This window comes from Mauremys reevesii, linkage group 14 (genome assembly GCF_016161935.1).
Source record: "Mauremys reevesii isolate NIE-2019 linkage group 14, ASM1616193v1, whole genome shotgun sequence".
NCBI lineage: Eukaryota > Metazoa > Chordata > Testudines > Geoemydidae > Mauremys > Mauremys reevesii.
In genome coordinates, this window is record NC_052636.1 from 45352770 (window position 1) to 45424490 (window position 71721).

Here is a 71721-nt window from a genome sequence, read left to right on the forward strand (position 1 = left end):
TCCAACCCCCCCCCTGTTCCTTGACAGCCCCCACCCCAGGACCCATGCCCTATCCACCCCCTTCCCTGTTCCGACTGCCCCTTGCCACCCCATCCAACCCCTTCTCTGATTCGTGATGGCACCCTGGGACCCCTACCCCATCCAACCACCCCTTCTCTCTGTCCCCTGACTGTCCCTGGAATCCCTACCCCTAACTGCCCCATTCAACCCCTTCTCCTTTCTGACTGCCTCCCCCCCTTGCCCCGTTCAATCCCCCTGTTCCCTGCCCTCTGACCGCTCTGACACTAATCCATTCCCCACAACTCCCTGCCCTCTATCCAACACACCCTCCCTGTTCCCTTACCGTCCTACCTGGACCCGGGGCCAGCCCGGGGCCGGGCAGGCAGGAGCTGCACCGCCCGGCTGGACCCGGACCCGGGGCCAGGCAGGCAGGAGCCGCCCCGGCTGGACCCGGACCCGGGCAGGCAGGAGCTGCACCGCCCGGCTGGACCCGGACCCGGGGGCCGGGCAGGCCGGAGCCGCGCGCCCCCCCTCCCATGCTGGTCCCGGACCCGGGGGCCGGGCAGGCAGGAGCCGCCCCCCCCCCGCTGGACCCGGACCCGGGGGCAGGGCAGGCAGGAGCCGCCCCCCCCACGCTGGACCCGGACCCAGGCAGGCAGGAGCCGCGCCCCGGCTGGACCCGACCCGGGCAGGCAGGAGCCTCACCCCGCTGGACCCGACCGGGCAGGCAGGAGCCGCGCCCCAGCTGGACCCGGACCCAGGCAGGCAGGAGCCGCGCCCCGGCTGGACCCGACCGGGCAGGCAGGAGCCTCACCCCGCCCGCTGGACCCGACCCGGGCAGGCAGGAGCCGCGCGCCCCCCCGGCTGGACCCGGACCCGGGCAGGCAGGAGCCAAGCCCCCCCCCCCCTGGTCCCGGCCCCGGGCGGCAGGAGGTGCGCCGCCCCGCTGGACCTGGGGCCGGGCAGGAGCCACTCCGCTGCCCGGCGAGGTCACAGCTGGACCTGGGAAGCAGGAGCCGCGCCGCCCATCCCCAGGGTCCGGCCGCGACCTCGCCGGGCGGCGCAGCGCCTGGAGCCCTCCCCTCCCGCTGGCATCCCCGCTCCCCGCCCCAGCTCAAGCTCACCTGCAGGAAGCCGCTGCTTTCTTCTCAGCCCTCCCAGGCTTCCCGCGCAAACAGCTGATTCGCGGGAAGCCTGGGAGGGGGAGGAGAAGCCAGAAGCTTCTGAAGAGGAGGCGGAGTGAGGTGAGCTGGGGCTGGGGGAAGGGCAGGGAGCTGCTACAGCTTTTCTTAAATTTAAAAGCCCTTTTGGAACTAGTTGTCCCTCCGGGAACAACCGGTTCTAAAGGGGGCTTCTGAATTTAACAACCGGTTCGCGCGATCCGGTGCGAACCGGCTGCAGCTCACCACTGGCTACGGGTAGCATAAAATACCCTGTAAAGGGTTAAAAAGCTCAGATAATCTGGTTGGCACATGACCCAAAGGACCAATAAGGGAAGAAAATACTTTCAAATCTGTGGGGGAAGGTTTTTGTTTTCGTGTTCCTTTGTTCTCTCTGGGTCAGCGAGGAACCAGGGCATGGAAAATACATCTCCCTAAGCACATGGCATAGAAAAACCTTAGAGTTCTGTCCATAGGCAGGTCCTTGCATAGCTTGCTGAGTCACAAGGCGTATCTGCCTTTTCTCAGTGGGCCGATTGTAGAGCTGATGGTCTGTAATGGGCCATCAAGCAGGCTAGGCAGAACTGACACCAACTTGGCTGGCTGGGGTGTTCCCTGGAAGCAGAGCACAAGTTTGAAATACAGGCAGCATAGAGCCAATATTCATAACATCAACTACAAAAATGATACACAGTTAGAGATAGCATAATTATAATCAGTCAGTCAGAACTGCTCCATAGACCCCTTACACAACAGCCTTTCTACAATATTGGCTGCGAATATAGAACAGTGGTCGCAACGGTGATCTATACAGTTACAGATTATGTCAATAATGTCATAGGAGGTGACACGGCATCAATGAAATTGGAGCTGGGGCAGCAAGAGCCACCAGATGTTCTGAGGGCTGGAGAAAATGCCTTCTAGTGAGCTGTTGAAAGAGCTCAACCTATTTAGCTTCTCAAAAGAAGATTGAAAGGTGACTTCATTGAAGTGCTGAAGTGCCTTAATGGAGAGAAAGGATTGGGTATTAAAGGGCTCTTTAATCGAGCAGAGAAAGGCACAACAAGACCCAATGGCTGGAAGGTGAAAAGAGACAAATTCATATTACAACAAAGGCACAAATATTCAACAGTGAGGACGATTCACCACAGCAACAAGTTACCAAGGAAAGTGATGGATTCTCCATCTCTTGATGTCATTTCATGAAGACCAGATGCCTTTCTGGAATGTGTTTGCCCCAAAAGTAGCTATGGTGTCCTACAGAAGGCCTGTGATATGCAGGGGGTCAGATTAGATGCTCTAATGGTCTCTTCTGGCCATAAAGTCGACTAATTTCTGAAAAACTGAGTGTAGCATTGGGAGCAGCGTCTGATGTTTCCCTGTCTAGCCGGCTTGCTGCCTAGAACGCTCCTTGAGTGGGGTGATCCCCAGGAGTAGCTCAAACCTCCAAAATGCCTGGCCAGGGGCAGGACATTGGCACAGCAAGGGAGGGTGTGGCAGTGACATCACAAAGGCCTTTGGCAGGACCTCAGCCTATTGGTCCAAGGTGGTGGGAGGTGGTGACCTCACAGAGAGATGCTGACATCAGCCAGGCAGGACGGGGCGAGGGGCCAGGGAAACCTCAGAGACCCTGTGGCTTTGCTTCAGCAAGTCTCCTTCTCCAGGTCTCTCTTTGAGGACTGAGAGAGTATTCGGGTTCACGGACGTGAGCGCCAGGAGGAACCTCTTTCGAGTTTTCTCCTTCCCTTTTAGTGATTTTACTAGAAAACAGCCGTCCCTGTTTAGAAGGTAAGAGCCTCCTCGAGGTGTAAAACCTGTTCAGTCTGAGCCATGTGGTGACAGTTGAATTCTAGGCATGGAAAACACAAGCTTAAGGAGGCAGAATTTTATTGCGCACCTGGGATTTTGTCCCTTAGAATCACTGGAGACATTGGGGTTTGTCCTTTTTGTTTCACCTTTTCCTCCATCCCTCCCTCCCTCCTTTCTCTTCTTCTCTTGCTTATTTTGTTCTTTCTCCTGTTCCCCTCCCAACACCAGGAGGGATATGTGTGTGTGTGTGTGTGTGTGTGTGTGTGTGTGTGTGTTGTGGGGGAGGGCTCTGCAGCTCCCACTGTGGGAGGTCCACCCAAAAATGTGGGGCTGAAATAGTGCTCGGGCAATCAGCGCCAGATTAACCTTCTGTGGGTCCTGGTACCAAACATATTTGTAGGCCGTATGTAGTCACTGTGGACTCCGAGTGTGGGCCTGGTGGGGCAGTGCCATTGGTGCCATAGCATACCCGCTACTGAACCTCAGAGACATTTTTCATTTTGATCACACACCTCTCCATGACTGTACGCATTGCCATACACAGCTCCCTCAGCCCCCGGGTTTTCTTATTGAGCTGTACACCCATGTGGGTTTACCAGTGTCCACAGTGAGCAGAACTTTCATAGTGATCAAGGAAACTCCCCACAGATTTATCTCCTTCCTCATTCAGACCTTCTCTAGCCATGTCTCCAGTACCCCCCATGTCACCAGTCACGGCATGTGGTCCTAGTCTCAGCTCACAGTTCTAAAGCCAGCAGATACCTGCTCAGTTCTGACAGATCCCCCCCTCAGCCTCCATCCTGCCATGTGAGCCAGCCACCCGCAAACACCATCTCCCCAAAGTCAGGACTTAGCCCTTGGGAATCTGAAGCCACCAGCCTCTCTCCCTCTGCTCCCATCTACATGCTAGTCTGCTACCTGGTCACCACCACCTCTCCCCACCCTTGTTTCCTTTCTACTTTGGACATGCTCCCACCCAGCTGGAAGCTCCCTCTGCCAGCCTGACCTGCTCCCTCCTTCCCTGTTCCCCTTGACATTCCTGTCCTACTGGTGACCTCTGTTCCTTGAGGTGAACTCCAGTGTCTTTAGCTGCTCTAGCTTAATGGCCCCAGTAGTCACAGAGCCACTTGTAGCTTCTCTGGCTACGGCCATGGGGCCAGGTCCCAGAGGCCAGCCTTAGCCAGCTGCAGCTACTAGCCGCAGGAGGGGTGGCAATGGCAGGGCTGAGCCTGCTTCAACCTTGCAACGGCAGCACTAGGGACTCTAAATCCTCAGCCCTGGCCCTAGGCAGCTGCAGACTCTGGAGTTAGGCACTTCCCTCCTCTAGGCCATGGCTTTAAATACCTGAGATTCCCATCACCTGCAGCAGAGGCCACCAATTCTCATGCCCCCCTCAGCCAGCACCTAGTCGTGCAGAAAGTGCAGCCTGAGTGATTGTGGAGGCTGGGTGCCAGGAGGTTCCCGTCCCTGAGCAGCAGCCCTGCAACAAGCGCAGAGTTGGGACATTAGCCGTTACTGACAAGGTTTGTCTGTGTTCTTTTATTATCTCATTGTTAGGTGTGAGAAGTATAAACTGTTCAATAGGTTCAATTAGTTGGTTAATAAGATGTTGCTGAAGTAAATCACTGGCTTTAAAATAAGATCCAATCTGGAGCATATGAACTATTGACCCCTGGACTCCATCTCTGAGAGGGGACTTGTTTACCATCAGGGGACAGGCTCAAACCAGTCCAAACCGGTTTTTCCCGCCAAAACCAGCCCTCAGCGTTCCATCTCCTCAGCACTTTTCCCGCCACAGAAGTGATATAAGGACGTGCTCAGCGCCTGCGCGGGGCCGCCCCCCCCAGCTATGGCCCCTCCACGGTCGGGTCTTCCCAGCGCTCCCGAGCCGGAGAGTGACGAGCCCCCTGGGTCCCGCCGTGAGACTGAGGAACAGGAGGCCTGTCACCCCCATTCCTGCCGTCCTGCATCCCTGGTGTCCAGCCTCCCACGGAGCCCCCGGGGAGTGAGAGACCCCGGGGGGGGCACTGGGGCTGGGAAGGAAAGTGACTCTGCCCCGGGGAACCTGGGAGAAGCCTCAGAGCTGCCTCAGCCCCAGTGGGATTTGGGGGCACAGACTGGGGCCTGGCGGGGATCCTGTGGTGTGGGGATGGGGGTATCAGGCAGGGAGGGGAGAAGCTGGAGTTGTAGGAGGGGGAAGGTCAGTGGGATGCGGGGGGGGGGGTTTGAACTGTCTCTGGGCAGCCAGGAAATTCCCGGGGGGGGGGGGGGTGGCGGGCGGGGGCAGGGGGGCGGGGGGTTAATTGGCTCCTGTCCCTGTTTGTGTCACTTGCCTCTCGCGCCCGATGGAAATTCACTCTAGTTCTGCACCTTTTCTCGCTCAGTATCTCACACGGGCTATAAAATCTGGGGCGATTCCCCCTTTCCTCCAATGATCAGCTCTCCCGTCTCCCCCGATTTCCCCCGTTCTCCCCATGAGTCTCAAACATCAGTTTAAAATCTTCTCTAGTGAGGGGCATTTTCCCACCCATTTGATCTGCAGCGATTTGTCCTTGTTCAGGTGGGAAATTGTTGCCCTGAGTCATTCCCCAGCACATGGCTGCCCCTGGAGTGGGGGTGGGATGGCTCAGTGGTTGGAGCACTGGCCTGCTAAACCCAGGGCTGGGAGCTGACTCCTTGCGGGGGCCATTTGGGGATTTAGTTGGGGATTGGTCCTGCTTTGAGCAGGGGGTTGGGCTAGACACCTCCTGAGGTCCCTTCCAGCCCTGATATTCTAGGAGATGCCGGGTCTCTGCCAGGGCAGGGAAGGGAGGCGCACGTGTCCCCCATGGGGACTGCCCAGACCCCCGTTTCCCACTCCCAGTTGCTTCCCCCTAACTACCAACACAGTAACCCCCAACCATCAGTTGCCAGTCACCCACCCGTCCCCCACTGCTGCCCCCTTCCTTTATCCAGGGACCTTCCAGCTCCCCCTCCCTTGCCCTTTTAATCAGCTCCTCAAAGGGCTCCCTGCTGCCCATGGCAATAGTGGGGGTGGGGGAACCATCACTTTGTGTTTATGTATTGGACAGTCGTATAAAATCCAGTCCAACAGTTCCCGTTTTCATAAAATCATAGAATCATAGAATCTCAGGGTTGGAAGGGACCTCAGGAGGTATCTAGTCCAACCCCCTGCTCAAAGCAGGACCAAACCCAACTAAATCATCCCAGCCAGGGCTTTGTCAAGCCTGACCTTAAAAACCTCTAAGGAAGGAGATTCCACCACCTCCCTAGGTAACCCATTCCAGTGCTTCACCACCCTACTAGTGAAAAAGTTTTTCCTAATGTCCAACCTAAACCTCCCCCTCTGCAACTTGAGACCATTACTCCTTGTTCTGTCATCTTCTACCACTAGTTCGTTAACAGCAATATAAAATCCCCTCAGATCTTGGTGTTTTTCTCTCATGTTATCAAATACGCAGTTTGTGACACATTTTCTGTGCAAATCTCAAAGGTTCATATAAAATACCCTAAACATTTGCCCCACTGCTCTCTAGTTGTCTGTTTCTAATTGAATATGCCCTGAGATTTTCCCCTGTCTCTCTAATTATAAAATACCAAGAAAATCTCAGGTTTACACCTTTGCTCAGATTCTTGAACCTGGATATAAAATGTTTGCAAATGTTGCCCATTTCCTCTTTATTCATTTATCAGATATTCATGTGAAACACTCAGATTTTACCTCCTATCAACAACTGATATAAAATCCCTCTGATTTTCCACTTTCCTCTCTATAATTTGCAAAGTGGATCCAAAATGTCTCAGATTGGGAACTCTTTCATTTCTGAACATTGCTCTCAAAGCTCAGGTTTTGCCTCTTTCTGTGTCATTATCAAATGTCAGTTAAAAATCCTATCGGGTTTGGGGCTGTTCTCCGTGTTTCTAAATCCCAGCAATTTCTTCCTTCGAGGGAACCTGTTGCCCTGAGTTCTTCTCCATCCTGGATGTTGTAGGGGGTTAAATTGCCCAGAGATCATCTTTCCCGACTCCTTTGAGAATCATTTGTTCCCTCCTTTACCTCTGTTAAAATGTTTGCCGAAGAAGGAGACCAGCCAGATATTTAATAGCCATCAAAGCCAGAGGCCTCCCCCTGTTTGGGGATCAGTGGTTCCCTGCTGGTAACGGGAGAGTTGGCTGGACCCTTTCTTTTCTCCAGCTGGCACGGGATGATGAGGTCACTGTGAGTGCCGGGTGAGTTGAGAAGTATCCCAAACCCCATGGCAAATGGCCTCGGTGAGGGGTTGCTTCCCGCAGTGCTAAGATGCAGCCACCTCTGGGGTGGATCCAGGGTGGTCATTATTTGCGAGTGACAGGCATGGACATTTCTTATCTATTTTGTCCCTCCAGGCCTTCCATTCTCCTGTTCAAGAAGCATCCCCCAGGGCTCCCTCTGCCTGTGTGACTGGCCAGCAGGGGGCGGTGGTCACTTTCTATCCACTTCTCAGGCACTGTGAGGTAACAGTGTTGCAGGGTGGGGGTGAGGCTGTGTGGGGAGATAGCAGCTGAAGGGGGATTGTGGCGGGGGGGGCCTCTGGGTGGCTGGGCAGGGGGTACCCTAGTGAGGTTGGTGGGTTCTGGAGATTTGGGGTTTCAGGGGGTGGGTGTGATGTGCCCAGCCCTGAGGCTGTGGGTCCTGGAGGTGGGTATCGCTGGGGGCCTGGTGGCTGCAGAACAGCCGGGGTGGGCGTCTCTTGGGGAGGCAGGACAGGGGGTTAGAGGGAGCCTGGTGCTGTGCCAGGGGCTCTGTCTGGGCTTCCCCCGCAGACTCCTGGGATCGCTGCCGTCCCCAGTGCACAGAGTGTGTGTGGGAGAATCCCCGGCGCTAGGCCAGGGGGTGCCCCTGTAAAGCATCAGGGGATCCCGCAGGGGGGAGGAGGGGGTGCCAGGCAAAGGGCAGAGCAGATCCTGCTGGAGGGTGGGGGGGAGGGGATCTAGGTAGGCAGTGTGGGACTGAGTTCCCAGTGGGGTCCCTTTTGGGGTCTCTGGCTGTTGGGGTCTTTTGGTGGGGGGAACCCTTTGGGATTCCCAACCTGGCAGTGATGGTCTGGTGGGGGTTCTCTGGCCGGTGGGGGTATGAGGGGTATCTGAGGTCCCTGGCCAGGGACTCTGGGGGCTGGGTCCCAGGGAATATCTGGGGGGGGTTGGCTGGGGCTCTGGGGGCTGCTCCTGACCCATCTTCTTCTCCGTGATTAGCTTATGCCAGAATCCTGGCTCCAAGCACTGCCCGACATTCCCCGGCCAGGTCCAGTCACTGTGATAACTTTCTAGCCACTTATCAAACACTCATCAGAGGGGTAGCCATGTTAGTCTGGTTCTGTAAAAGCAGCAAAGAATCCTGTGGCACCTTATAGACTAACAGACGTTTTGTAGCATGAGCTTTCGTGGGTGAATACCCACTTCGTCGGATGCAAGAGGTGGGAGTTCCAGTTCCATTCTCCTAGATTGTCCAGTCCTTGTCCTGGATCTGGGGGTGAGGGAGGTGGGAAGGGGGTCAGCACTGCCGCACAATGGTCCCTTCCACAGCATTCTGGACTCATTCTTTCTGAACTCTGGTTTCATTGAGACCATTGTTAATCCAGAGTCACTGTATGGAAAGACAAGGAGTGACTCCGGATCAACAATGGGGCAAATGAGATCAGCAATTCTCCCTGTGAGGAGGGTTCTCATTAGCTGATCTCCCCAGAGAGCTAAAGGAGGGAAGCTGCTCAAACGCTCTGTCCCTCTCTGCTCAGGATACTGGGGTTCAGCTTCCTGGGTCAGACGCTGCAGCCTCCATTGTGATCTGGGAGACCAGGCTTAGCAGCTGCTGCTCCCCCAGCGGGGTTCTGTGCTGGGAAGTGACCTGAATTAAAGCTGCTTCTCTGCCTGGCCCAGGGGATGACTTTCTCCAGCTGGTCCTAGCCCCCTAGGGCAGCCCTGGGCCCTGTTAATACTAAATTCTGAGCCAGAGTCTCCAGGTAACTGAAAGACCTCAGGGAAAGTCTTCGGGTCTGGCAAGAAAGTGACTCTGCACAAACAGCCCCTCCCTATTTCTCCTCCCATTAGCAATTGCCAGGAGAAAATCCAGCCGTGGGAGAACAAAGCCCCCAAGAATGGGACTTTCCCAGCCAGAGGGGCAGGGAGAGAGGACAGGGGAAGGAGAGACTGAAAGGGGCAGTGGGAGAAATGAGGGGGGAGAGATTTCCACCCAGACACATGTATTGCTGCATCCCTGGGCAAAACCACTTTCCAGTGAACAAAACAAGGATCAGACAGAGGAAAAGCCAGTTCCTGACTCCATATTCCCCCTGCTGGGGTGTAGCTGCTGTGGGGTCAGTGTCTGAGGGAATCCCCCACAGTGACTCCTTTGGTTCTGCTCTTTTCTAGCCTTGTGTTCACAGACTTTGTTAGGGGGTGAGGGGAGGGAGAAGGGAGGTTAAAAATGTGTCTGGGCTTAGCATGGCAGGAGGGGCCAGGTCTACATTGTTATAAACAGACTGAGCATTTCCCTGCATGGCAGAATCTAGGGTGTCTGTGTGCAGGGAAGGGGCCTGGGGGAATTCTGATGTGAAGTTAACTAAAACCGGTTCTGAAACGCCTACAACTGCCCTTCTCCCCCAGACAGGCTGCAGAATGGTGTCCATGTTTTCCTCCAGCTCATCCCAGCCTGGCGTGGGACAGGGAAGAGAAATGGCTGTAGTGGAGCCAACTCAGGTAGAGATTATCGGGGGGTTGCTGGTGGGTTCCTGCTGGAGGAGAGGGAGAGCAAATACACCGGAGATGGGAAGGTTTGCACAGTCTGGTCTGGAGGTTGGAGCAGGGCAGGAAATGCACAGGGTGGAGAAAGGATTAGGCCAGGGTGTGGCAAACCTGCTGGGAGTTATTTAATAAGTGCCCTAGATTCTAGGAACAGACCCAGGAGGTTCGGAGGTGGAAGTGCCCTAATTTGTGAAGAAAGAAAATAGCCCACCTACATGGAGCTAGTCAAACTGACCAGACTCCCAGTGCTGGAGCCTGACCTCACTAACCAGCGGCTGCTGTGAGATATGAAGGGGGCACCCATGAGTCAGGCTTATTGGAGCTGCCTCTCCCTTCATATCCCGCTCCTCACAATTGGGAGGGTGTTGGGCTTCCTACCAGGGAGCTCTCCCTGGACCCTGCTAGGGGCTCCATCTCCTGTATCGGTCAGTGGCTACTAGGTGTGTGATGGATCTGCAGGGAGAGACAAGGGGCTCTCTCTTCGACCCCTCATCCTGGTATTTGCTGGATACTCTGAGCGGGGTGGGGGTTGGACTCTGTTGAGTGGGATCCACCCAGAGCTTCCATTTGATTGGCTCCTCTCTGCCACAAATAGTGGGGTTGTGAGTGGGGAAAGAGGTCCTGAGTGTTGGACTCTTGCTCTTTCAGGGTCCGGTGACCTTCGAGGAGGTGGCTGTGCATTTCACCAGGGAAGAGTGGGCTCTGCTGGACCCCGCTCAGAGAGCCCTCTACTGGGATGTCATGCAGGAGAACTATGAGACTGTGACCTCACTGGGTAAGGGTTCCTGTCCCCTCGGTTCTTGGAAGGGGAAATGAAGAGAAAAGGTTCATGCCAGCCCCACAATGCCACCTCTACTCTGTCCTGTTGCAGCATCACCCCAATATGCCAGTGACACACACACACTACCAGAGACCCTCCCCTGCTGCAGAACACTTTGGGAACAGAGCACAGGAGCCGTATCGCACAGTGTCAAATAGCTCCTGTTTGCTCAAGTGAAACTGGGGGTTAGGTCTGGCATGACTGTTCCATACCCCTAATCATTTTTGTTGCCCTTTTCTGAACCTTTTCCAATTCCAATATATCTTTTTTTGAGATGGGGCGACAACATCTGCATGCAGTATTCAAGATGTGGGTCTATCATGGATTTATTTGCTGTTCTTACAATTATGATATATGATATATTCTGTCGTATCTATCCCTTTCTTAATTATTTCCAACATTGCTTGCATCATATTTTACAATATATTCCAAATAAGGTAATTAACGTGCAACATATGTGTCGTTGTTTGGGGTTTTAAGCTTTAAAAGGCTTGTGTGATTTTTAGCTCAGGGGGACAGTATTCCAATAGCTGTCTCCCCCTGCGCACTTTTAACTAAGAGAAGAGCCTCAGGCTGAGCTGATTCAAAATCAATCGTGTGGTCGTTTTCCACAACAGCTTCAAGAGGTCCCTGTGATGGAATGTAAATGTCTTCTTCACACCTTCCCCCTGCAGGAGACTGGCTGTTTGACCAGCTGTTTGCCTTGCTGTCTCTGAGGAACTGCTCTGTGGGTGTTCCCCAGAATTGTAACATTTTCAGTAATATCATACTGTAAAATCTCATAACTTTACATACAGTGTTACTACACATTTTAACAGGAGGATAATATTCAGTAGATTATGCATTTTCAAATGATACCTCACAAGCCATACTGTGTACAAAATTGATCATAATTTTCTAGAAGAGTGAACACAGGGGTGTAGACTGACACAGTGTCTGTGTGTGTGTTCCCAGCAGATATGTGGGTATTTCAGTCCCTTATAAGCATAGTGTTGGGCATCTTCAAGGCCCTAGGGAACTGGTCCTGGGAATTCACTGGTTTACCAAGTGTGACACTGTATGGAATTGTGAGACACTTTGGTATTAATAATAAAATAATAATATAATCTGATAAAATTGCAATGAATCGTGCTAGATATGCCATGTAAGGTGTCAGTAAAAATGTTATGATTTGCCAAGTATGATAATATTATTTCTATGTTTGTATCACCTTTGTATTGTGAGTTATAGATATGTAGTCTGTATTTCCAGACTTGTGCAGTGTTTCTGGGTGACACCCCCAGACATATTGGCATCAACACTGCCTAGCCTGTTTGATGGCCCATTGACGATCATCAGCTGTACAATGAGCCCATGGAAAGGACCAAGGGGATACACCTATTGAGTCAGCAAGACATGCCGGGTATGCCTGTGTAATGAGAACTCAAGGCTTTTCCATGCCATGTGCTGTGAATCTTGTGTTTGGAACACAGGAGGTACAGGCCACATGGCAAAAGGAATATAAAGGGCAGCTGCATCATCTCCATTTGTCTTCAATCCCCCTTTCTACATCTGGAGCAACTTCTCTACAAACTGAAGCCTTGAACAAAGGACTGAATGACCCATCCAAGCTATGGATGTGTTCCAGACGGACTTTCAAGCCAGCAACTCACCAATACTGCTAAGAACCTGATATATCCATTTTGGAATGTATCTGACTGCGTTCCCATTTAACTTCTTTCTGTCTTTCTTTCGTTTAAACCTTTAGTTTAGATGTTAAAGGATTGGCTGGAAGGATGGAATTTTGGGTACTATCCAAACCTATACTGACCTGGTGATGTGGGTGACTCTTTGGGATCAGAGGAACACTGTTTATGTGAGCAGAGTTTTTAAATAACCTCTCACTGTACTGGACCTAGTTGCTGATTGGGAGTCAGAGAACAGGGATGCAATAAAGGGGGCCGTGTGATTTCTTTTTTCAGCTTCTCGATAAACCGTGTGGGGGATCAGAAGCACAGTTTGTGACTGGTCGGTGAGTTTAACTTCAGTGTTAACCATCAGTTTTGGGAGCATCTGCTCTCCCTTTTTCAGCCTGTCCTAACTTTGGCATTTTCAGTGAGAACTGCCCCTGGCCCACCAGGTCACACTAAGCACTGAAGTTAAATTAATAGAATGTTTGTTTTTTTATGACCAAGTCTTATGAAATCAACTGAACTCCTTTGTTTTCTTTCATCTGAGCAGGGTTTCTAGTTTTCCAACTTGATGTGATCTCCCAGCTGGAACAAGGGGAAGACCCATGGGTCCCAGACCTCCAGGGTTCAGAGGGAAGAGAGATCCTGAGATCTTCCTGCACAGGTGAGGAAACATTAAACCACCTCAGAATCTGTAAGTGCCTGAAGGAAACATCTGGGATGCCCTACAAAGCTCTTGGGGAGGTCTCTCAGTTCATTATTGTCCCTAGCAGGGGTCATATCCTCAGGATAAATATAGCTCATGGCTTCCTATAGCTCCTAGCAGACACCAGGCAGTAGCTTCCTCCCTTCCCCCTGCGTATTTGGATGGGATGTGAAGGCTGAATTCATCCCCCTCCTCTCTCCTGTTTGGGGGAAGAGTTTGGGGGAGTTCAGCTCCTGATTTTTATTTGACCTGTCCTCAGCACTTGTTTTTGTTTGGTCTTCCCCTTTCCATCCCTGTTTGAGGTTTCTGTCTCTATCACAGCTGTTGATGCAATGGCATGTGAGAAAGAGGAGCGGAATTCTCAGCCTGGAAATGTTGAGTGGGTAAAAACAGAGCATTATCTCAAAGATCGAAAAGGAATGTGTCTAGGAGTCATGAGCAGGGAAGATCCTGGGAGATTCAGCACAGACCAAAAACAGATCAAGGAAACCAGCCAGGGAAGAAAGTGGATAAATTTATTTCCTGTTGGGGAACTCAGAAGGTCCTCATGGAAACCACAACACAGCAGGATATCCTCAGGCGAAAGAGAAAAAATACATGCCGGGAGTGTGGAAAAACCTTCTCTCACAGCTCAGCCCTTTCTGTACATCAGAGAATCCACACAGGGGAGAGGCCCTATGAATGCACTGAGTGTGGGAAAACCTTCAATCGCAGTTCGCACCTTATTAGTCATCAAACAATCCACAGAGGAGAGAGACCCTATGAATGCCGTGAGTGTGGGAAATGCTTCACTAGCAGCTCAAACCTTTCTCAACATCAGAGAATCCACACAGGGGAGAGGCCCTTTGAATGCCGTGAGTGTGGGAAATGCTTCACTAGCAGCTCAAACTTTCTCAACATCAGAGAATCCACACAGGGGAGAGGCCCTTTGAATGCCGTGAGTGTGGGAAATGCTTCACTAGCAGCTCAAACCTTTCTAAACATCAGAGAATCCACACAGGGGAAAGGCCCTTTGAATGCCCTGAGTGTGGAAAACTTCTCTCACAGCTCAGCCCTTTCTGTACATCAGAGGATCCACACAGATGAGAGGCCCTACGAATGCACTGAGTGCGGGAAAACCTTCAATCGCAGTTCGCACCTTATTAGGCATCAAACAATCCATGGAGGAGAGAGCCGCTAGGAATGCCGTGAGTGTGGAAAATGCTTCACTAGCAGCTCAAACCTTAGATTTAATTTACTAATTAAACAGTTCCTCAACTGTTGCTACAGCTCTACTACCCATCAGTCCAAAGACTGAAAGAAATGGAGAGTTCCAACCATTATCCTTTTAGTATCTTATTGTTCCTCTCTATGTTTTTTGTGCTGGCCTTTCTATTCTATCACTTTCTGCCTTTGTTTAGTTGGTAACAGTTGGTTTCCATCACTCACGTTTGTTTGTTTAAATCTCTATCCATTGTGGGGGCAGTGGGCAGGGCAGGTCTCAGGGGAGAGGCAGAGAGGTGTGGGTGGTGGGCAGGGTGGGTTGCAGGGATGGGTCAGAGTGGTGGCGGCTGGTGGGCAGACCTTGTGGTAGGGGGTGGAGAGGCACGAGCAGGAGGCAGGAAGGCCTTGGGGGAGGAGAGGAGCGAGCGAAAGGTGGATCAGCCGTCCTCAGCCAAAGAGGAAGAGCGGGGGTGGGAAGTGGCCAAACAGGAGCAAGGGGGGAGCACAGGTGGGGCCTCAGAGAGAGAAGAAGTGTGGGGGGAGCAATGCCATGGTCTGGGCACCAATGGGTCCCCCACTTCCAGGGAGCTTCAGGCGCTCATACCCAGCCTCCCCAAATGCAAGACCCATGGGCCACCTATTCTCTTCATCTTCACTAACCAAGCCCCTCCCCAAGCTATGTTGATGGAAGAAGCCCTCCTGTTGGCACAGCGCTATCTGCACCGGGGTTAGGTTGATATAACTGCATTGCTTAGGGAGGTAAATTTTTTACACTCCTGAGTAATGTAGTTACACCGATCTAATTTTGTAGTGTCGAGCTGTCCAAAGAACCTTGGGAGTAAAACTTCCCCTGCTCCTCTGCTTTACTGAATCCAAACACCAGCAAAGCTTGTCAGGCCCAGATGGAGGTTGGCAGAGAGTCAGGTGTGTGCAGACATGATCCCTTCAGCAACTGTAGGCACCATGGCTTAGCTGGCTAAAACCACTGTTTTGTATACAGGGGATCCTGGGTTCAAGTTCCAGTGGTACCTTACTGAGTTGCTTTTGGGGCACCTGGTACTTGCTACTTTCAGAAGACAAGATTCAGAGCTAGATGGACCGTCGGTCTAGCCTAGTGTGGTTTTTCTTATGGTTTAAATTACGCTCACAGGCACTGATGATAGAGTTACTGAAAGTTTGGGAGTTAGGAGCTGATAGGTCAGTGGTCCAGTCCCCTCACAGATGACCCCGTCCCTCTGGGACAGGGGCAGGTCTGAGCTCTCACACCAAATGCTCATTGTGGCTGCCAGAATCTGTGGGCAGCTCGTTTAGTTTATGCCGAGGATTGAGTCCTGTTTTGTGCACCGAGTATGAGAATGAAAATCCTAAACCGCCCTTTGAAATAACAAAAGCAGCAGGACGTGTTTCTGTCCCTGCCCCAGAGCAGACAGACCGATGGAGAAATGCCATGAGTCCAGGGTAATACTCCCCTGCGGTTTTACCATTTCCACTTGCTAAACCCCCTCCCAACCTTCTGGGCTCCTGGAGCAGGGGACTGAGCCTGAGCCGAGACACGGACACTGCAACTTTACAGCCCAAGCCGCATGACCCTGATTAATGTGACACGGGCCAGTCGTGGGTGTTTCATTGCACTGGAGACGTAGCCTAATGTTATGTCTACACAGTGATTAAAACACCCAGGGCACCTGTCTCAAAGCCTGGTCAGCTGACTCAGGGTTATGGGGCTTGGGCTGCAAGACTATAAAATTACAGTGCAGACATATGGGCTTGAGCCCAACCTCTGAGACCCCATGAGGGGTGAGGGTTTCCGAACCCAGGCTTCAGTGTGAACACAAATATCTGCACCACAGTTTTTAGCCTCTCAGCTTTAGCTCCATGAGCCCAAGTCAGATGGTCCAGGCCAGCCATGCTGCCATCTTTATCCCAGGAGAGATGGACTCTAAGGGTACGTCTCCATTGCCATGTCAGCCCAGGGGTGGGTCGCTGTGCTCAAAGCAGCACCCTGGAAGCCCCATATTCACCACTCTCATATGATGATGATACGGTTTGTACAAAGTCTGCCTGGTGAGGTGTCATTTCAAAAGTCTTGGTCTGTTGAACATTAATATTGTGTTGGATTGTGTGTGTAGCATTGGCTGGGAAGTTGTGCTCTGTGTGTGTTACTGAGATGAGGTTGGGAAATGCCCACCACCAGCCTTTCAGGTGTGACAATGGAGGAGCCAGACTCGCTGCTGGCCCATTAAAGGGATCCACACTCCCAAGGACTATCCCAGGAACCGGGTACAATGCAGACTTCTCCGAGATAGCACAGCGACAACGGACACTGCTTGACTCACATCCTAGCAAAGGTACTTCCTACCAAGTGGGAAGAAACTATGAAAAGGGGGGTAGAGACATGAATTGGCCTCTCTCCCCCACAACTCAACACCTGTAAACACATCTGGAGGACAAACACTGTTAGGTGTGAGAAGTATAAACTGTTTAATATGTTCAATTAGTTGGTTAATAAGATGTTTATGAAGTAAATCACTGGCTTTAAAATAAGATCCAATCTGGAGCATATGAACTATTGACCCCTGGACTCCATCTCTGAGAGGGGACTTGTTTACCATCAGGGGACAGGCTCAAACCAGTCCAAACCAGTTTTTCCCACCAAAACCAGCCCTCAGCGTTCCATCTCCTCAGCACTTTTCCCGCCACAGAAGTGATATAAGGACGTGCTCAGCGCCTGCGCGGGGCCGTCCCCCCAGCGACGGCCCCTCCACGGTCGGGTCTTCCCAGCGCTCCCGAGCCGGAGAGTGACGAGCCCCCTGGGTCCCGCCGTGAGACTGAGGAACAGGAGGCCTGTCACCCCCATTCCTGCCGTCCTGCATTCCGGGTGTCCAGTCTCCCACAGGGCCTCCCGGCCAGCGACGAAACCCACCCGTCGTCTGGACTCCCCAGTGCTCCTCCTCAACGGCTCTAAACCAGCCGGAGAGTGGAAGGTCCTGGGCCTCGCGCCGGCCCGTGGGACCCGCTGCACCTGCACGGGGGGAAAGGTGTTTCCCCAATTTCCACCTGCAGGGATTTGTCCTTGTGCGGGTGGGAAATGGTTCCCCCGAGGGATTCCTGAGCTGGGCAGAGGGTGAATGGGCAGAGGCTGGGGGGGCCCTGAGACAGGGACACCTCTGGGCTGCGCTGGGGGGGCCACTCTCTGCTGGCAACGGGGCCTGGGAAGGGCCAGGAAGGGGAGGGAGGATCAAGTGTCCCCCATGGAGACAGCCCAGCCCCAGGTTTCCCAGTCCCAGCTACTCCCCCCCATCACCTGCTAGTCACTTTCCCAGACCCCACTGCCAGCCCCTCCCCACAGCCAGCGACTTTCTGACTCCAGCCCCACTCCTGTCCCCTGTGAGTGTGAGGCAAGAAGAATCCATCTCATTCTGTTGTTGATTGAATATCCCTGTATAATCCCCTCCAATTTCCCCTCCTTTCTCTTGAACTGTTAAAAGGTGACACAAAATCTCCCAGATGTTGGTGCTTCTGTCTCACATTAGCAAATATTTAGTTTGTGCCCCATTTTCTCCTCAGTTCTGAAATACTGATATCGAATTCTCAAAAATCTTCCCACTTTTCTCCCCAGGTGTGTGACTGAGATCAGGGCTCTTATCGTACTGAGCGTGGCCCTGTGCTGCAGAGACCCCAACTGAAATCTGGGCCCTGTTCTGCCAGGCGCTGCAGAGACCCCAGGTGAGATCAGACCCCACTATTGTGCCAGGTAAAACTGAGACCTGGACCGAGATCACGGGCCCCCCCCTTGTGCCAGGCAGCGCACGACTGACCCAAACCGCTGTGTCCATTGTGCTGGGCACTACAGAGACCTCAACTGAGATCTGTGTCCCCGTTGGGTCTGGCACTGCACAGACCCTAACAAAGATCACACCCCACCACTGTACTGGGCACTGCACAGACCCTGACAGAGATCCTGCCCCCACATTTTGCCAGATGCTGCAGGGACCCTAAACAAAATCCGGGATCCTGTAATGCCGGGAGTTGCAGAGTCCCCGACTGAGGTCAGGCCCCTGTTGTGCAGGGCTCTGCACAGACACTGACCAAGATCAGGGTCCCCATTGTGACAGGTGCTGAACAGGCACCAAGGGTATCTCTACCCTGCCACTAAAAAACCCAGCTGACCTGTGGGATTAGAATGTGAGATACTGAGCTGATTATGCTGGGAGTTGTGTGTGAAGGACTGGCCTTGGGCTTGTTCTCATTGGCCAGTTAATTGTAAATAGGATACAGGTGTGTAGGATAATTACCCTATGGGTTATAGCTGCAGCTGTGTTGATTTGATTAATCAATTAGCAATTGATTGTCTACCATATTGTATATAAGAGCATGCTGGGAAATGAATAAATGGATATGCATACACACACACGCTGTCTCTCTCTGCTTGGGCTCTGTTCCTGCTCGAGTGCGATGCAACAAATGGCGGAGAAGCTGCGGGCATTAGTGTTGGTGGCCTGAAAAGAAAAGGAGACGCACCTGAGTTCAGTGTTGCATGGCTAGGAGCCGCAGGAAGCCCAAAAAGAAAGGAGGCGCACCTGAGTTCAGTGTTGCATGGCTAGGAGCCGCAGGAAGCCCAAAAAGAAAGGAGGCGCACCTGAGCTCAGTGTTGAGCAGCGGCCGCAGGGCGTCCGAAAAGAGGTGCACCTGAGTTCAGTGTTGAGAGGCAAGCTGCAGGGCGTCTGAAAAGGGAGCCCAGAGGAAGGGCGGCTATAAGTCGCGGAGAAGAAGGGCGGCTATAAGTCGCGGAGATAAGCGGCGGCTATAAGTCGCGGAGAAGAAGGGCGGCTATAAGTCGCGGTGGAAAAGGGCAGAGCAGCTACCATGAAAACCGCTGTATTAGCGGAAGATATGCATCGCGGAGCGGGGCAGGCTGCAGGAGGGAGATCAGGTCCTGGCAGTTAGTGATGTTGATTTCTAGGACATTGAGCACAGCAAGGCTGTTGAGATCTTCAAGACTGTCCGGGAGATCATCATTCCTCTAGACTCCATGCTGTGAGACAAGGAGGAGTTTGGAACTTTGAAATCAAGCTGAAGGCGGGGTGGAGAGGATTAAGGTCTCTCAGGCAGCTGCAGAACTTCAGCAGTATTGTATGCAGAATCCTGTGCTTTACTCTGAAGTCAGACAACGTCGGTGGAGAGTTCTCTTCAAGTATGAAATGAATAACAGCTGCCTTTCCTTCTTAAGAAAACACTATCTCTGTGCCACTGAGTGCATGTTAAAATATATAAGAACCTAGTTTTAATAAGAGAATAGTGTTGCCAAATGGAAAGGTTTTGTTTTGTTTTTAAAATTTTGGAGTTAACTCAGACTGCTTTGCAGCTGCCTTTAAATCAGTATGTGATGTCTTTTATAGAAATTGCCTCACAGATTTGATTTTAATGACACATTCACTACAGAATGTCCAACTTGTTTACTGTCTTTATTTGTGCTTCTCAAGATACTGCTATTTTGTGCTGGTTGCATAGCATTTAGTGTACCATGCAATTATTATTAAGAGTTATGTTTTGTGTTTTTTGTTTTGTCTTGTGATGTCTTCTGGCCAGAATTGTTGTTGTGTTGTTAATGTATTTTCTCTAGGACCCCCTCAGTGTCAGTTTGATCGCCTGACATCTGAGGGATGCTTTGGTATAAGGAAGGGGGGAATCCTGTAGAGTTTGCATTATTTATTTGTTGTGTTTTGTTCTTGTTTGGTGTTGTTGGGTTATATGTTAATGATTGCATGGTTATATAGGTTGGTTTTATAAAGTTTTAATTTTGGCTTGTGAACAGATTACTTAGTGGTTGTGTATTGTGATCTTATTTGAAGGTTCTGAGGCAGATCATCAGCTGGTGTTACTTTACACCAGCTGAGGACCTGCACCTATTTGTTTTAAACACTATGGTTTTTAGTTTTCCATCATAATATTTATTATGATAATTTAAACTTCTTGGATAAGACTAAGATAGATTGTGGTGTTATGTTGTTATAAGTTGGAAATGTTTTGTGAATGTTTTTATCCTCTTTTCCTTTCCCTCTTCTTTATTTTGAATAGAGGGGGGAGATGTGGGATTAGAATGTGAGATACTGAGCTGATTATGCTGGGAGTTGTGTGTGAAGGACTGGCCTTGGGCTTGTTCTCATTGGCCAGTTAATTGTAAATAGGATACAGGTGTGTAGGATAATTACCCTATGGGTTATAGCTGCAGCTGTGTTGATTTGATTAATCAATTAGCAATTGATTGTCTACCATATTGTATATAAGAGCATGCTGGGAAATGAATAAATGGATATGCATACACACACACGCTGTCTCTCTCTGCTTGGGCTCTGTTCCTGCTCGAGTGCGATGCAACACTGACCCATGCCAGGTGACTCAGGCTCAGGGGCTGTTTAATTGCAGTGTGGGTGTCAGGGCTCGGGCTGGGGCCAGGCTGTAGGACCCTGTGAGGTGGGAGGGGGCCAGACCTTGGACTGCAGCCCCAGCCAGAACATCGACACCACAATTAAACAGCCCCACAGCCTGAGCCGTGTGAGCCCAAGTCAGCGGGCACGGGCCAGCCGCCAGTGTCGAACAAGTTTGCATGGAGAATTTGGGGCAAAACTGGGAACTGAACCCAGATTATTTCAGTTCTTGCCTCTCCCCTTAACCCCAAGCCCAGCGTGTGTGTGTATAGTGTTGTTTTGGTCAGTGTTTGCCTTGCATTGGCTTCCAAGGGAGGCTGTGGAATTTCCTTAATTGGAGATTTTTAAGACCAGATTAGAGATACACCAGTCTGGGAATGTCTAGGGATACTTGGTCCTGCCTCAGCACAGGGGGCTGGAGGAGACGCCCTCTCAAGATCCCTTCCAGGCCTACACTGAAATAATTCTCTTTTGTGCTGTGTCCTGTTCTACGCTGAGCTGTTTTGCATGGGGCCATTTGGAACTGTGATCGCACCATGTTGTGTAGCAGTTTTGTGGTGCATAGTTTTGCCTCAGCTTGTTTGGTGCCTGTGCTGTGCTGGTTTGAGTTGCGCTATTTTCCATTGTGTACTTTTGTCCTAGGATGTCGTCGTTTCCATTGTGTTGCTTTCTTTTCCTTTGTATTGTCATTTTATGCTGTGGAGTGTAGGTTGTGGTTTTTTTTCCCCCTGAATTGCCTGACGTTATGTTGTGGTGGGTTTTATTCTGTATGTTGTGTTTTATACGTATATATTGCATGGCATTCATGAAATGTAGGACTAGATAGGACCTCAAGATGTCATCAAGTCCAGCTCTCTCTGCCGAGGCAGGACCAAGTATATGTAGATTATCTCTGACAGAGCTTTGTCCTACCTGTCCTTAAAAACTTCCAGGGACAGAGACTCCCCACCCCCCTTGTAAGACGATTCCCGAGCTGACCTGCCTTAGCTCTGGGGACACCCAGACAGACTGTAATGGTGAGCAGCTCTGGAGAGAGAGGAGACCCCAGTGAGTGGCAGGTGGGTAAAGAGACTGAAGTTGAGAGGAAAAACACTGACGTGGCCAAGGTCACCCAGGCTGTCTGTGACCGAGCTAGAAATAGGTTTTAGTGCCACTGTACTGCTGTTTCTGAAGGTCTCTTACCGTAAGGATTTCTCCTTATTGAATTTCATCCTATTTACTTCAGACTATTTCTCCAGTTTGTCCAGATCATTTTGAATTTTAATTCTATCCTCCAAAGCACTTGCAACCAGTCCCAGCTTGGTATCGTCCACAAACTTGATAAGTGTAACAGAGCTACTGGGAGAGTTTCACCATGTGTCAGAGGGTCACACCCTGGTGGGAGGGGGCTAGGCCTGTACTGGGATATGGTCACTCTGTGCTTCACATTGTGGCAGAACCTGGAATGTCCATTAGCAGGGAACAATGCTGGGAGGAATCGACATGTGGAAAGGACAGAAATGCTGTCTGAATTCTCTCACATTGCCCTTCTCGCCCTGGCAGGCTACAGAATAACGTCCACGTTTCGCCCCAAATCATCCCCTCCTCCCTGGGGGAAGGAAATGGCTGCACTGGAGCTGGCTCAGGTAAGGGATTCTCAGGGAGCTGGTGGTGGGTTCTGCTGGAGGGAGAGGAGCAGTAAATGTATAGGAGGGTGGGAGGCAGGAACGATCTAGGATGTGGAATGGGAGGGGACAGGATGTGACAAACCTGCTGAGACTTGTGTACTCTAGGGTAAGATGGGTTGTCACCCCGGTGTGCAGTCTGGGGGGCTTCTGGGAACCGCTGTGCCCTCTAACCCTCAAGCTGGGCTGGCCCTTCTCACACTGCTTTGCTGGAGATTCAGCCAGCCTCTCCAGGGCCTGTTATCACCCAGCACGACAGCAGGTGGTGCCATGCATCCAACTAAGCTACCTGAGGGTTTTACCTAAGCCATTCAAGGACAGATTGAAGACAAAAGCCAATTTCCCAGCCGTAAGTGGTAGCAAACAGATCAAAGCAGATTACTTAAATAACCAAAAACTCAAACTAAGCCTAACATACTATCTGGATAGAATTTGAATTAGCAGTTTCTCACCCTGACTGATGATAGAAGCAGTCCACCAAGTTTCCATACACAAGCTAGAAATCCCTTTACCCTGGGACCAACACTTCCCCAAGTTCAGTCTTTGTTCCTGAGGTGTTTCCAGGAGTTTTCTTGTGTGCGGAATGAGGCCAAGAGATGATGTCACACCCCACCTTATGTAGCTTTTCCATAGGGCAGGAACCCTTTGTTCCAAACTCAGTTCCCAGTCCAGTTTGTGGAAAAATAGAGGTACCAAAATGGAGTTTAGTGTCGTGTGGTCTGGTCACAGGCCCTACCTTGGCCTGCTGAATCATAGTAGCCATGACTCACAGGCTGGCTGAAACATTCACAGGAAGGCTAAGCTCTTCCACAGTCCATTGTCTTTGTTGATGAGCCATGAACACGGTCTGGCTTCTTTGTTGTACCTGAAAGGCTCATTGTGGGTGTTACCCAGAGTAAGCACATTTGAAATACAGATACAGAGTCAATATCCATAACTTCAGATACGAATATGATACATGCACACAAATAGGACAATCATATTCAGCAAATACTAACTTTTCCAATTACACTGAACATATGATGCATCTTGCACAAAATGCATCATAATTATGTCCTAATCATTTGATAATCTTACCACTATGCTGAATGTGGGGTGTAGTGTCAGGGCCTAATTTCAAGGCAAAGGTGTTGGGAATGGAACTTCCCTCTTTGTGGAACAGGAAATAACCCTCTAGCCAGGGCTGGGAAAACTTCCCAGACTCCCAGTGCTGAACCCTGAACCTACTGACACTTCATTAGTTACCACCAACCCCAATCTTTGTGGCAACTGCAAACTTTATCAGTGATGATTTTATATTCTCTTCCAGGTCATTGATAAGAATGTTAAATAACACAGGGCCAAGAACCAATCCTTGTGGGAACCCGCTAGAAAGAAATCTACTCCACCATGGTTCCCCATTTACAATCACAGTTTTTAATCTATTTAATGTATGCTGTGTTTATTTTGTATATTTCTAGTTTTCTAGTCAAAATGTTGTGCTGAACCAAGTCATATGCCTTACAGAAGTCTAGGTATATTACATCAATACTATTAGTTGCAACTAAACTTTTCATCTCCTCCAGTAAGGATATCCCGTTAGTTTGATTGGATCTGTTGTCTCTGAACCTTTGTTAATTGGTACTAATTATATTACCCTCCTTTCATTTTTTATTAATTAAATCCATATTCGTTGCTCCATTATCTTGCCCAGTATCAGACTAACACTCTTGTAATTAGCTGGGTCATCTCTTTTACTCTTTTTAAATATTGGCACAGCATTAACTTTATTCCAGTCTTCTGGAATTTCCCCAGTGTTCCAAGTCCTAATTAAAATCACCATTAACAATCCTCCACACTCCTCCACCAGGTCTTTCAAAACTCTTGGATACAAGTTATCTGGACCTGCTTATTTAAACATGTCTAACTGTAATAGCTGCTGTTTAACATCCTCGTGAGTTATTGTTGGGATGGAAAGACTGTCAGCGTCAACATCTTATATGAGTTACATCATCTGTTTCTCTCCAAATCCAGGAGAGAAATATTTATAGAACACTTTTACCTCTTCTACATTATTTTGATAATTCTGCCATTTCCATCTAGTAATTTACCACTACCATTGTTAGGGATTAATTTTGTACTTAATATACTTTTTTAAAAACTTCCTTCTTATTTTCATAAAGTGATCATTGATTTCTGATAGCTTCCCTTACCAATTTTCTACAATTCTGACTTTCTAACTTCTATTCTTTACTATTGACTTCCCCTTTCTTCCATATATTTTATTTGGAGAGTGTTGGGATTCCTACCAGGAACCACCAGCATGGTCCAGAGACAGCCCCATCTCCTATATCAAGCCCTGGCTAGTAGGTATGTGATAAATATGATGACCCTGCCTCCATCTGTCAGCTGTGAGAGACAAAGGTTCTTCTTCGAGTGATTGCTCCTATGCATTCCATGTAGGTGTGCGCGCCGTGCGTGCACGGCTCTTCGGAAGACTTTTACCCTAGCAACACCGGCTGGCCGGCTGGGCGCCCCCTGGAGTGGCGCCGCTATAGCGCTAGATATATACCCCAGCCGGCCCGTCCGCTCCTCAGTTCCGTCTTCCCGCCCGTGACGGCCGTTGGAACAGTGGAGTGCTCGTTTGTCCTCCACATCCCTAGCTCACCTTGGTTCTAGTTTTTGTAGTTAGTGTATATAGTAGTTAAAGTAGTTAGTTAAGTAAGTTATTAGGTAGATTAAGGGGAATTAGGGGGGCTTAGCCCCTCTTTTCCCGTCCGGTGCGGGCGTATGCCCAAGACACCGGGGTTTAAGCCCTGTGCAGCTTGCCAGTGGCACATGCTGATTGGGGACCCTCACAACTCCTGCCTGCGTTGTCTTGCTGAGGCCCATCGACCGGATAAGTGCCCTATTTGCAGGTCGTTCAAGCCTCGAATAAAAAAGGAGCGGGACATTAGATTAAGGCAGCTCCTAATGGAATCGGCGCTTACCCCTGCGGTGCCGACACCATCAGCTCCGCCGTCGTCCTCGGCACGGAGCGCCCCAGCGGTCCCCGACCGGTCCGGTACCGAGACTCTTAAGAAGCAGCCGGCACCGAAGCCTTGGCACCGTTCCCTATCACCATCCGGGAAACGGAAGCTGCAGCCAAAGTCTGGGAAGACTGTAGCATCAAGACCGCTGGTCCAGCAGCCAGTGTCGGCCCCCTCGGTACCGACCTCGACAGCGCACGGACCGTGCGCGGTACCGTCGACTCCGGCGCCGACAGGGCCGTTGAGTCCGGTACCTCCGCGCTCCCCGGTGCAAACCGTGGTCGAGCTGCCTCTCCCGTCCACGCCCGAGACGTTCTCGACGGCGAGGGAGCTCATAGAGCTAACAGAGGCACCGAGCCTCCGGCTCCCGGCACCGCCGGTGCGGGCTGTACAGTCAGTGGGCAAGCTGGCCATGATACGGCCTACCTCCCCTGACAGACGGGATAGAAGGCGATCCAGGTCCTGCTCCCGATCCCGATCTCAGAGACGGTCACCTTCACGCCGTTCCAGGTCCCGGCACCGGTCACCATCCCGGTACCGCTCTCCGTCTCGGCGCCGGTCGCAGTCCCGGTACCGCTCCTCATCGCGGTACCGGTCGTACTCCCAGAGGCGATCCCGGTCCCGGTCCCGGTCTCCGGACCGTCGGCACCGAAGAAGGTCCGGATCCCGGCACTGCTCCCGTCACCGCTCTTGGAGCCGCTCCCGTCGACGACGGTCGAGATCGCGGTCGACCTCCCGGTACTCACGCGGTCGAAGGTCCCGCTCTCGCTCCCGGTACCGTGACGATCGGCACCGGTCCCCGGCACCGTACACGGACAGACTAGCGGCATTGACGGCGCAGTCCCTGAGCGCCTCTGCCCCCCCGTGGCCTTCCCGCCAACCGTCGGTCGCCTCGCACGAGGGCAGCGGTGGAGATCACCGGGCAGACCTCCAAGGACAGGACCACGGTCAACACCAATGGGGCTTCTGGACCCCCTGGGCCTTTCAAGAGGCTCAGGGCGCACCCTCCCTCCAGCGACCCAGGCCCTCCGACCACAGGGTGCCGGAGGCCACTGTCAGCAGACCCCCTCCATCACCTCCGGTTGAGGCTCCGCCGCCACCGGTACCGGCGGAACATCCCATAGAGGCGGAGGCTTCGCACCCCATGGACGAACCACAGCTACAAGCCATGGGTCAGGGCCATTCCTCGTCTTCCTCACCGGACGAGGCGGTGGCGGGGTCCTCATCATTGGATCCCCCACCGATTGACTTGCGTGCCCACCAGGACCTCCTCCGTCGGGTGGCACAAGCCATCAACCTCCCGGTTGCAGAGGTCACTGAGGACGAGGATCCCGTTATTAATGTGATTGGAGCTGAGGCCCTGATGCGAGTGGCCCTGCCCTTCATTCGCACGATTCAGAAAAATGCCACTACAATCTGGCAATCACCTGCATCCATCCCCCCCACTGCTCGAGGGGTGGAGCGAAAGTACTCAGTGCCCCCGACCGGGTACGAGTACCTGTATACGCACCCGGCCCCAGACTCCCTCGTTGTGCAGTCGGTGAATGACCGGGAAAGAAATGGGCAGCCCACGCCAGCGCCGAAGTCCAAGGACGCGCGCAGGATGGACCTGTTGGGCCGGAAGGTCTATTCGGCTGGCGGCCTTCAACTACGGATATCCAATCAGTTGGCTCTCCTTAGCCGCTATGCCTACGACAACTTCGTGGCCCTCTCTAAGTTTACGGAGTTGATTCCCACATCCTCCAGGCAGGAGTTCTCTGCCCTGCTAGAAGAGGGCAAGAAAGTCTCCAGGTCCTCCATCCAGGCCTCACTGGACTCCGCAGATTCCGGAGCCAGGACTTTGGCATCAGGAGTGACCATGAGGAGGATCTCCTGGCTGCAATCGTCTACCTTGCTGCCAGAAGTCCAGTATACCTTGCAGGACCTGCCCTTCGATACTAAGGGCCTATTTTAGAAAACAGACTCCAGAATCCAGACCCTTAAGGATGGCCGTATTGCCATCCGCACCCTGGGCATGCACATGCCTGCTACCCAGCGGAGGCCCTTCAGACAGCAGCCCTATCGGCCATTTAATCAGTCCAGGTCGAGGCCTGATAATGGACGCAGAGGCAGACTGAACCGCCGTAGACCATTGGGCAATCGGCGTACCCAGTCCCAGGCGCCCTCGAAAGCCCCTCAAGGGCCGAAACAGGCGTTTTGATGGGACGCCCGAGGACGGCCCATCAGTCTCTCCACCGGATCCTTCCCCGTTATTTTTCAACCGTCTTTCCCACTTCCTCCTGGCGTGGTCCCGGATTACAACGGACAACTGGGTGCTACGCACGGTAGAGTCTGGTTACCGTCTTCAGTTTGTTTCGCCCCCATCCTCCCACCCACCCACCCCGTCCCTCTTCAGGGACCCCTCTCACGAGCAAGTCCTCTCCCAAGAGGTCGAGACTCTGCTGAGTTTGGGTGCCATAGAGGAGGTGCCGAGCGATATGCGAGGCAGGGGATTCTATTCCCGATATTTCCTAATCCCCAAGGCGAAGGGAGGTCTACGACCCATACTCGACCTCCGAGAGCTCAACAGGTACCTGCTCAAGCTCAAGTTTCGCATGGTAACCCTGGGGACCATCATTCCCTCCCTGGATCCGGGAGACTGGTTTGCCGCCCTCGACATGAAGGACGCGTATTTCCATGTCGCGATTTACCCTCCTCATCGACGCTACCTGCGTTTTGTCGTCAACAGCATGCACTACCAGTTTACGGTGCTTCCCTTCGGCCTCTCCACCGCGCCGAGGGTTTTCACCAAGTGCATGGCAGTGGTTGCCGCTGCCCTCCGCCGTCGTCAGATACACGTATACCCGTATCTCGACGATTGGCTGATCCGCGGACCATCCCGCCAACTGGTAGCAAGTCACGTGACCACGACCCTGGCCCTGTTTCAGCGCCTCGGACTTATGGTAAATGCCGAGAAGTCAACGTTGACTCCATCGCAAAGGGTGGAGTTCATCGGAGCGGTCCTGGATTCCAATTTGGCCAGGGCCTGCCTGCCCCAACCTCAGCATCAGTCTCTGGTCTCCCTAGTTCGGGGACTACAATCCTTTCCAACGACAACGGTGCTTTCCTGCCTCCGCCTCCTGGGCCACATGGCTTCGTGCACGTTCGTCACTCCGTACGCGCGGTTGCACCTTCGCCCGTTTCAAACTTGGCTTGCGTCAGTGTACCGGCCCCACCGCGACTCCATGGATATGGTAGTCACGCCCACGGAGCAGATCCTCGCTTTGCTCACCTGGTGGCTGGACCCAGAAGTGGTGTGTGCCGGAGTCCCATTCCGCCCTCCTCAGCCATCCGTCACTCTGACCACGGATGCTTCAGAGCTAGGGTGGGGGGCACACCTAGCCGACCTGCACACCCAAGGTCTCTGGTCGCCCCGAGAGCTCTCCTTACATATCAATGTCAGGGAGCTGCGGGCGATTCGCCTCGCGTGTCAAGCCTTCCGCTCCCGTCTCCAAGGGTGCTGTGTCGCAGTGTTGACGGACAACACAACGGCGATGTTTTATGTCAACAAGCAGGGTGGGGCCAGATCCTCCCTACTTTGCACGGAAGCAATGCTCCTGTGGGACTTCTGCATAACCCACTCGATTCACCTGGTAGCGTCCTATCATCCAGGAGTGCAGAACACGCTGGCCGACCGTCTCAGCAGGCCGTTCCTTTCACACGAGTGGTCGCTGCGTCCAGATGTGGTGTACACAATTTTCCGCAGGTGGGGGTTTCCCCAAATAGACCTGTTTGCCTCCAGAGAGAACAGGAAGTGCCACCAGTTCTGTTCTTACCAGGGTCGCGCCCCGGGCTCCCTGTCGGCTGCATTCCTCTGCTCCTGGAAGGATCACCTCCTATATGCCTTCCCTCCGTTCCCGCTTGTACATCGGGTGCTTCTCAAGCTTCGGAGGGACAGGGCCCACCTCATACTCGTCACTCCGGCCTGGCCGAGGCAGCACTGGTACACTCTGCTGCTCGAGCTCTCCGTTCGGGATCCCATTCCCCTCCCGTTGTGGCCGGATCTGATAACGCAGGACTTCGGCAGGCTCCGCCACCCGGACCTGCAGTCCCTCCATCTTACAGCCTGGTGCCTGAGTGGCTGACCCACACAGAGCGTGCCTGTTCAGTGGCGGTCCAGCGAGTCCTTCTAGAGAGCAGGAAGCCCTCCACTCGCTCGACTTACCTCGCAAAATGGAAGCGGTTCGCAATCTGGTGCGATCAGAGAGACCTGAATCCGTTCGTTGTCCCTATACCAACGATCCTGGACTACCTCTGGTCACTTAAGGAGCAAGGTCTCGTGGTCTCATCGTTGAAAGTGCACCTGGCGGCCATATCCGCCTTTCGGCCGCCCATCGGTCACTGGTCCATCTTCTCCGATCCGACGGTTTCCCGCTTCCTCAAAGGCCTAGATCGCTTGTTCCCGCCAGTGTGGCGTCCTACTCCGTCCTGGGATCTGAATCTGGTTTTGACCAGGCTCATGAGAGCCCCCTTTGAGCCCTTGGCCACGTGTTCCCTGCTCCATCTGTCGTGGAAAACAGCTTTCCTTGTCGCCATAACCTCAGCGAGACGAGTTTCCGAGCTTCATGCCCTGACGGCTGGTCCACCATACACCATCTTTCATGCAGACAAGGTTCAGCTTCGGCCACACCCGGCCTTCCTCCCTAAGGTGGTGTCGACCTTCCGTTTAAACCAGGACATTTTCCTTCCTGTTTTTTTCCCGAAGCCTCATGCCTCGAGTCAGGACCAACAGCTGCACACGCTGGACGTCCGCAGGGCCCTTGCTTTCTACATACAGCGAACAAAACCCTTCCGGCGTTCGCCCCAACTGTTCGTAGCAGTTGCAGAGCGTATGAAAGGCAAGCCGGTCTCCTCTCAGAGGATTTCCTCCTGGGTCACTGCATGTATTCGAACATGCTATGAGCTTGCTTGTGTACCAGCTAACCGTCTCACCACTCACTCTACGAGAGCTCAGTCCTCGTCTGCCGCCTTCCTGGCCCATGTCCCCATCCAGGACATCTGTAGAGCGGCCACCTGGTCTTCTGTACACACCTTCGCTTCCCACTACGCGTTGGTGCAGCAATCAAGAGACGATGCAGCCTTCGGCTCAGCAGTCTTACACTCTGCCACGTCTCACTCCGACCCCACCGCCTAGGTAAGGCTTGGGAATCACCTACGTGGAATCACTCGAAGAAGAAAAGACGGTTACTCACCGTAGTAACTGGTGTTCTTCGAGATGTGTTGCTCCTATCCATTCCAGACCCGCCCTCCTTCCCCACTGTCGGAGTAGCCGGCAAGAAGGAACTGAGGAGCGGACGGGCCGGCTGGGGTATATATCTAGCGCTATAGCGGCGCCACTCCAGGGGGCGCCCAGCCGGCCCGCCGGTGTTGCTAGGGTAAAAGTCTTCCGAAGAGCCGTGCACGCGCGGTGCGCACACCTACATGGAATGGATAGGAGCAACACATCTCGAAGAACAACAGTTACAACGGTGAGTAACCGTCTTTTCTCTCTTTCCACCCTCTGATGCCTCCTGGCTGCTCTAAGCAAGGTGGGGTGGGACTCTGTTAACATGTGCCTCCCGGAGCCTCCATTTCCCTGGTGCTGCTGTTCTGTGAATAGTGGGGTTGTGAGTGGGGCAGCAGGTACTGAGTGTTGGGCTCTTGCTCTTTCAGGGGCCGGTGACCTTCGAGGAGGTGGCTGTGTACTTCACCAGGGAAGAGGGGGCTCTGCTGGACCCCGCTCAGAGAGCCCTCTACTGGGATGTCATGCAGGAGAACTATGAGACTGTGACCTCGCTGGGTAAGGGTTCCTGTCCCCTCGGTTCTTGGAAGGGGAAATTAAGAGATAAAGTTCACGCCAGCCCCACAATGCCACCTCTACTCTCTCCTGTTTCAGCATCACCCCAATATGCCAGTGACACACACGCACACTGCCACAGACTCTCCCCTGCTGCAGAACACTTTGGGAACAGAGCACAGGAGCCGTATCGCACAGTGTCAAATAGCTCCTGTTTGCTCAAGTGAAACTGGGGGTTAGGTCTGGCATAACTGTTCCATACCCCTAATCATTTGTGTTGCCCTTTTCTGAACCTTTTCCAATTCCAATATATCTTTTTTTGAGATGGGGCGACAACATCTTCATGCAGTATTCAAGATGTGGGGGTATCATGGATTTATTTGCTGTTTTTACAAATATGATATATGCTGTCGTATCTATCCTTTTCTTAACTATTTCCAACATTGCTTGCATCATATTTTGCAATATATTCCAAATAAGGTAATTAACGTGCAACATATGTGTCGTTGTTTGGGGTTTTAAGCTTTAAAAGGCTTGTGTGATTTTTAGCTCAGGGGATAGTATTCCAATAGCTGTCGCCCCCTGCGCACTTTTAACTAAGAAAAGAGCCTCAGGCTGAGCTGATTCAAAATCAATCGTGTGGTCGTTTTCCACAACAGCTTCAAGAGGTCCCTGTGATGGAATGTAAATGTCTTCTTCACACCTTCCCCCTACAGGAGAATGGCTGTTTGACCAGCTGTTTGCCTTGCTGTCTCTGAGGAACTGGTCTGTGGGTGTTCCCCAGAATTGTAACATTTTCAGTAATCTCATACTGTAAAATCTCATAACTTTACATACAGTGTTACTACACATTTTAACAGGAGGATAATATTCAGTAGATTATGCATTTTCAAATGATACCTCACAAGCCATACTGTGTACAAAATTGATCATAATTTTCTAGAAGAGTGAACACAGGGTATAGACTGACACAGTGTCTGTGTGTGTGTTCCCAGCAGATATGTGGGTATTTCAGTCCCTCATAAGCATAGTGTTCGGCATCTTCAAGGACCTGGGGAACTAGTCCTGGGAATTCACTGGTTTACCAAGTGTGACACTGTATGGAATTGTGAGACACTTTGGTATTAATAATAAAATATAATCTGATAAAATTGCAATGAATCATGCTAGATATGCCATGTAAGGTGTCAGTAAAAATGTTATGATTTGCCAAGTATGATAATATTATTTCTATGTTTGTATCACCTTTGTATTGTGAGTTATAGATATGTAGGGTATATCTGTATTTCCAGACTTGTGCAGTGTTTCTGGGTGACACCCCCAGACATATTGGCATCAACACTGCCTAGCCTGTTTGATGGCCCATTGACGATCATCAGCTGTACAATGAGCCCATGGAAAGGGCCAAGGGGATACACCTATTGAGTCAGCAAGACATGCCGGGGTATGCCTGTGTAATGAGAACTCCAAGGCTTTTCCATGCCATGTGCTGTGAATCTTGTGTTTGGAACACAGGAAGTACAGGCCACATGGCAAAAGGAATATAAAGGGCAGCTGCATCATCTCCATTTTGTCTTCAATCCCCCTTCCTACCTCTGGAGCAACTTCTCTACAAACTGAAGCCTTGAACAAAGGACTGAATGACCCATCCAAACTGTGGATGTGTTCCAGACGGACTTTCAAGCCAGCAACTCACCAATACTGCTAAGAACCTGATATATCCATTTTGGAATGTATCTGACTGCGTTCCCATTTAACTTCTTTCTGTCTTTCTTTCATTTAAACCTTTAGTTTAGATGTTAAAGGATTGGCTGGAAGGATGGAATTTTGGGTAATATCCAAACCTATACTGACCTGGTGATGTGGCTGACCCATCGGAGTCAGAAGAACACTTTGTTTATGTGAGCAGAGTTTTTAAATAACCTCTCACTGTACTGGACCTAGCTGCTGATTGGGAGTCAGAGAACAGGGATGCAATAATGGGGGCCGTGTGATTTCTTTTTTCAGCTTCTCGATTACCCGCGTGGGTGATCAGAAGCACAGTTTGTGACTGGTCGGTGAGTTTAACTTCAGTGTTAACCAGCAGTTTTGGGAGCATCTGCTCTCCCTTTTTCAGCCTGCCCTAATCTTGGCATTTGCAGTGAGAACTGCCCCTGGCCCACCAGGTCACACTAAGCACTGAAGTTAAATTAATAGAATGTTTTTTTATGACCAAGTCTTATGAAATCAACTGAACTCCTTTGTTTTCTTTCATCTGAGCAGGGTTTCCTGTTACCCAGCCTGATGTGATCTCCCAGCTGGAACAAGGGGAAGAGCCATGGGTCCCAGACCTCCAGGGTTCAGAGGAAGGAGATATCCTGAGATCTCCGTGCACAGGTGAGGAAACATTAAACCACCTCAGAATCTGTAAGTGCCTGAAGGAAACATCTGGGATACCCAACAAAGCCCTTGGGGAGGTCTCTCAGTTCATTATTGTCCCTTGCAGGGGTCATATCCTCAGGGTAAATATAGTTCATGGCTTCCTATAAATCCTAGCAGACACCAGGCAGTAGCTTCCTCCCTTCCCCCTGCGTATTTGGATGGGATGTGAAGGCTGAATTCATCCCCCTCCTCTCTCCTGTTTGGGGGAAGAGTTTGGGGGAGTTCAGCTCCTGATTTTTATTTGACCTGTCCTCAGCACTTGTTTTGGTTTGGTCTTCCCCTTTCCATCCCTGTTTGAGGTTTCTGTCTCTATCACAGCAGGTGATGCAAAGGCATGTGAGAAAGAGGAGCAGAATTCTCAGCCTGAAAATGTTGAGCCAGTGGGTAAAAACAGAGCATTATCGCAAAGATCGAAAAGGAATGTGTCCAGGAGTCATGAGCAGGGAAAATCCTGGGAGATTCAGCACAGACCAAAAACAGATCAAGGAAACCAGCCAGGGAAGAAAGTGGATAAATTTATTTCTTCTTGGGCAACTCAGAAGATCCTCATAGAAACCACAACACAGCAGGATATCCTCAGGCAAAAGAGAAAAAATACATGCAGTGAGTGTGGAAAAACCTTCTCTCACAGCTCAGCCCTTTCTGTACATCAGAGAATCCACACAGGGGACAGGCCCTATGAATGCACTGAGTGCGGGAAAACCTTCAATCGCAGTTCGCACCTTATTAGGCATCAAACAGTCCACGGAGGAGAGAGCCCCTAGGAATGCCGTGAGTGTGGGAAATGCTTCACTAGCAGCTCAAACCTTAGATTTAATTTACCCTGGTTCCTCAACTGTTGCTACAGCTCTAGTACCCATCAATCCAAAGACTGAGAGAAATGGAGAGTTCCAACCATTGTCCTTTTAGTATCTTATTGTTCCTCTCTCTGTTTTTTGTGCTGGCCTTTCTATTCTATCACTTTCTGCCTTTGTTTAGTTGGTAACAGTTGGTTTCCATCACTCACATTTGTTTGTTTAAATCTCTATCCGTTGTGAAATAAATTTTTTGCTTGTTCAATAACTGTACTCAGGTGCTGTGTGAGATACAGTAGCAATGGTCCACAGTAAAACTAGTAAGCTGGGATACTTGGGGAAGAGAGGATCTGGGATTTCACCAGGTATCTGGTGATCCAGGCTGGACCCCAGGTGGGGGGGACACATTGAAGGAACTCAAAGGTTAAGGTGGCTGCTGTAGCTCAGAGGAGGCTCCTTGAGTTCCAGCAGGCTGGTGAGTTTGGTCACTAACATCCAGCTGCCAAATGCAAAACTCCCTCTTCCTTGTGGCAGGTGGCAACAAGGAGACTCACAGTCCTCAGCACCCTGAGAAGGGTCACAATGTGTCTCTGTGTTGATCCACCTGTCAAATCCACACAGGGAAAGCTCCCGATAGCACAAAACTCTGCCCTATGAAATCATGGAACATGTGCTCTGTGCTCTGTGAAAGCATGTAAAGAATCCAAGCGCTGGAGGACAGGGTTTGGGTGCAGAGCGACCTAGACAAATTGGAGGATTGGGCCCAAACAAATCTGAGGAGGTTCAACAAGGAGAAGTGCAGAGTCCTGCACTTAGGATGGAAGAATCCCAGGCACTGCCACAGCCTGGGGACTGAGTGAGTGAGGGGGGTTTGATAGCAGCCTTCAACTACCTGAAAGAGCAGCAGTGTGGGCTTTCTCCTGGCCACTTTTGCTGGGCTGGGCAGGCAGCCTGGAGGCCTTTCTAGAAGAGAATTGGGAACTGAGTTAGAAAAACCAATGTGAAAACCAGAACCTCAGGTTTAGACTCATTTATTTATAATATTAAATCTTCAATTCTAGTGTCACAGTCAATACAATTGCTTCAGCCTGATAGTTGCCCAAAGGGAAAACTTAACTTCTTTCCAAGGGGAGTGGAGAGAAAGCACTTTTCAGAGTCCGAGAGAGACAAGGCGGGTGAGGGTAAGAGCTTGCAGAGGACCAACCTCTGTTGGTGAAAGAGACAAGCTGTGGAGCTAACCCAGCACCCTTCTTCAGTTCTGTGTAGCCTGGAAGTTCGTCTCTTCCATAACCAGCAGTTAGAACATAAGAACAGCCACACTGAGTCAGACCAGTTCATCTAGCCCACTCTCCCGAAAGTGGCCAATGCCCGGCGCCCCAGAGGACCCCTGGGCCCAACATGGATACAGCACCACCACAAACAAGGTGAAAAGTCAATGCACATGGGAGAAGCATCTTGTGTTTCCATGGGCGGTAGGTTTGTAGAAATTTTGGTGGTGCCCAGAACCTGCCCAAACTCCGCCCCCCCCCACCTGCCCAAGGTTCTGGGAGGGAGTTTGGGGTGTGGCTGGGAATGATGGGTTTGGGGTGTGGGAGAGGCTCAGTGCTAGAGCAGAGGGTAGGGGTGTGGGGGGTGAGGGCTCTGTCTGAGGCTGGGGGGGTTGGGGTGTGGGAGGGCTCAGGACTAGGGCAGAGGGTTGGGGTGCCGGGTTGTCTGAGGGCTCTATCTGGGGCTGGAGATGAGTGGTTTATGGTGGTGGAGGGGGCTCAGGGCTGGGGCAGAGGGTTGGGGTGTGGGGGGGGAATGAAGGCTCTGGCTGGGACAGGATGGGAGGTTTGGGGTGTGGGAGGGGCTCAGGGCTCGGGCAGAGGGTTGAGGATGTGGTGGGGGGGTGAAAGCTCTGACTGGGGGTGTGGGCTCTGGGGTGGGGCAGGGCTGAGGATGAGTTTGGGGTGCAGGCAGGCTGCTCTGGGACAAGGGCCAGAAAGGAGGACTCCCCCCAGCCCTTTCCCTGCTGGCAGCAGCAAGCTCTGGGGGAGGAACCCCTCATTCCCCCCCCCCCCCAGCAGCACACTCACTCCCACCACTGTCGCTGCAGGTGCTCCTAGGGCCCTTCTCAGGTCCAGGAATCTCCCTCGCCTCCCCCATTATGGGTGCCGGGGGGTGCTGCATGCACCTCCTCCCCTGCTGTTGCCCCTGACTATAGCCTCACTGGGGGTGGGGGATGGGGCTGTCTCCTTGCCCAGCATGGGGCAGGAGTGGTGACTGCAGGGATGGGGGGGGCTGTGATGGTGGAGGGTCCCGCTGGGAAAGGGAAGGGTCTGAGGTGGAAGGGCAGGCTCAGAGTCAGTCTGCCCTGGCAGTGAGTTGGGAAGAGGGGGGGCACTAGGACCCTGTGGCAGCAGTTGCTGCAGGGAGGCAGCATGGAGCTGCATGGAAGAGGCAGGGATGCTCTGCTCCCTCCGGGGCCCAGGGACATGCATGGGGCCAGCAAGGGAGTCCGGGGGACACTCGGGGGAAGCACGGGGGTGGCAGGTGGGGCCGGAGGGGAGACCCGGCCCCAAACTTTGGTGGAGCTGGGCCCCAGGGCTCTGAATATTGCTGGTGCCCGGGCACCACGTGGGTATATAATTCGCCGCCCATGTGTGTTTCATTCCTTATGTCCTAGTCCCATCATGTGGCCATTTCCTTTTCTTCCTTTCTGTTAAAAGCTTTGGTGTTTTGCACAGAAACATTATTTCCCCAGGAGAGACCCAGGTGTGGGGGCTGCAGTCCAGTACCAAACAGTCACTGGAAGGGGGCAGACAAAGGCCTTTAGGACGAGGCGTCCGTCACTGTCAAAAGATCATCTCCCTCCTGCAGGTCACTGGCAGCCTGAATTTGTTCCTTATCCTCCCAGAGTCTGGGGGTGGAATCAGCACTACCCAGCCCCTCCGTATGTAGCAGGAACAAACACAAACCTGGGCTTTAAAACAAGCTGTCCCCTTCCTCCTCAGGGAAGATTTTTCTGTGATTGAAGTTGAGCTTCAGTTCCCCTCTCCTAGGGGCAGGGCGGGGCGGGTGTGGGGCCAGCTCCCAATGAGATCTGTTTTCACCTTTGCCCCCTTTCAGTCACTCTGGGATCCTAACTCTGCTCCCAGCTGTCAGGCAGATTCCAGCCCAACCACCCTGCTCACTACCTCCATGGTCATATGTCACCCCATTGCCAGCACACACAGCCTGCAGGAAAGCTACTCCTGCCAGATGCATTGGTGGTATAGTGGTGTGCGTAGGTGTCTTCTAAGCAATTCATCTGGGTTTGATTCCCAGCCAATGCAATAATGGCTTTTCTCTTCTGTTGTTTCCTCATCTGGAAGTGGTTTAATTTCAGTCACATTGTGTTACAATCACATTATCTATAGAATGAGAAAATAAATGTGTCAAAGTCCAGCAGGTCATACAGGATGGAGGCACACAAGGGGCTGGAATGTATCATCTGAGAAAGACAGAACACTTGGAAACCTGCATCTCCAATCCCCTGGCCTCGCGTGTTATGATTCCAGCTGTGTGAGCTGTTTGTAGGATGTTCCGGCATGATGGGGAAATGAAGTTTTGAGTCAGTTTTTGCTCCTGCAGATTCCTTTGCTGTTACAATTATAATGACATGAACAAAAGGGAGGCACAATAAACATAACCCCCAAATTGCAATACAGGTGGGGAAAGAGACGATCACGGTTAAGCCAAACACGTGAAAATAAAAATTAATACTAAAAAAGGGGAGAGGGAAGAGATCAGGTATGTGGAGATCCCCTTGATATTTCAACGCACATTGTTAGAATCAAAGTTCAGACTTGACACTGGAAAACCTGCAAATACCTGTCTCTCTGAACACCTGTGATGAGCAAGATGGAGTTGGGACACCTGTTCTGCTTCAATCATTTATTGTCTCTCTGTTCTTTCCTTCTTCTCCCCCCAATTCCTCGTCTCCAATGTCTCTGCCTTTCTCCTCTTGCTCCCTCTCCCCTGGCCTTTCCAGGAACTCACACTCTACAGCATTTAGGACAAGCCAGAGCTCCCATGTTCGGCACATGAGCCTGTGTCAGAGGACGTGTGATCCCGGTCAGAACCAGTCACCAGATCAATATGACCCTTTATGGGCGACTTCTCTGCCTGCTCTGCAATTTATATCCCCCCCCCCCACCGCCGCAAACAGGGTGGGGTACAGCTCTGACTGAGACGCCTCACAGGAGAAATTTCAGCCCAAAGACAAATTTGTGTGAAATGTTGAGAAATGAAGAGCCCCCCCAAATCCCCAGAACTCTAGTGTCACCCCCATGGCACCAGCACAGGGAACCCAGTGAGATGGGGTTACAGAATACAAGGGGGGAGGCAGCAGGGAGAGAAGTGACACGGAATCTCTCTTTTTCTTTCTCTCGTCACTTTCTGTTCTTCTCTTTCCTTCCAGGAACTGCAGTCACAGCAGGGAGGGGTTTGTCTCCGTGTCTGTCACGGAGGTGGTGGAAGTGATGGATTCTGTGACTTCCTGCAACCTCCGTGACTTCTGCAGTGGCCACAGTGGCTGACTCCAGGGCCACTCAATCAACTGGCTCCAGGGACCGCCCAAGCAGCGGCCAGTGCGGCTGGCCCGGGGACCACTTGACCAGTGGTCCCAAGGGCAGCAGGAGCAGCCACAGCTTGGTGGCCTCTGGCAGCACTTCTGGGGTGGCCAGAGCAGCAGCTGACCCCCTGGGGCTCCCCCCTGCCCTAGCAGCAGCTGGAGTGGCAGCGACTCTCAGGGCTTCTCCCCTGGTAGCTGGTGCTCATTATCCATCAAATAAATCAAAACACTTTCCCCTGCAAGTGGATTTAGCCCGGGACCCTCAGAGTCAGCAGCTGTTACGCCCCCACTGAGCTCTCTGGCCAGGTGTCCTAGTGCCGGGAGCCTCCGATGTAGATCCTAAAATAGCGTTTTTGAACCAGGGGGGCTGAAATTTTGGACCAGACATTGTAGCTCCACTGTTATTTTACTGAATTGCTTCAAAACAGCAAGTGTCGAAAGTCTCCTAGGTGCCAGGCTCTCTGCCATGGAAACAGCTGCCCCTGCTCTCCAGGAGTCTGTGCGTTCCACCCAGCAACGTACACACCTGCTCCGCACTGAAGGGGGGTCAGACAGTGACGGTAACGCAAATCTTCTGACTATTAACCCAGGTCCCTTTCTTTAACCCAGGACATGCCAGTCATCTGTTAGCCATGGCGTTATCTTCATCTTCAAATACCTCTCAGGACATTTAACAGAGGGAGTGAACCCCCCCAAATGGCTCCCTGTTGAGGCGTTGTACCGGACCTGCCCCTGGAGACTGTCTGGTTTTATACTCTTAGAGCTTTTTCTCTTCAAACCCCTTATTCCAATCTCTGGGCCAACCTCCACATTTCAGAGTTTAGAATTTACTCTCATCACCCTCCTATGGCACTTTCCATGTGAATTGGGCAAAGCAAGTAGGGGAAGCTCTGTGGCTAATGAAAACCAACGCTCTGGGTGAGGCCTGAACTCACACCCACAGCTGTATTTCCCCCTGCATGAGCCACTATAGGTGCTCCTTAGACAAACTTGGGCTGTAGGTGGTTATGTGTGTCTGTGCTTCACCACTTTGGCTGCTCTGTGAAAAGCTGATGGTTCAAACAGAAGCTGGTGGGGTTTTGTTTTGTTTTAAGCAATTAGAGTCTAGTACATTTTAACAGGCAGAAAATGTCCTATTCTGGTCTAGCCCCATTTGACTCCTTCTGTCCATCTTCTTCCTTCGCCCTCAGTGTCTTTCTTTCCCCATTGGGGACATACAGAGATGAACCCCAGTCAGTCTGTGTCACAGAGAGTCTGTATCTCCTAAGGAATGTGGGTGAAGGATTCCAGCTGAATTAACTCCACTCACCTGGGTTAGAAACATTTGCTTCTTTCGAGCACATAGTGGGAAATGGGACATTAATTCAGACCCAGGAGGCAAGGCAGAGGCTTCATGACCTTGATCTCCATGAAGGGAGAGAGGATCCCCAGGAAGGAACAGAGCTTCCTTTAGATTCAAGCTGGGTCTCCTGGAAGTTGGAAAAGACCCTTGGTCACTGAGGATCTCATGGGATCGTGCTGCTCCAGAGGCTCGAGAGTCCTGGGTGCAGGGAGGGTGTCACTGCACAGTCTGAAATGGAAGGGAGGACCCTGGAAGGGAAGGGGAGGAACAGAAAATGGAGAGGAATGAAACAGAATAAACGCCTCTTCTGTCTCCCATCCCCAACCCAGCAAGAACTGTTATCAGTGGGGAAACTCCCCACGATGAATGGCAGAGACCACAGAGACATTCGCCTCATGCTGAGAAGTAAGGTGACCAATCACCAAGTGTGAAAAATCAGAGACTTTCACCAGATGCGTTGCTGGTATAGTGGTGAGCATAGCTGCCTTCTAAGCAATTGACCTGGGTTCAATTCCCAGCCAATGCAATGATATGATGATTCCTCCACTGGGAATTGGTTTAATTTCAGTCATGTTGTATCAGTTTATCAATGGAATGAGAGAATCAGTGTCCCAAATCCCAACAGGTCATTAAACACCCAGTGGAGGAAGAAAGGGGTGGGACTATATAATGAGCAGTTGGAGTCATCCTGGTATTAAAATGCTTGGTTTATTTTTTTTTTAAATTCCTTTACTTCCCTCTCCCTTTTAGACTCAGAGCCTTTAAGGTCAGAAGGGACCAGTGTGATCATCTAGTCTGACCTGCTGCACCTTGCAGGCCAAAAGACCCCACCCACCCACTCCTGGAATAGACCCGGGAGGGGAGGCAGCTCTGTGCTCTGCCCCTACCCCAGGCAGCACATGGAGGCCCTCTGCTCCCCTCCCCCCACAAGGGGTGTGCAGAGATGTGCCAGCAGCACTAAGGTGGCTCCCTGCCCACTCTACATCCGCCACTCCGTGCCACTCCCAGAAGTGGCTGGCATGTCCCAGCATCCCCTGGGGTGGGGGGAGTGTCTCCACGTGCTGCCCCTGCCCCGAGCACCAGCTCTGCAGCTCCCATTGGCCAGGAACTGTAGCCAATGGGAGCTCTGGGGGCAGCGCCTGCAGACAGCAGCACATGGAGATCCCCTGGCCCCACTCATCTAGGAGCTGCTGCCAGAGGGTTGTGTGTACCGGTCACTTTGGGAGCTGCACCACTCACCTACCCCCAGCGCAGAGCCCACACCCAAATTTCCTCCCAGTGCTTTGCTTGTCTTCCTTTCTACCAGAACCATCCTTCTTCTCCTGGGCTGCAAGTAGCCACCCCTGGGAAGACAAGAGGCAGGCACAGGATTCTGCCAGGTAAGTGTCTCCCAGCACCGCGATGGACGGTGCGATGAAGGTAAGTCTTCCTGAGGCACAATGAACTGCAACGCAGCGAACCACTGGCCAGACGGTCGGGGCGAAGGGCGTTCACTGGAGGTACAAGCTTGTGAGTGACTCCTGAGCACAGGGCCCCTTCCCGTTTTAAGGACCTGCTCCTCATGGCCTGCGACTGGAGATGACTTGGCTGCATCTGGTGGGTTACACTCCACCTCAGCCAGTGTCCATGCTCTGGGTGTGTGATCGCTGCCTAATGAGAGTCCCAGACACCTTGTCTATCTAGCAGCTCTTCTGATCTTCCAGCTGTTCAATCAGCCCCTTCATCCCACAAGCATGGCAGGAGGGAGCGGGAGGGGGAGGGGGAAAGCCACTTCACAGGCATTCAGAGAGGGAGAGGAGACAAAAATGGGAATGGGGGAAGTATAACAGACCTATTGAGCATAGAAATCACTGCTGCTCCTACAACAGCAGGGACAGGCCACTAGGAGCTGGGAAAAATTAAGCCATCATGTTTCTGCCTGGTTTTGAACCAGGGACCTTTTGCATGTTAGGCAAACGTGATAACCACTACACTACAGAAACTCTATTGCAGGGCTCTGCCCCTCCCTTCATAAGAACGGCCAGACTGGGTCAGACCAAAGGTCCATCCAACCCCATATCCTGTCTGCCAACAGTGGCCAATGCCAGGTGCCCCAGAGGGAGTGAACCTAACCGGAAATGATCAAGTGATCTCTCTCCTACCATCCATCTCCACCCTCTGACAAACAGAGGCTAGGGATACCATTCCTTACCCAGGCTGCCTAATAGCCATTAATGGACTTCACCTCCATGAATTTATCTGCAAAAATAATGAGTACTTGTGGCACCTTAGAGACTAACAAACTTATTTGAGCATAAGCTTTTGTGGGCTAAAATCCACTTAATCAGATGCATACAGTGGAAAATACAGCAGGAAGATATATATATACACAGAGAACATGAAAAAATGGGTGTTGCCATCCATACTATAATGAGAGTGAGCAGTTAAGGTGAGCTATTATCAGCAGGAGAAAAAAACCTGTAGTGACAATCAGGATGGCCCATTTCCAACAGTTGACAAGAAGGTGTGAGTAACAGTAGGGGGACAAATAAACATGGGGAAATAGTTTTACTTTGTGTAATGATCCACCCACTCCCAGTCTTTATTCAAGCCTAATTTAATGGTGTCCAGTTTGCAAATTAATTCCAATTCAGCATCTCTCGTGGGAGTCTGTTGTTGAAGGTTTTTTGTTGTAATATTGTGACTTTTAGGTCTGTAATCGAGTGACCAGCGAGATTGAAGTGTTCTCTGGCTGTGTTTGAATGTTATAATTCTTGATGTCTGATTTGTGTCCATTTATTCTTTTATGTAGAGACTCTCTGGTTTGGCCAATGTACATGGCAGAGAGGCATTGCTGGCACATGATGGCACATATCACATTCGTAGATTGCAGGTGAATGAGCCCCTGATGGCATGGCTGATGTGATTAGGTCCTATGATGGTGTCCCCTGAACAGATATGGGGAGAGAGTTGGCAATGGGCTTTGTTGCAAGGATAGGTTCCTGGGTTAGTGTTTTTGTTGTGTGGTTGCTGGTAAGTATTTGCTTCAGGTTGGGTGGCTGTCAGTAAGCAAGGACTGGCCTGTCTCCCAAGATCTGAGAGTGAGGGATTGTCCTTCAGGATAGGTTGTAGATCCTTGATGATGCACTGGAGAGGTTTTAGTTGGGGGCTGAAGGTGACGGCTAGTGGGGTTCTGTTCCTTTCTTTGTTGGGCCTGTCCTGTAGTAGGTGACTTCTGGGTACTCTTCTGGCTCTGTCAATCTGCTTCTTCACTTCAGCAGGTGGGTACTGTAGTTGTAAGAACGCTCGATAGAGATCTTGTAGGTGTTTGTCTCTGTCTGAGGGGTTGGAGCAAATGCGGTTGTATCTTAGAGCTTGGCTGTAGACAATGGATTGTGTGATGTGGTCTGGGTGAAAGCTGGAGACATGTAGGTAAGTACAGCGTTCAGTATGTTTCCGGTATAGGGTGGTGTTTATGTGATCATCGCTTATTAGCACAGTAGTGTCCAGGAAGTGGATCTCTTGTGTGGATTGGTCCAGGCAGAGGTTGTAGGTGGGATGGAAATTGTTGAAATCATGGTGGAATTCCTCAAGGGTTTTCTTTTCCATGGGACCAGATGATGAAGATGTCATCAGTGTAGCACAAGTAGAGTAGGGGAATTAGGGGACGAGAGCTGAGGAAGCGTTGTTCTAAGTCAGCCATAATAATGTTGGCACACCGTGGGGCCATGTGAGTACCCATAGCAGTGCCGCTGACTTGAAGGTAAACATTGTCCCCAAATGTGAAATAGTTATGGGTGAGGACAAAGTCACAAAGTTCAGCTGTGACATTATCGGGGATACTGTTCCTGACGGCTTGTAGTCCATCTTTGTGTGGAATGATGATGGAGCGTCTACATAGCCAGACAATCCTGCTGTCAGGGTGCCAATGCCTGAGATGATGGGGCATCCAGGATTTCCAGGTTTATGGATCTTGGGTAGCAGATAGAATAACCCTGGTTGGGGTTCTAGGCTGTCTTATTGCCAAGGGACGGAGAAACTCAGCCAGCCGCAGGGGGTGCAGAACACCGCCCTAGTGTGGGAGTGACAGCGCCTCCAAGATCCTGACACCCCTATTGGTTCCACTGCTGGTTGTTTTCCTTTTCCGATGGGACTCTGGGCAAGTTGCTCCCCACTCTAGGGCTCCGTCCCCAGCAGTCAAATGGGGATTTCGTACCTTCCCGCTATTGGAAAGTGCTGGGAGAATCCCCCAGCCAAAGCTGCTCTGACAGTGCTAAGCAGCATCTGACCATTCAAGGTCGGAGCGCACTGCCCAGGAGGAGGAGTGTTTGTCTCTGGGGTTTCACTTCAGCCCAGTCTAGAGAGAGGGGCCCAGCCATGGGGTTTGGCTCAAGAAGACCAAGTCCCCAATTCGTTAAGGGCGTTTTGAATTCCAGTCCCGAGCTCCAAAGTGCTTGGTGTCATTTGCACATTTTAGAAGCATGATCTCCACTCCATTTTCCAAATCATTCATGAAACTATTGAATAGTACCGGACCCTGGACTGATCCCTGCCGGACCCACGAGGTGCCCCCTCTCCGTTGGGCAGCCAACCATGGAGAAGGGCCCTTGGAGTCTGGGCTTTCAACCAGCTCTGCACCCTCGTGACACTGATTGAATCTAGACCGCATTTCCCTCGTTTGCTTGTGAGACTGTCCTGCGGGACTGTGTCAAGAGCCTTAGTATTCCCAAGATAGATCCCATCTACTGTTTACCCACCTCCACTAGGCCCGGAACCCTGCCAAAGAAGGAAAGAGGCTGGGTTTGGGATGATTTGTTCTTGACAAATCCATGCTCACTTGTCCTAACAACCAAATTCTCCTGTAGGTGCTGCTGACAAACTGTTTAAGAATGTATTGCAGTATCTCTCCAGCTATGGAAGTGAGGTTGGCTAGTCTGCAAGTCCCAGGGGGTCTCTTTGTTCCCCTTTGAAAGATAGCTCCTGTCTTGTTCATGGATGGGAAGATGTTCTTTTTCAGGGATCTCAGATGAGAACTGGGGCACAACACCTGGTTTGTTAAGGCCACAAAAATGGAGGCAGGAACCTCTTCTCTCCTGCTGGCAAAGAACCCCAGGTACCTAAAAGACAGGGACTCACACCCCTGAATGGGCTTTAGAAAAGGCAGTGGTTAAAAAGTTTGGCCCCGACCATTTCTTGTTTCCGCAGACTAGACATTTTAGCAAACTTTAGATTTCCTTGGTGTTAAACACCGTGAAACTCCCCTTTCTCCTTCACACAGGGCTTTATCGCCCCTTATCTCACTCAGGCTCATGACTGCCCAGAGTTTGAGAACTGTCCCTGTTCCCATTGGGCAGATGGGGAGGAGCCTGAGGTATAGAGAAGGGAAGTGACCTGTCACCAGATGGATCAGACTGAACAGGTTTCACATCTCGAGGAGGCTCTTACCTTCTAAACAGGGACGGCTGTTTTCTAGTAAAATCACTAAAAGGGAAGGAGAAAACTCGAAAGAGGTTCCTCCTGGCGCTCACGTCCGTGAACCTGAATACTCTCTCAGTCCTCAGAGAGAGACCTGGAGAAGGAGACTTGCTGCAGCAAAGCCACAGGGGTCTCTGAGGTTTCCCTGGCCCCTCGCCCCGTCCTGCCTGGCTGATGTCAGCATCTCTCTGTGAGGTCACCACCTCCCCACTGCCTTTGACCAATAGGCTGAGGTCCTGCAAAAGGCCTTTGTGATGTCACTGCCACACCCCTCCCTTGCTGTGCCAATGTCCTGCCCCTGGCCAGGCACTTTGGAGGTTTGAGCTACTCCCTGTGGATCACCCCACTCAAGGAGCATTCGTTCTAGGCAGCAAGCCGGCTAGACAGGGAAACATCAGACGCTGCTCCCAATGCTACACTCAGTTTTTCAGAAATGAGTCGACTTTATGGCCAGAAGAGACCATTAGAGCATCTAATCTGACCCCCTGCATATCACAGGCCTCCTGTATGACACAAGAGCTATTTTGGGGGCAAACACATTCCAGAAAGGCATCTAGTCTTCATGAAATGACATCAGGAGATGGAGAATCCATCACTTTCCTTGGTAGCTTGTTCCTGTGGTGAATCATCTTGACTGTTGAATATTTGTGCCTTAGTTGTAATATGAATTTGTCTCTTTTCACCTTCCAGCCATTGGGTCTTGTTATTCCTTTCTCTGCTATTTTAAAGAGTCCTTTAATACCCAGTATTTTCTCTCCATTAAGGCACTTCAAGACTTCAATGACATCACCTTTCAATCTTCTTTTGATAAGCTAAGCAGGTTGAGCTCGTTCAATAGCTCACTAGAAGGCATTTTTCTCCAGCCCTCAGAACATTTGGTGGCTCTTTGCTGCCCCAGCTCCAATTTCACAACATCTTTGTCATACAAGGACACCAAAACTGAAGGCAGTATTCCAGTATCAGTCTCACTGATGCCGTGTCAGGGGCAGGGGGTGCGGGGCTGGCTGGAGGCAGGGCAGGGGGGTGCAGCAGGGGTTGGCTGGAGCCGGGGCGTGTGGGGCTGGCTGGAGACAAAGGCTGGCTGCAGGGAGGGCAGGGGGTGGAGGGTTGCTGAAAATGTACTGAGAGGTATTTTAAGGTGAAGATAACACCATGGTTACCAGGTGACTGGCACATCCTGGGTTAAAGAAAGGAAGGGACCTGGAGTTAATAGTCTGAAGTATTTCTGTTACTAACCCTGTCACTGTCTGACCCCCCTTCAGTGCGGAGCAGGTGTGTGCGTTGCTGTGTGGAACGCACAGACTCCTGCAGAGCAGGGGCAGCTGTTTCCATGGCAGAGAGCCTGGCACTTAAGAGACTTTCTTGACTTGCTGTTTTGAAGCAATTCAGTAAAATAACGGTGGAGCTACAATGTCCGGTCCAAAATTTCAGCCCCCCTGGTGCAAAAACGCTATTTTAGGATCTAAACAGGAGGCTTCCAGCGCTAGGACACCTGACCAGAGAGCTCAGTGGGGGCGTAACAGCTGCTGACTCTGAGGTTCCTGGGCAAAATCCACTTGCAGGTGGAGGCATTTCGATTTATTTGATCGATAATGAGGAAGGCGAAGATTTAATCGCAGGTATTTTTAGTAAATGTCATGGACAGATCACGGGCAAAACCCAAAAGCTCATTGCCCATGACCCGGCCATGACTTATACCATAAATACCCCTCATTGAATCTTGGGGAGGGAGGCCCAGGGGGTCCGTGGCACCAGCTGTGGGCGCAGGGAGTCCAGGGGGCCCGTGGCACCATGTACTGGGGGAGAAGACCCGGGGACCCACTGCCACTTCAGAGGCTGCCAGGTGAGGGGAGCCCCAGAGGCCAGACCTGCTCCGGCCACCTCGGGACAGGTGCCAGGAGCCACTGAGCTGTGGCTGCTCCTGCCACCCTTGGAACCACTGCTCAAGCTGCCCCCAGGCCAGCTGCTGGGGCAGCCACGGAGTCAGCCACAGTGGCCACTGCAGAAGTCACAGAATCTATGACTTGTGCAGCCTCCGTGACACAGAGGGATCCCTAATAAAGAGACAAACCCCTCCCTGCTGTGACTGCAGTTCCTGGAAGGAAAGAGAAGAACAGAAAGTGAAGAGAGAAGGAAAGAGAGAGACTCCCTGTCACCTCTCTCCCCTGCTCCCTCCCCCTTGTATTCTGTAACCCCATCTCACTGGGTTCCCTGTGCTGGGCCATGGGGGTGACACTAGAGTTCTGGGGATTTGGGGGGAGGGGAAGGGGGCTCTTCACTTCTCAGCATTTCACACAAATTTGTCTTTGGGCTGAAATTTCTCATGTGAGGCCTCTCAGTCAGAGCTGTACCCCACCCCCTTCAGTGGGGGGGGGTGTAAATTGCAGAGCAGGCAGAGAAGTCGCCCATAAAGGGACATATTGATCCGGTGACTGGTTCTGACCTGGGTCCCACGTCCTCTGACACAGGCTCATGTGCAGAACATGGGAGCTCTGGCTTGTCCTAAATGCTGTAGACTGTGAGTTCCTGGAAAGGGCAGGGGAGAGGGAGCAAGAGGAGAAAGGCAGAGACATTGGAGATGAGGAATTGGGGGGAGAAGGAGAGAACAGAGAGACAATAAATGATTGAAGCAGAACAGGTGTCCCAACTCCATCTTGCTCATCACAGGTGTTCACAGAGCTGGGTAGCTGCAGGTTTTCCAGTGTCAAGTCTGAACTTTGATTCTAACAATGTGCATTGACATATCAAGGGGATCTCCACATACCTGATCTCTTCCCCCCTCCCCTTTTTTAGTATTAATTTTTATTTTGACGTGTTTGGCTTAACCGTGATCGTCTCTTTCCCCACCTGTATTGCAACTTGGGGTTTATGTTTATTGTGCCTCCTTTTTGTTCATGTCATTATAATTGTAACAGCAAAGGAACCTGCAGGAGCAAAAACTGACTCAAAACTTCATTTCCCCACCATGCCGGAACATCCTACAAACAGCTCACGCAGCTGGAATCATAACACGCAAGGCCAGGGGATGGGAGATGCAGGTTTCCAAGTGTTCTGTCTTTCTCAGATGACACATTCCAGCCCCTTGTGTGCCTCCATCCTGTATGACCTGCTGGACTTTGACACATTTATTGTTTCATTCTATAGATAATGTGATTGTAACACAATGTGACTGAAATTAAACCACTTCCAGATGAGGAAACAACAGAAGAGAAAAGCCATTATTGTATTGGCTTGGAATCAAACCCAGATCAAGTGCTTGGAAGGCACCGACACACACCACCAATGCAGCTGGCAAGAGTAGCTTTCCTGCAGGCTGTGTGTGCTGGCAGAGGGGGTGACACATGACCACAGAGTTAGTGAGCAGGGTGGATGGGCTGGAAGCTGCCTGACAGCTGGGAGCAGAGTTACCATCCCAGAGTGACTGAAAGGGGGCAAAGGTGAAAACAGATCTCATTGGGAGCTGGCCCCACACCCGCCCCGCCCTGCCCCTAGGAGAGGGGAACTGAAGCTCAACTTCAATCACAGAAAAATCTTCCCTGAGGAGGAAGGGGACAGCTTGTTTTAAAGCCCAGGTTTGTGTTTGTTCCTGCTACATACGGAGGGGCTGGGTAGTGCTGATTCCACCCCCCAGACTCTGGGAGGATAAGGAACAAATTCAGGCTGCCAGTGACCTGCAGGAGGGAGATGATCTTTTGACAGTGACGGACGCCTCATCCTAAAGGCCTTTGTCTGCCCCCTTCCAGTGACTGTTTGGTGCAGGAATGCAGCCCCCACTCCTGGGTCTCTCCTGGGGAAATAACATTTCTGTGCAAAACACCAAAGCTTTTAACAGAAAGGAAGAAAAGGAAATGGCCACATGATGGGACTAGGACATAAGGAATGAAACACAAGATCCTTCTCCATGTGCATTGACTTTTAACCTTGTTTGTGGTGGTGTTGTATCCATGTTGGTCCCAGGGGTCCTCTGGGGCGCCGGGCATTGGCCACTTTCGGGAGAGTGGGCTAGATGAGAGTGGGCTAGAGAGTGGTCTGACTCAGTGTGGCTGTTCTTATGTTCTAACTGCTGGTTATGGAGGAGACGACCTTCCAGGCTACACAGAACTGAAGAAGTGTGTGGGGTTAGCTCCACAGCTTGTCTCTTTCACCAACAGAGGTTGGTCCTCTTACCCTGACCACCTTGTCTCTCTTGGACTCTGAAAAGTGTTTTCTCTCCACTCCCTTTGGAGAGAAGTTAAGTTTCCCTTTGGGCAACTATCAGGCTGAAGCAATTGTATTGACTGTGACACTAGAATTGAAGATTTAATATTATAAATAAATGAGTCTAAACCTGAGGTCCTGGTATTCACATTGGTTTTTCTAACTCAGTTCCCAATTCTCTTCTAGAAAGGCCTCCAGGACGCCTGCCCAGCCCAGCAAAAGTGGCAAGGAGAAAGCCCACACTGCTGCTCTTTCAGGTACTTGAAGGCTGCTATCAAATCCCCCCTCACTCCGTCAGTCCCCAGTCTGTGGCAGTGCCTGGGATTCTTCCGTCCTAAGTGCAGGACTCTGCACTTCTCCTTGTTGAACCTCCTCAGATTTCTTTTGGCCCAATCCTCCAATTTTTCTAGGTCACTCTGGACCCAAACCCTGTCCTCCAGCGCTTGGATTCTTTACATGCTTTCACAGAGCAAAGAGCACATGTTCCATGATTTCATAGGGCAGAGTTTTGTGCTATCGGGAGCTTTCCCTTTGTGAATATGACAGGTCGATCAACATAGAGACACATTGTGACCCTTCTCAGGGTGCTGAGGACTGTGAGTCTCCTTGTTGCCACCTGCCACAAGGAAGAGGGAGTTTTGCATTTGGCAGCTGGATGTTAGTGACCAAACTCACCAGCCAGCTGGAACTCAAGGACACGCCTCTGAGCTACAGCAGCCACCTTAACCCTTGAGTTCCTTCAATGTGTCCCCCTCTGGGGTCCAGCCCGGATCACCAGATACCTGGTGAAATCCCAGATCCTCTCTTCCCCAAGTATCCCAGGTTACTAGTTTTACTGTGGACCATTGCTACTGTATCTCACACAGCACTTGAGTACAGTTATCGAACAAGCAAAAAATTTATTTCACAAGGGATAGAGATTTAAACAAACAAACGTGAGTGACGGAAACCAACTGTTACCAACTAAACAAAGGCAGAAAGTGATAGAATAGAAAAGCCAGCACAAAAAACAGAGAGAGGAACAATAAGATACTAAAAGGACAATGGTTGGAACTCTCCATTTCTCTCAGTCTTTGGATTGATGGGTACTAGAGCTGTAGCAACAGTTGAGGAACCAGGGTAAATTAAATCTAAGGTTTGAGCTGCTAGTGAAGCATTTCCCACACTCACGGCATTCATAGGGCCTTTCCCCTGTGTGGATTCTCTGATGTTGAGAAAGGTTTGAGCTGCTAGTGAAGCATTTCCCACACTCACGGCATTCATAGGGCCTCTCTCCTCTGTGGATTGTTTGATGCCTAATAAGGTGCGAACTGCGATTGAAGGTTTTCCCACACTCAGTGCATTCATAGGGCCTGTCCCCTGTGTGGATTCTCTGATGTACAGAAAGGGCTGAGCTGTGAGAGAAGGTTTTTCCACACTCACTGCATGTATTTTTTCTCTTTCGCCTGAGGATATCCTGCTGTGTTGTGGTTTCCATGAGGATCTTCTGAGTTCCCCAAGAAGAAATAAATTTATCCACTTTCTTCCCTGGCTGGTTTCCTTGCTCTGTTTTTGGTCTGTGCTGAATCTCCCAGGATTTTCCCTGCTCATGACTCCTGGACACATTCCTTTTCGATCTTTGCGATAATGCTCTGTTTTTACCCACTGGCTCAACATTTTCAGGCTGAGAATTCTGCTCCTCTTTCTCACATGCCATTGCATCACCTGCTGTGACAGAGACAGAAACCTCAAACAGGGATGGAAAGGGGAAGACCAAACAAAAACAAGTGCTGAAGACAGGCCAAATAAAAATCAGGAGCTGAACTCCCCCAAACTCTTCCCCCAAATAGGAGAGAGGAGGGGGATGAATTCAGCCTTCACATCCCATCCAAATACGCAAGGGGGAAGGGAGGAAGCTACTGCCTGGTGTCTGCTAGGATCTATAGGAAGCCATGAACTATATTTACCCTGAGGATATAACCCCTGCTAGGGACAATAATGAACTGAGAGACCTCCCCAAGGGCTTTGTTGGGCAGTCCAGATGTTTCCTTCAGGCACGTACAGCTTCTGAGGTGGTTTAATGTTTCCTCACCTGTGCAGGGAGGTCTCAGGATCTCTCTTTCCTCTGAACCCTGGAGGTCTGGGACCCATGGCTCTTCCCCTTGTTCCAGCTGGGAGATCACATCACGTTGGAAAACTAGAAGCCCTGCTCAGATGAAAGAAAACAAAGGAGTTCAGTTGATTTGGTCATAAAGACTTGGTCATAAAAAAACATTCTATTCATTTAACTTCGGTGCTTAGTGTGACCTGGTGGGTCAGAGGCAGTTCTCACTGAAAATGCCAAAGTTAGGGCAGGCTGAAAAAGGGAGAGCAGATGCTCCCAAAACTGCTGGTTAACACTGAAGTTAAACTCACTGACCAGTCACCAACTGTGCTTCTGATCCCCCACTAGGGTTATCGAGAAGCTGAAAAAAGAAATCACACGGCCCCCTTTTTGCATCCCTGTTCTCTGACTCCCAATCAGCAACTAGGTCCAGCACAGTGAGAGGTTATTTAAAAACTCTGCTCACATAAACAAAGTGTTCCTCTGACCCCAAAGGCTCAGCCACATCACCAGGTCAGTATAGGTTTGGATATTACCCAAAATTCCATCCTTCCAGACAATCCTTTAGCATCTAAACTAAAGGTTTAAACGAAAGAAAGACAGAAAGAAGTTAAATGGGAACGCAGTCAGATACATTCCAAAATGGATATCTCAGGTTCTTAGCAGTATTGGTGAGTTGCTGGCTTGAAAGTCTGTCTGGAACACATCCACAGTTTGGATGGGTCATTCAGTCCTTTGTTCAAGGCTTCAGTTTGTAGAGAAGTTGCTCCAGAGGTAGGAAGGGGGATTGAAGACAAAATGGAGATGATGCAGCTGCCCTTTACATTCCTTTTGCCATGTGGCCTGTACTTCCTGTGTCCCAAACACAAGCTTCACAGCACGTGGCATGGCAAAGCCTTGGAGTTCTCATTACACAGGCATACCCTGGCATGTCTTGCTGACTCAATAGGTGTATCCCCTTGGTCCTTTTCATGGGCTCATTGTACAGATGATGACCCTGAATGGGCCATCAAACAGGCTAGGCAGTGTTGATGCCAATATGTCTGGGGGTGTCACCCAGAAACACTGCACAAGTCTGGAAATACAGATATACCCTACATATCTATAACTCACAATACAAAGGTGATACAAACATAGAAACAAAATTATCATACTTGGCAAATCATAACATTTTCACTGACACCTTACATGGCATATCTAGCACAACTCATTGCAATTTTATCAGATTATATTATTATTTTATTATTAATACCAAAGTGTCTCACGATTCCATACAGTGTCACACTTGGTAAACCAGTGAATTCCCAGGACCAGTTCCCCAGGTCCTTGAAGATGCCGAACACTGTGCTTATGAGGTATTGAAATACCCACATATCTGCTGGAACACACACACAGACACTGTGTCAGTCTATACCCCTGTGTTCACTCTTCTAGAAAATTATGATCAATTTTGTACACAGTATGGCTTGTGAGGTATCATTTGAAAACACATAATCTACTGAATATTATCCTCCTGTTAAAACGTGTAGTAACACTGTATGTAAAGTTATGAGATTTTACTATATGACTTATGAGGAGAGGCTGAGGGAACTGGGATTGTTTAGCCTGCAGAAGAGAAGAATGAGGGGGGATTTGATAGCTGCTTTCAACTACCTGAAAGGGGGTTCCAAAGAGGATGGATCTAGACTGTTCTCAGTGGTAGAAGATGACAGAACAAGGAGTAATGGTCTCAAGTTGCAGAGGGGGAGGTTTAGGTTGGACATTAGGAAAACTTTTTCACTAGTAGGGTGGTGAAGAACTGGAATGGGTTACCTAGGAGGTAGTGGAATCTCCTTCCTTAGAGGTTTTAAGGTCAGGCTTGACAAAGCCCGGGCTGGGATGATTTACTTGGGTTTGGTCCTGCGTTGAGCAGGGGTGTGGCCTAGATGACCTCCTGAGGTCCCTTCCAACCCTGAGATTCTATGATTCTATGATTCTATGATATTACTGAAAAGTTACAATTCTGGGGAACACCCACAGAGCAGTTCCTCAGAGACAGCAAGGCAAACAGCTGGTCAAACAGCCATTCTCCTGCAGGGGGAAGGTGGGAAGAAGACATTTACATTCCATCACAGGGACCTCTTGAAGCTGTTGTGGGAAACGACCACACGATTGATTTTGAATCAGCTCAGCCTGAGGCTCTTTTCTTGGTTAAAAGTGTGCAGGGGGCGACAGCTATTGGAATTCTATCCCCCTGAGCTAAAAATCACACAAGCCTTTTAAAGCTTAAAACCCCAAACAATGACACATATGTTGCACGTTAATTTCCTTATTTGGAATATATTGCAAAATATGATGCAGGTCAAAAGCGAGCTGAACAATCAGTTTTCCATATTCAGCCTTTCCTCTTATTGTTATTACACCTGGTGATATGGGAGCAAGACTCTGCATGTCTCAAGAAATGTCACTACCAACCTAGGCCATTTTCACATGCTGGGATGCAATCCAGAGCAGTGAGGAGTTGTGTCATCTGTAATCCTGGGTGAGATTCAGTGTTCTGCTGCTGGAGATCCCCTGTATGGATACTCCCAGCCAGCATTCAAGGACGCACCGAGTGTCTGTGTGATAAGTAACCCTGGACCGGCAGCTCTGACTCAGCCGCCTGCTTGTTACACCCCAAGCACATTCTGGTTTGGGTAGAGAAGGCTCAGGGTTTGAGAGAAGGCCGGGGGTAGGAAGCTTTTGTTCGCTATTGTGGACCTGACCCCCAGTTTTACTTGAGTAAAGAGGAGCTATTTGACACTGTGTGATACTGCTCCTGTGCTGTGTTCCCAAAGTGTTCTGCAGCAGGGGAGGGTCTCTGGTAGTGTGTGTGTGTCACTGGCATATTGGGGTGATGCTGCCAGGGCCAGCTCTGACAGTTTTGCCCCAAGCAAAAAAAGAGCGACGCCCTGCCCCGTGAGCGCCACCCAACCTCCTGAGCATCACACCGCCCGAGTCCCCGCCCCACCCAGTGCCCCGTCGCGTCCCCCAAGTCCCCCCCCCCCCGCCCCCCCAGGCCAAAACCAAAAAAAAAAAAACAAAACCCCCACGCCGCCCCCACCCAAGGTGCCCCCCCAACCATGTTCGTGGTAGGCAGGTGCCTGAGTCGGCCCTGGATGCTGCAACAAGACAGAGTAGAGGTGGCATTGTGGGGGTGGCATGAACCTTCACTCTTCATTTCCCCTTCCAATATCCGAGGGAACAGGAATCCTTACCCAGCGAGGTCACATTCTCATAGTTCTCCTGCATGACATCCCTGTAGAGGGCTCTCTGAGTGGGGTCCAGCAGAGCCCCCTCTTCCCTGGTGAAATACACAGCCACCTCCTCGAAGGTCACCGGCCCCTGAAAGAGCAAGAGTCCAACACTCAATACCTGCTGCCCCACTCATAACCCCACTATTCACGGAACAGCAGCACCAGGGAAATGGAAGCTCCGGGAGGCACATGTTAACAGAGTCCCACCCCACCTTGCCTAGAACAGCCAGGTGGCATCAGAGGGTGGAAAGAGAGAACCTTTGTGTCTCCCAGCTGACAGACGGAGGCAGGGTCTTCACATTTATCACATAGCCAGAGCTTGATATAGGAGATGGGGCGGTCTCTGACCCTACTGGTGTCTCCCTTGTAGGAATCCCAACACTCTCCAAATAAAATATATGGAAGAAAGGAGAAGTCAATAGTAAAGAATAGAAGTTAGAAGGTCAGAATTGTAGAAAACTGGTAAAGAAAGCTATCAGAAATCAATGACCAATCAATGACAATAAGAAGGAAGTTTTTAAAAGTATATTAAGTGCAAACTTTACTAGATAGAAATGGCAGAATTATAAAAAATAATGCAGAAGAGGTAAAAGTCCTCAGTAAATATTTCTGTCCTGGATTTGGAGAAAACAGATGATGTACTCATATCATAAGATGTTGACGACGACACTCTTTCCATTCTGACAAGAAGTCATGAGGACATTAAACAGCAGCTATTAAAGTCAGGCATGTTTAAATCAGCGGGTCCGGATAACTTGTATCCAAAACTTTCTAAAAGACCTGAAGTCAGACATCTATACTCGTGAAGAGAATGGTGCAGCCAATACTGGATTTCATTCATTAATAAAGAATCAAAGAAGGGTAATATGATTAGTGCCCACTAACAAAGGTTTAGAGAAAATAGAGCCTATCAAACTAAAGGGATATCCTTATTGGATGAGATCAAAAGTTTGGTTGCAGCTAATAGTATTGATGTAATTTACCTAAACTTCTGTAAGGGATATGACTTGATCAGCACAATATTTTTACTAAAAACTAGAAAGATACAAAATAAACACAACATACATTAAATAGATTAAAAACTGTGATAGTAAATGGGGAACCAGGGTCGAGTGGATTTCTTTCTAGCAGGTTCCCGCAGGGATTGGTTCTTGGCCCTGTGCTATTTAACATTCTTATCAATGAGCTCGAAGAGAGTATAAAATCATCACTGATAAAGTTTTCAGTTGCCACAACGATTGGGATTGGTGGTAACTAATGAAGTGTCAGTAGAGTCAGGCTCCATCACTGGGAGTCTGGGAAGTTGTCCCAGCCCTGGCTGTAGGGTTATTTCCTGTTCCACAAAGAGGGGAAGTTCCATTCCCAACTCCTATGCCTTGAAATTAGGCCCTATCTGACACTACACCCCCATATTCATCATAGTGGTACGGTTATAATATGATTAGGACATAATTATGATGTATTTTGTACAAGATGCATCATGTGTGGCGTCACTGGAAAAGTTATGATTTGCTGAATATGATTGTCCTATTTGTGTGCATGAATCATGTTTGTATTTGAAGTTATGGATACTGACTCTGTATCTGTATTTCAAATGTGCTTACTCTGGGTAACACCCACAACGAGCCTTTCAGGTACAACAATGAAGACGCCAGACAGTGCTGATGGCTCATCAACAAAGACAATGGACTGTGGAAGAGTTTAGCCTTCCCCTGAATGTTTCAGCCAGCCTATGAGTCATGGATACTATGACGCAGCAGGGCCTGTGACCAGACCACATGACACTAAACTCCATTTTAGTACCTGTATTTTTCCACAAACTGGACTGGGAACTGAGTTTGGAACAAAGGGGTCCCACCATATGGAAAAGCTACATAAGGTGGGGTGTGACATTATCTCTTGGTCTCATTCCCCACACAAGAGAACTCCTGGAAACACCTGAGAAACAAAAACTGAAGTGGGGGAAGTGCTGCTCCCAGGGTAAAGGGATTTCTAGCTTCTGTATGGAAACTTGGTGGACTGCTTCTATCATCACTCAGGGTGAGTAACTGCTAATTCAAATTCTATCCAGCTAGTATATTAGGCGTAGTTTGAGTTTTGGTTATTTGCTAAATAATCTGCTTTGATCTGTTTGTTATCATTTATAGTCTCTTAATCTGTCTTTCTGCAGCTAATAAACTTGTTTTATGCTTTATCTTAACCAGCGTATTTTGAGTGAAGTGTCTGGGGAAAATCTCAGCTTCGTTAGCACAAGCTCGCTGTGCACATCTGTCCCAGATCGAGGGGAAGGGGAACTATATTAATGAGCTGACATTAGAGGGATCCCTGTGCACTATAAGATGGTATAATTCTGAATTTATACTACAGCAAGTGTGCAAGGTTGGGGAGCTGAGAAATTGGCTGTTGTCGTCTATCTGTCCTTGAGTGGCTCAGGTAAAGCGCTCAGGTAGCTTAGTTGGGTGTATGGCGCCACCTGCTGTCGTGTTGGGTGATGATAGGCCCTGGAGAGGCTGGCTGAATCTCCAGCAAAGCAGTGTGAGAAGGGCCAGCCCAGCTTGAGGGTTAGAGGGCACAGCGGTTCCCAGACTGCCCCCTGCGGGTGACAACCCATCACACCCTAAACTACACTAGTGTCAGCAGGTTTGTCACATCCTGTCTCCTCCCTTTCTCCGCCCGAGATATTTCCTGCCTCCCACCACCTCTAGCAATTCCCACCCTCCTATGCATTTACTGCTCCTCTCCCTCCAAGGAGAACCCACCACCAGCTCCCTGAGAATCCCTTACCTGAGCCAGCTCCATTGCAACCATTTCCTTCCCCCTGGGAGGACGGGATGATCTGGAGCAAAACATGGACGTTATTCTGTACCCTGCTGGGGTGAAAAGGGCAGGGTGTAAGAATTCAGACGGGGCTTTGTACATTCCACAAGCCGATTCCCCAGATTTTCCCCTGCTAATGGACACTCTAGGTTCTGCCACACTGTGAAGCACAGAGTGACCTTATTCCAGTACAGGCCTAGCCCCTCCCACCAGGGTGTAACCCTCTGACACATGGTGAAACCCTCCCAATAACAGTCTCTCTGTTACACTTATCAAGTTTGTGGACAATACCAAGCTGGGAGGGGTTGTAAGTGCTTTGGAGGATTGGATTAAAATTCAAAATGATCTGGACAAACTGGAGAAATGAACTGAAGGAAAGAGGATGAAATTCAGTAGGGACAAGTGCAAAGTACTCTACTTTGGAAGGAACAATCAGAGACCAGAGAAGAGCAGAATCCAAGGAGTCACTTTGGGGGATTCTCCTTGTCATTGTCCCCAAGGCAGCTCTCAGGTTTACAAAGTTGTTTGATGCTTCAGCCTTTATACAGTCTCTCCTGGGAGTGCCCCTTTCATGGGCTGGGCCTAGTTTTAGTTTTCGGTAGTTAACAATCTTGGCTTATTGTGTGTGTTTGGATTAAAGTGTGTTGGAAACGCCGTTTGGGGTAACAAGCTGGTGCATGTCATTTTCCACTGATGAAATGACAGACTTCATATGAGCTTGCGTTGTTCAGTAGCGTGCTGGACAGCGCAAGACGCACATTTCTGGGGGAAAGTTGGGCACTTGAGAATTTGCTGGTTTTCTCCTGAGGTGTAATTCATGAGTGGCTGTCTAGCAGCACTCAATACTGTGTAGCTGGGAGAGAGTTACATGCTGGAGACTGTGTGTTAATTGGCCAAGAGGGGCTGTTCTCGCGGGAAAACAGTGGAAAAGGCACCCCAGGTTGGAGAACTGAGGGAACACAGCTATTTAACAGTCCAGATTGTACTCTAGGTAATGTCACAGACCCTCATTATGACAGAGCCTCTTACAACACAGAGAAAGTAAATCCATGTCCCAGAAATCGAAGACTCCAGAGAGAGGACAAGTGTCCCTGGCACTGCTTCTTGCTGACAGAGAGGTTCAGAGACAGTGAGAGAGTCCTGGGGAAGCTGGGAATAGTAACCATGGGCTGGTGGGGTTCAGTGAAGAAAGGGAACAGGAAGGGCAGGGATATCACTGAATGCAGGATCTCAGCAGTACTAGATGTCAGGATAGCACATAGTGCAGCCCATTGGAAAACATAATCCCCACTATACATACAGAATGATGGGGTCTAAATTAGCTGTTTCCACTCAAGAGATGGATCTTGGAGTCACTGTGGATTGTTCTCTGAAAACATCCACTCAATGTGCAGCAGCAGTGAAAAAAAGCGAGCAATGTTGGAAATAATTAAGAAAGGGATAGATACGACAGAATATATCATATATCATATTTGTAAAAACAGCAAATGAATCCATGATACACCCACATCTTGAATACTGCATGCAGATGTTGTCGCCCCATCTCAAAAAAAGATATATTGGAATTGGAAAAGGTTCAGACAAGGGCAACAAAAATGATTAGGGGTATGGAACAGTTATGCCAGACCTAACCCCAGTTTCACTTGAGCAAACAGGAGCTATTTGACACTGTGCGATACGGCTCCTGTGCTCTGTTCCCAAAGTGTTCTGCAGCAGGGGAGGGTCTCTGGTAGTGTGTGTGTGTCACTGGCATATTGGGATGATGCTGAAACAGGAGAGAGTAGAGGTGGCATTGTGGGGCTGGCGTGAACCTTCACTCTTCATTTCCCCTTCCAAGAACCGAGGGGACAGGAACCCTTACCCAGCGAGGTCACAGTCTCATAGTTCTCCTGCATGACATCCCAGTAGAGGGCTCTCTGAGTGGGGTCCAGCAGAGCCCCCTCTTCCCTGGTGAAATGCACAGCCACCTCCTTGAAGGTCACCGGCCCCTGAAAGAACAAGAGTCCAACACTCAGGACCTCTTTCCCCATTCACAGCCCCACTATTTGTGGCAGAGAGGAGCCAATCAAATGGAAGCTCTGGGTGGATCGCAGTCAACAAAGTCCCACCCTGACCCCGCTCAGCGTATCCAGCAAATACCAGGGTGAGGGGACGAAGAGAGAGCCCCTTGTCTCTCCCAGCAGATCCATCACACACCTACTGGCCACCGACTGATAGAGGAGATGGAGCCTCTAGCAGGGTCCAGGAAGAGCTCACTGGTAGGAAGCCCAATAACCTCCTCATTGTGAGGAGCGGGATATGAAGGGAGAGGCAGCTCCAATAAGCCTGACTCATGGGTGCCCCCTTCATATCTCACAGCAGCCGCTGGTTAGTGAGGTCAGGCTCCAGCACTGGGACTCTGGTCAGTTTGACTAGCTCCATGTAGGTGGGCTATTTTCTTTCTTCACAAATTAGGGCATTTCCGCCTCCCAACCTCCTGGGTCTGTTCCTAGAATCTAGGCCACTTATTAAATAACTCCCAGCAGGTTTGCCACTCCCTGGCCTCCTCCTTTCCCCACGCTGTGAATTTCCTGCCCTGCTCCAACCTCCAAACCAGACTGTGCAAACGTTCCCATCTCCGGTGTATTTGCTGTCCCTCTCCTCCAGCAGGAACCCACCAGCAACCCCCCGATAATCTCTACCTGAGTTGGCTCCACTGCAGCCATTTCTCTTCCCTGTCCCACGCCAGGCTGGGATGAGCTGGAGGAAAACATGGACGCCATTCTGCAGCCTGTCTGGGGGAGAAGGGCAGTTGTGGGCATTTCAGAACCGGTTTTAGTTAATTTCACATCAGAATTCCCCCAGGCCCTTTCCCTGCAGACAGACACCCTAGATCCTGCCATGCTGGGAAATGCTAAATCTGTTTATTACAATGTAGACCTGGCCCCTCCTGCCAGCTAAGTCCAGACACATTTTTAACCTCCTTCTCCTCCCTCACCCCCTAACAAAGTCTCTGAACACAAGGCTAGAAAAGTGCAGAACCAAAGGAGTCACTGTGGGGGATTCCCTCGGACACTGACCCCACAGCAGCTACACCCCAGCAGGGGGAATATGGAGTCAGGAACTGGCTTTTCCTCTCTCTGATCCTTTGCTTGTTCACTGGAAAGTGGTTCTGCCCAGGGATGCAGCAATACATGTGTCTGGGTGGACTAGAGAGCTGGAAATCTCTCCCCAACTCATTTCTCCCACTGCCCTTACAGTCTCTCCTTCCCCATCCTCTCTCCTGCCCCTCTGGCTGGGACAGTCCCCTTCCTGGGGGCTTTGCTCTCCCATGGCTGGATTTTCTACTGGCAATTGCTACTGGGAGGAGAAATGAGGAGGGGCTGTTTGTGCAGAGTCACTTTCTTGCCAGACCCCAGCACTTTCCCTGAGGTCTGTCAGTTACCTGGAGACTCTGGCTCAGAATTTAGTATTAACAGGGCCCAGGGCTGCCCTAGGGGGCTAGGACCAGCTGGAGAAAGTCATCCCCTGGGCCAGGCAGAGAAGCAGCTTTAATTCAGGTCACTTCCCAGCACAGAACCCCACTGGGGGAGCAGCAGCTGCTAAGCCTGGTCTCCCAGATCACAATGGAGGCTGCAGCGTCTGACCCAGGAAGCTGAACCCCAGTATCCTGAGCAGAGAGGGACAGAGCGTTTGAGCAGCTTCCCTCCTTTAGCTCTCTGGGGAGCAGCTAATGAGAACCCTCCTCACCGGGAGAATTGCTGATCTCATTTGCCCCACTGTCCATCCGGAGTCACTCCTTGTCTTTCCATACAGTGACTCTGGATTAACAATGGTCTCAATGAAACCAGAGTTCAGAAAGAATGAGTCCAGAATGCTGTGGAAGAGACCATTGTGCGGCAGTGCTGACCCCTTCCCACCTCCTCACCCCCAGATCTAGGACAAGGACTGGACAATCTAGGAGAATGGAACTGGAACTCCCACCTCTTGCATCTGACGAAGTGGGTATTCACCCACGAAAGCTCATGCTACAAAACGTCTGTTAGTCTATAAGGTGCCACAGGATTCTTTGCTGCTTTACAGAACCAGACTAACACGGCTACCCCTCTGATGAGTGTTTGATAAGTGGCTAGAAAGTTATCACAGTGACTGGACCTGGCCGGGGAATGTCGGGCAGTGCTTGGAGCCAGGATTCTGGCATAAGCTAATCACGGAGAAGAAGATGGGTCAGGAGCAGCCCCCAGAGCCCCAGCCCACCCCCCCACAGATATTCCCTGGGACCCAGCCCCCAGAGTCCCTGGCTAGGGAGCTCAGATACCCCTCAGACCCCCACCAGCCAGAGAGCTCCCACCAGACCATCACTGCCAGGTTGGGAATCCTAAAGGGTTCCCTCCACCAAGAGACCCCAACAGCCAGAGACCCCCCAAAAGGGACCCCACTGGGAACTCAGTCTGTCACTGCCTGCCTAGGATGCCCCCCCCGCCCACCAGCAGGATCTGCCCTGCCCTTTGCCTGGCACCCCCTCCTCCCCCCTGTGGGATCCCCTGATGCTTTACAGGGGCACCCCCTGGCCTAGCGCCGGGGATTCTCCCACACACACTCTGTGCACTGGGCACGGCAGCAATCCCAGGAGTCTGCGGGGGAAGCCCAGACAGAGCCCCTGGCACAGCACCAGGCTCCCTCTAACCCCCTGTCCCGCCTCCCCAAGAGACGCCCACCCCGGCTGTTCTGCAGCCACCAGGCCCCCAGCGATACCCACCTCCAGGACCCACAGCCTCAGGGCTGGGCACATCACAACCACCCCCTGAAACCCCAAATCTCCAGAACCCACCAATCTCACTAGGGTACCCCCTGCCCAGCCACCCAGAGGCCTCCCCCCACCACAATCCCCCTTCAGCTGCTATCTCCCCACACAGCCCCACCCCCACCCAGCAACACTGTTACCTCACAGTGCCTGAGAAGTGGATAGAACGGGTCCACCGCCCCATGCTGGCCAGTCACAGGGGCAGAGCGAGCCCTGGGGGATGTCTCTTGAACAGGAGGATGGAAGGCCTGGAGGGACACCAGAGGTAAGAAATGTCCATGCATGTCACTAGCAAATAATGGCCACCCTGGATCCACCCCCGCGGTGGCTGCAGCTTAGCACTGCGGGAAGCAACCCTCACAGAGGCCATTTGCCATGGGGTTTAGGATACTTCTGGACCTACACTGCACTCAGAGTGACCTCCTCATCCCGTGCCAGCTGGAGAAAAGAAAAGAGTCCAGCCAACTCTCCCGTTACCTGCTGGGAACCACTGATCCCCAAACAGGGGGAGGCCTCTGACTTTGATGGGTATTAAATATGTGGCTGGTCTCTTTCTTCGCAAACATTTTAACAGAGATAAAGGAGGGACCAAATGATTCACAAAGGAGTCGGGAAAGATGATCTCTGGCAATTTAACCCCCTACAACATCCAGGATGGAGAAGAACTCAGGGCAACAGGTTCCCTCGAAGGAAGAAATTGCTGGGATTTAGAAACATGGGGAACAGCCTCAAACCCCAGAGGATTTTTAACTGACATTTGATAATGACATAGAAAGAGGCAAAACCTGAGCTTTGAGAGCAACGTTCAGAAATGAAAGAGAAAGGGTGGAAATCTGAGAGATTTTGGATCCATTTTGCAAATTATAGAGAGACAAGTGGAAAATCAGAGGGATTTTATATCAGTTGTTGATAGGAGGTAAAATCTGAGTGTTTCACATCAATATTTGATAAATGAATAAAGAGGAAATGGGCAACATTTGCAAACATTTTATATCCATGTTCAAGAATCCAAGAAAAGGTGTAAATCTGAGATTTTCTTGGTATTTTATAATTAGAGAGACGGGGAAATCTCAGGGCATATTCAATTAGAAATAGACAACTAGAGAGCAGTTGGGCAAACGTTTAGGTTATTTTATATGAATCTTGGAGATTTGCAAAGAAAATATGTCACAAACTGCATATTTGTTAACATGAGAGAAAAACACCAAGATCTGAGGGGATTTTATATTGTTGTTAACGAACTAGTGGAAAAGGTGGACTGTTGGACTGGATTTTATATGACTGTCCAATACATAAACACAAAGTGATGGTTCCCCCACCCCCACCATTCCCATGGGCAGCAGGGAGCCCTTTGAGGAGCTGATTAAAAGGGCAAGGGAGGGGGAGCTGAAAGGTCCCTGGATAAAGGAAGGGGGCAGCAGTGGGGGATGGACAGGTGACCGGCAACTGATGGTTGGAGGCAACTGTGCTGGTAGTTAGGGGGCAACAACTGGGATTGGGAAATGGGGGTCTGGGCAGTCCCCATGGGGGACACGTGCCCCTCCCTTCCCTGCCCTGGCAGAGACCCGGCATCTCATAGACTATCAGGGCTGGAAGGGACCTCAGGAGGTGTCTAGTCCAACCCCCTGCTCAAAGCAGGGCCAATCCCCAACTAAATCCCCAAATGGCCCCTCAAGGAGTCAGCTCCCAGCCCTGGGTTTAGCAGGCCAGTGCTCCAACCACTGAGCCATCCCACCCCCCACTCCAGGGGCAGCCATGGGCTGGGAATGACTCAGGCAACAATTTCCCACCTGAACAAGGACAAATCGCTGCAGATAAAATGGGTGGGAAAATGCCCCTCACTAGAGAAGATTTTAAACTGACATTTGAGACTCATGGGGAGAACGGGGGAAATCGGGGGAGACGGGAGAGCTAATCATTGGAGGGGAAAGGGGAGGAATCGCCCCAGATTTTATAGCCCGTGTGAGACACTGAGCGAGAAAAGGGGCAGAACTGGAGAGAATTTGTATCAGGGCGAGAGGCAAGTGGCACAAACAGGGACAGGATCCAATTAACTCACCTCCCCTTCCCGCCCGCCACTCCCGGGAATTTCCTGGCTGCACAGAGACAGTTCAACACCTCCCGCGCCCCACCGACCTTCCCTCCCTACAACTCCAGCTTCTCCTCCCTCCTGCCTGACACCCCCATCTCCCCACACCACAGGATCCCCACCAGGCCCCAGTCTCTGCCCCCCAAATCCCACTGGGGCTGAGGCAGCTCTGAGGCTTCTCCCAGGTTCCCCGGGGCAGAGTCACTTTCCTGCCCAGCCCCAGTGCCCCCCCCGGGGTCTCTCACTCCCCGGGGGCTCCGTGGGAGGCTGGACACCAGGGATGCAGGACGGCAGGAATGGGGGTGACAGGCCTCCTGTTCCTCAGTCTCACGGCGGGACTGAGGGGGCTCATCACTCTCCGGCTCGGGAGCGCTGGGAAGACCCGACCGTGGAGGGGCCGTCGCTGGGGGGGGGGGCGGCCCCGCGCAGGCGCTGAGCACGTCCTTATATCACTTCTGTGGCGGGAAAAATGCTGAGGAGATGGAATGCTGAGGGCTGGTTTTGGCGGGAAAAACCGGTTTGGACTGGTTTGAGCCTGTCCCCTGATGGTAAACAAGTCCCGTCTCAGAGATGGAGTCCAGGGGTCAATAGTTCATATGCTCCATTTGGATCTTATTTTAAAGCCAGTGATTTACTTCAGCAACATCTTATTAACCAACTAATTGAACCTATTGAACAGTTCATACTTCTCACACCTAACAATGAGATAAAAAAAAGAACACAGACAAACCTTGTCAGTAACAGCTAATGTCCCAACGGGGAAGCATGTGAGCTTGTTGCAGGGCTGCTGCTCAGGGATGGGAATCTCCTGGCACCCAGCCTCCAAAATCACTCAGGCTGCACTTTCTGCACGACTAGGTGCTGGCTGAGGGGGGCGGGGGAATTGGTGGCCTCTGCTGCAGGTGATGGGAATCTCGGGTATTTAAAGCCATGGCCTAGAGGAGGGAAGTGCCTAACTCCAGAGTCTGCAGCTGCCTAGGGCCAGGGCTGAGGATTTAGAGTCCCTAGTGCAGCCGTTGCAAGGTTCAAGCAGGGTCAGCCCTGGCATTGCCACCCCTCCTGCGGCTAGTAGCTGCAGCTGGCTAAGGCTGGCCTCTGGGAACTGGCCCCATGGCTGTAGCCAGAGAAGCTGCAGGTGGCTCTGTGACTACTGGGGCCATTAAGCTAGAGCAGCTAAAGACACTGGAGTTCACCTCAAGGAACAGAGGTCACCAGTAGGACAGGAATGTCAGGGGGAGCAGGGAAAGAGGGAGCAGGTCAGGCTGGCAGAGGGAGCTTCCAGCTGGGTGGGAGCATGTCCAAAGTAGAAAGGAAACAAGCATGGGGAGAGGTGGTGGTGACCAGGTAGCAGACTAGCATGTAGATGGGAGCAGAGGGAGAGAGGCTGGTGGCTTCAGATTCCCAAGGGCTAAGTCCTGACCTTTGGGGAGATGGTGTTTGCAGGTGGTTGGCTCACATGGCAGGATGGCTGCTGAGGGGGGGATCTGTCAGAACTGATCAGGTGTCTGCTGGCTTTAGAACTCTGAGCTGAGACTAGGACCACATGCCGTGACTGGTGACGTGGGGGGTACTGGAGACATGGCTAGAAAAGGTCTGAATGAGGAAGGAGATAAATCTGTGGGGAGTTTCCTTGATCACTATGAAAGTTCTGCTCACTGTGGACACTGGTAAACCCACATGGGTGTACGGCTCAATGAGAAAACCCGGGGCTGAGGAGCCGTGTATGGCAATGCTTATAGTCATGTAGGGGTGTGTGATCAAAATGAAAATGTCTCTGAGGTTCAGTACTGGGTATGCTATGGCACCAATGGCACAGCCCCACCAGGCCCATACTGAGCCCACAGTGACTACATAGGGGCCTACAAATATGTTTGGTACCAGGAACCACAGAAGGTTAATCCGGCCCTGATTGCCTGAGCACTATTTCAGCCTCACATTTTTGGGTGGACCTCCCACAGTGGGAGCTGCAGAGCCCTCCCGCAACACACACACACACACACCTTCCTCCTGGTGTTGGGAGGAGAACAGGAGAAAGAACAAAATAAGTAAGAGAAGAAGAGAAAAGAGGAGGGATGGAGGAAAAGGTGAAACACAAAGGACAAACACTAATGTTCCTGGTGATTCTAAGGACAAAATCCCAGGTGCGCAATAAAATTCTGCCTCCTTAAGCTCATCTTTTCCATGCCTAGAATTCAACTCTCACCAGATGGATCAGACTGAACAGGTTTCAAACCCCCAGGAGGCTCTTACCATCTAAACAGGGACGGCTGTTTTCTAGTAAAATCACTACAAGGGAAGGAGAAAACTCGAAAGAGGTTCCTCCTGGCGCTCACGTCCGTGAACCCGAATACTCTCTGTCCTCAAAGAGAGACCTGGAGAAGGAGACTTGCTGCAGCAAAGCCACAGGGGTCTCTGAGGTTTCCCTCGCCCCTGTCCTGCCCGGCTGATGTCAGCATCTCTCTGTGAGGTCACCACCTCCCCACCACCTTGGACCAATAGGCTGAGGTCCTGCCAAAGGCCTTTGTGATGTCACTGCCTCACCCTCCCTTGCTGTGCCAATGTCCTGCCCCTGGCCAGGCACTTTGGAGGTTTGAGCTACTCCTGTGGTTCACCCCACTCCAGGAGCGTTCGTTCTAGGCAGCAAGCCGGCTAGACAGGGAAACATCAGACGCTGCTCCCAATGCTGCACTCAGTTTTTCAGAAATTAGTCAACTTTATGGCCAGAAGAGACCATTAGAGCAGGCCTGCACAACTCGTAAAGTGGCGAGGGCCACATTCCTCCAAAGAAAACAGCCGAGGGCCGAAACCTTCCAGCCCCCCAGAAACACCCCGCCCCAGGGCCGTCCAGCCCTGCAGAAACAAACCCTCCTTCCCAGCGCCGCCCCACCAAAACAGCTGTGGGCTAAAAAGGAAGGTTGGGGCTGGGGAGGTGATACTTTATTTTAAATCAACCAGGGGCTCCCAGCTGAAGAGGTGGCTGGGAGCCCTCAGGGTCAAATTAAAGGGCTCAGGGCTCCGGTAGCTGGGGGAACCCGGCAGGGTCGGCTCTAGGTTTTTGCTGCAAAAAAAAATTTGGCTGCCCCCAGTCCCAGCCCTCGGCTCCCCTGCACCCCTGCTGCCCCAATCCTGGGCTCTCCCACTGACCCACACCCCTGCCGCCCCAGTGTTGGGCTTCCCTTTCCTCCCCACCAGTGCCCTCCCCGCTGCTGCCCCAGCACTGGGCTGCCCCACCAGTGCCTCCCCCCCCCCACACGTCCTGCCTCCCCAGCCCTGGGTCACTGGTAACTCGCTCCCAGGGAGGGTCATTCAGCAGGGATTTTGGATGTGCACAAAACACAGACAGGATTGGTTCCCATATGGTTACAGAGCTGCAGTAAAGTGGAACAATTTTCAGCTTGTGTGATTGGAGGATATCTGGATGCATATTATAAGACTGTCCTCCATAAATGAGGAAAAGTTGAGGTGCCTTTATTATTCTTTTGTTCCACTCTTTCTTTCTATGGGGAATTTGCCAATGCAATATCACTGTCTTCCTGAAACAAACAAAAAGGCAATGGCTGTTGAAAATAGCAATTCCAGTGCTAATAAGCATTTCTTGCTCAATTTTATCCTGCCTTTTCTACAGCAAGTTACAGCGGATCAATATATTTGATTTGGGAGAAATGAAGTAACAGCTGCCCAAACTGAGCTTGAGCACTCCTGAATTTTGAGGTGTTCAAATCTGGAAAGCAGGTGCTGGGGGGGCTCCATGGGGGAGCATGGCAGCAACTGTCTGGAGCTGCACGGAGCCAGACACACTGGTCTGAGTGGCACAGTAAGCGGTTTGGGGTTGAAGAAGGGGTAGGGGTTCCGGCGGTCCGTCACGGGACACGGAACAGGGGGGGATGGATGGGGCAGAGGTTCGGAGGGGCAGTCAGGGGACAGGCAGCAATAGGATAGGCATGGGAGTCCAGGAGGTTTATCAGGGACAGGTAGGGGTGGGGTCCTGGGGGAAGTTGGGTGGGGCTCAGGAGGGGCAGTTGGGAACAAGGAGAAGGGAGGCTTAGATAGGGGCTGGGGTCCCAAGGGGCAGTTAGGGGCAGGGGTCTCGGGAGGTTAATCAGGGGACAAGGACCAGTGGTGCTTAGATAGGGGCTGGGGTCCTGGGGGCAGTTGGGGCAGGGGTCTGGGGAGGGGTAATCAGCGGCCAGGGGCTGGGATTCAAAGGGCTCTGGGCTGCTGGCAGCCGTGGGGAGCCCTCAGCCCTCTGACTCCCGGCCGCAGCTGGGATTCAAAGGGCTCTGGACTGCCCGCAGAGCGCGGGGGGGGGGGGGGGAATTTAGAATCTCCCGGCGGGCCGCCCAGTGAGGCTCCACGGGCCGCATGTTGTGCAGGCCTGTGATAGAGGTATATATAAAATCATGAGTGATGTTGAGAAAGTAGATAAGGAAAAGTTATTTACTTACTCCCATAATACAAGAACTAGGGGCCACCAAATAAAATTAATAGACAGCAGGTTTAAAACAAATAAAAGGAAGTTCTTCTTCACACAGCGCACAGTGAACTTGTGGAACTCCTTACCTGAGGAGGTTGTGAAGGACTATAACAGGGTTTAAAAGAAAACTGGATAAATTCATGGAGGTTATGGCCATTAATGGCTATTATCCAGGATGGGTAAGGAATGGTGTCCCTAGCCTCTGTTTGTCAGAGAGTGGAGATGGATGGCAGGAGAGAGATCACTTGATCATTGTCTGTTAGGTTCACTCCCTGGGCTGCTTCTGCTCTACAACTATAATTGTCTTTTTACACCAAAATCACTAACTTGAGCACCCAATTCCATGTACAGTCTTAGTGGATGTAAGGCACAGGTAACTTTTGCCTCAGGGTAGCTTGTTGGCATCAACCCTCTCTCCCGCACCTGGAGCTGATGAAATTCCTGGCTGGAGGGACACACGCTCCTACAAGTCAAAAGGAAAGAAGCTGATAGAAAAGATCACAGGACTGACCCCAAAGAAGGGTGAGCTGCAAAAGGCAGAAGCAGGCAACTCATCCGGCAGAGCTGAGAGACCACAGTGAAGATGGTGCAAAGTTCACTATATTGGAATTAGCAAATGTGATTTTTTTTTAAAACAAATCTTTGGGAAGCCCTAATAAAGGCATTTCTTACAGTTCTCTCCCATTTGGATTTTCTAATATCTAATAGGAATGACATCTGATTGAAGCTTTTCCCAAATGCAGAGCATGTACAGGGTCTCTCTCCACTGTGGCTTCTACGATGTCTGACAAAATCTGAGTGCTCAATGAAACTCTTCCCGCACTCAGAGCATGTGCAGGATCTCTCATGTGTGGATTCTCTGGTGTGTGATAAGGTTTGAGCGTCGATTGAAGCTTTTCCTGCACTCAGAGCATGTGTACGCATCTCTCCTGTGTGGATTCTCTGATGTGTGATAAGGGCAGAGCGCTGACTGAAGCTTTTCCCGCACTCACAGCACGTGTAGGGCGTCTCCCCTGTGTGGATTCTCTGATGTGTGATAAGGTTTGAGCGCTGACTGAAGCTTTTCCCACACTCAGAGCACGTGTAGGGCGTCTCCTGTGTGGATTCTCTGATGTGTGATAAGGCTTGAGCGCTGCCTGAAGCTTTTCCCGCACTCAGCGCATGTGTAGGGCGTCTCTCCTGTGTGGATTCTCTGATGTGTGATAAGGTTTGAGAGCTGACTGAAGCTTTTCCCGCACTCAGAGCACGTGTAGGGCGTCTCCCCTGTGTGGATTCTCTGATGTGTGATAAGGCTTGAGCGCTGATTGAAGCTTTTCCCGCACTCAGAGCACGTGTAGGGCGTCTCCCCTGTGTGGATTCTCTGATGTCTGATAAGGTTTGAGCGCTGACTGAAGCTTTTCCCACACTCAGCGCATGTGTAGTTTGTCTCTTCCAAGTTGATTCTCTCATGTGTAATAAGGTCTGAGAGGCTACTGAAGTTCTCCTCTGGCCTCTGCTGAGTCTCAGAGGCTTTTACTTTTTCTCGGAGTGCACGACTCCTGGAAACATTCCCTTTGGGTCTTCCAGATAATGTCCCATGTGGTTCTCCTTGCTCAGCATCTTCCTGCTGGGGTTTCTGCTCCTCATTCTTACGCACCATCCTATCACCTGATGGGAGACAGAGAGAATCCAGACATAGGTCACTCCCTGTGCCTGAGAGAAAAGAAATCACAGAGACAGGAATTTTAAAAGGGATGAACAAACCAAAATATGTGCAGGAGAGATCAAACCTATCAGGAGCTGATTTTCCCCAGAGGAGAGAGGAAGGGATCAGTTTTGGTCTGCATTTCACCAGAACATGGAGGGGGGAAAGTGGGATCAGGTAGGGATCTGCTGCCAGTTGTTAGTCAGGATAGGTGGGAAGCCATGAGTGACATCTACCTAATTATTCCACATCTGCAGGGAACAATCCTGAACTTGGAGAGCTCACAAGGTCTTTGTAGGGCATCCCGAATGTTTCATGTATTCACGGACAGTTTTTGACTTGCTTTAACCAAGTCCTCACCTGTGCAGGCAGCTCTTGGAAGCACTTCTTTCTCAGAACCCTGGAGGTCCAGGACCCATGGCTCTTCCTCGTTCCAGCTGTGAGACCACATCAGGTTTGGAATTTAGAAACCCTATGCCAGGCAAAGAAAACAAGGGAGGTCAGTGGAATTTGTGGGATACTTGTCACAAAGAATATTCCATGGTTTTAAGCTCAGATCATTTTTAAGCAGTAACATCCCAAGACCAGCTTCCTTGGCTCCAAGTGGCACGAGAGTTATTATTATTATTAATCATACGCATTACCTTAGTG

At 51.0% G+C, this 71721-nt stretch overlaps 1 non-coding gene across 1 annotated transcript; it reads right to left on the reverse strand.

Annotated features, from left to right (window-relative positions):
- Positions 1–42123: 42123 nt before the first annotated feature.
- Positions 42124–42196, reverse strand: TRNAV-AAC. The gene has a single exon. It is a non-coding gene; the product is annotated as a tRNA-Val (tRNA).
- Positions 42197–71721: the final 29525 nt, after the last annotated feature.